This window comes from Triticum aestivum, chromosome 5A (assembly GCF_018294505.1).
Source record: "Triticum aestivum cultivar Chinese Spring chromosome 5A, IWGSC CS RefSeq v2.1, whole genome shotgun sequence".
Lineage (NCBI taxonomy): Eukaryota > Viridiplantae > Streptophyta > Magnoliopsida > Poales > Poaceae > Triticum > Triticum aestivum.
The window spans coordinates 674330804-674402892 of record NC_057806.1 but is presented as its reverse complement, the minus strand read 5'-3'; the positions used below and the strand labels follow the sequence as shown (position 1 = coordinate 674402892).

General features: G+C 45.4%; 2 protein-coding genes and 1 non-coding gene across 3 annotated transcripts; 2 read left to right on the top strand and 1 right to left on the bottom strand.

The window, feature by feature from the left end:
- Nucleotides 1–39587: 39587 nt before the first annotated feature.
- On the bottom strand, nucleotides 39588–39658 carry TRNAG-GCC (transfer RNA glycine (anticodon GCC)). Its single transcript has one exon. It is a non-coding gene; the product is annotated as a tRNA-Gly (tRNA).
- Nucleotides 39659–42846: 3188 nt separating this feature from the next.
- On the top strand, nucleotides 42847–48842 carry LOC123105890 (protein NRT1/ PTR FAMILY 5.2). The gene is made up of 3 exons (XM_044528062.1): nucleotides 42847–43150; nucleotides 43302–43519; nucleotides 47141–48842. The coding sequence occupies exons 1-3, from the start codon at nucleotides 42997–42999 to the stop codon at nucleotides 48593–48595; spliced, it is 1827 nt and encodes a 608-aa protein (XP_044383997.1). The 5' UTR covers nucleotides 42847–42996; the 3' UTR covers nucleotides 48596–48842.
- Nucleotides 48843–56552: 7710 nt separating this feature from the next.
- On the top strand, nucleotides 56553–64456 carry LOC123108347 (uncharacterized). The gene is made up of 12 exons (XM_044530158.1): nucleotides 56553–56733; nucleotides 57635–57732; nucleotides 57843–57980; nucleotides 58059–58183; nucleotides 58269–58547; nucleotides 58702–58832; nucleotides 59372–59448; nucleotides 60860–60979; nucleotides 61057–61178; nucleotides 61259–61503; nucleotides 61748–61878; nucleotides 64135–64456. The coding sequence occupies exons 2-11, from the start codon at nucleotides 57645–57647 to the stop codon at nucleotides 61797–61799; spliced, it is 1377 nt and encodes a 458-aa protein (XP_044386093.1). The 5' UTR covers nucleotides 56553–56733; nucleotides 57635–57644; the 3' UTR covers nucleotides 61800–61878; nucleotides 64135–64456.
- The last annotated feature ends 7633 nt before the right edge of the window (nucleotides 64457–72089 follow it).

Below are 72089 nucleotides of genomic sequence, written 5' to 3'. Positions count from 1 at the left end.
CGCAACTACATGTCCCCACCAGCCTGGTAAAACTCGCTTATCTCCAAGCACCGTAATCAAAGGCGCGGTTGGGTTACCCGCGCCCGTATTGATGAGAATCCTGGAATAAGGGGACACGATCTCTGCTTTGACAAGACGTGCCAAGGAAACCGCCTCGCATAACACGCTGAGGTGGGATACTGAAACGACTCGGATAAAGGCTTGGCCGTGGTGTGTCACGCTACGGAATACGTCAGCAGATTAGATTTGTGTAAATATTATTCTCTCTATGGCAATATGCGGAAACTTATTTTGCAGAGCCGGACACTATCTTTATGTTCAAAATCTTCTATGAAGTACTTGGAGGAGGAACCAGCCTTGCAATGCCGAAGACAAACTGCGCGCCGGACTCGTCTTCATTGAAGCCTGGTTCAGGGGCTACTGAGGGAGTCCTGGATCAGGGGGTGTTCGGATAGCCGAACTATACCTTCAGCCGGACTCCTGGACTATGAAGATGCAAGATTGAAGACTTCGTCCCATGTCCGGAAGGGACTTTCCTTGGCGTGGAAGGCAAGCTTGGCGATACGGATATGAAGATCTCCTACCATTGTAACTGACTCTATGTAACCCTAACCCTATCCGGTGTCTATATAAACCGGAGGGTTTTAGTCCGTAGGACAACATACACATCAACAATCATACCATAGGCTAGCTTCTAGGGTTTAGCCTCTCTGATCTCGTGGTAGATCTACTCTTGTACTACCCATATCATCAATATTAATCAAGCAGGACGTAGGGTTTTACCTCCATCGAGAGGGCCCGAACCTGGGTAAAACTTCATGTCCCTTGCCTCCTGTTACCATCCGGCCTAGACGCACAGTTCGGGACCCCCTACCCGAGATCCGCCGGTTTTGACACCGACATGCATGCTATGGGACTTGAAGACTTCAGCACAAGTATTTCTCAATTTCACTACTCAACTAGCACGACTTTGATATTATTACCTCTATATCTCAAAACAATCATCAAGCATCAAACTTCTCTTAGTATTCAAAACACTCTTAAGAAAATTTTACTAACTTTGAATACCTAGCATATTAGGATTTTAAGCAAATTACCATGCTATTAAGTCTAAAAATAATCTAAGTGAAGCATGAGAGATCAATAGTTTCTATAAAACAAATCCACCACCGTGCTCTAAAAGATATAAGTGAATTACTAGAGCAAAATTATATAACTCAAAAGATATAAGCGAAGCACATAGAGTATTCTAACAAATTCTAAATCATGTATGGCTCTCTCAAAAGGTGTGTACAGCACGGATGATTGTGGTAAACTAAAAATCAAAGACTCAAATAATACAAGACGCTCCAAGCAAAACACATATCATGTGGCGAATAAAAATATAGCTCCAAGTAAAGTTACCGATAGAAGTAGACGAAAGAGGGGATGCCTTCCGTGGCATCCCCAAGCTTTGGCTTTTAGGTGTCCTTAGATTATCTTGGGGGTGCCATGGGCATCCCCAAGCTTAGGCTCTTGCCACTCCTTGTTCCATAATCCATCAAATCTTTACCCAAAACTTGAAAACTTCACAACACAAAACTTAAAGTAGAAAATCTCGTGAGCTCCGTTAGCGAAAGAAAATAAAAGACCACTTCAAGGTACTGTAATGAACTCATTATTTATTTATATTGGTGTTATACCTACTGTATTCCAACTTCTCTATGGTTTGTAAACTATTTTACTAGCCATAGATTCATCAAAATAAGCAAACAACACACGAAAAACAGAATCTGTCAAAAACAGAACAGTCTGTAGTAATCTGTAGCTAGCGCAAGATATGGAACCCCAAAAATTCTAAAATGAATTGCTGGACGTGAGGAATTTATCTATTAATCATCTTCAAAAATAATTAACTAAATATCACTTTCCAAATAAAAATGACAGCAGTTATCGTGAGCGCTAAAGTTTCTGTTTTTAACAGCAAGTTCAACAAGACTTTCCCCAAGTCTTCCCAACGGTTCTACTTGGCACAAACACTAATTAAACACAAAAAACACAACCAAAACAAAGGATAGATAAATTATTTATTACTAAACAGGAGCAAAAAGCAAGGAATAAAAATAAAAGTGGGTTGCCGCCCAACAAGCGCTATCGTTTAAAGCCCCTAGCTAGGCATAACAAGCAAGAGTAGATCTAGGTACTGCCATAATAGTAAGATAGATTATTAAAACTCATCTCATATTCTCTATGTTCGGCGGCAAGTTTTCTTTGAGGCAAGCAAAAGTAATCAAAAGGGCTAAATTTAATGGGACAAAAGTCCCTAAGATCAACCTTGGGAGGTATATGTTCCTCCTTTGGTCCTTCATATTGCACAGCCAATTCATCATTATAAGCATTCTTTTGACAGAACTTTGTGAGCCTATATTCAAGAGAATATCCTAGTTCATTATTTCGAATAGCCAAATCATCATTAAGTTCAGAGATTCTGTCAACTAAAACATTGGTAGGAACCCTTTTTCTAAGATTTTCATTGAAAGCAACATAGTCTAGAGATTGAAAATGCATTATTTCTTCTTGATCAAAGAGGATAGCTTCTATGGGAGGACGGCAAGCGTCCACCCTATAATGTGCAAAGATTTCTTTGGCCTCTTCTATTATGAATCTAAACTCATGAGCCAAAAAGATAGTAGCAGCATGCTAACAGAAGAATGCTCAATATTAGAAAATTCTAGAAAAATCCTTTGTATGGAAGGATGCATGTGCATGAATTGTCTTTCAAGTTCAACTACTAGCATGGCAATAGCGTCTGCAAGACTACTGGTTCTATGAAGGATGGAACTACCCATAGAAGGTAAAGCACCGACACAAGTGAAGAAATCTTGAATAACTCATTTTCCAATAATATTACCACTACCAACACGGAATCTTTTTGTATGTGAGATAGTGGGTTCTTTAGTAGGAGCATCAGAATTATTATCGACAATAGTTTCCCCAATTTCAGACATAGCGGCAAAAGGTAAAGGACTAGCCATAACGACAAGAAAACAAACTAACACACAAGCAAACAAAAGCAAGCGGGCAAAAAGAGGCAAATAGAGAAAGAGAGGGAGGATAGAGAGAGAGGGCGAATAAAATGGCAAGGGTGAAATGGGGGAGAGGAAAACGAGAGGCAAATGGCAAATAATGTAATGCGGCAAATAAGGGTATGTGATGGGTACTTGGTATGTTGACTTTTGCGTAGACCTCCTCGGCAACGGCGCCAAAAATCCTTCTTGCTACCTCTTGAGCACTGCGTTGGTTTTCCCCGAAGAGAAAGGGATGATGTAGCAAAGTAGCGTAAGTATTTCCCTCAGTTTTTGATAACCAAGGTATCCATCCAGTAGGAGGCTACGCGCGAGTCCCTCGTACCTGCACAAAACAAATAAATCATCGCAACCAACGCAAATAGGGGTTGTCAATCCCTATAAGGCCACTTACGAGAGTGAGATCTGATAGATATGATAAGATAATAATTTTGATATTTTTATGATAAAGATGCAGAGTAAAATAAAGGCAAAGTAAATAGCAAAGGAAATAAATAAGTAGTAGGAGATCAATATGATAAAGATAGACCCAGGGGGCATAGGTTTCACTAGTGGCTTCTCTCGAGAGCATAAGTATTCTACAGTGGGTGAACAAATTACTGTTGAGCAATTGACAGAATTGAGCATAGTTATGAGAATATATAGGCATGATCATGTATATAGGCATCATGTCCGAGACAAGTAGACCGACTCCTGCCTGCATCTACTACTATTACTCCACTCATCGACCGCTATCCAGCATGCATCTAGAGTATTAAGTTAAAAACAGAGTAACGCCTTAAGCAAGATGACATGATGTAGAGGGATAGACTCATGCAATTTGAAGAGAACCCCATCTTGTTATCCTCGATGGCAACAATAAAATACATGCCTTGCTGCCCCTACTGTCACTGGGAAAGGACACCGCAAGATTGAACCCAAAGCTAAGCAATTCTCCCGTTGCAAGAAAGATCAATCTAGTAGGCCAAACCAAACTGATAATTCGAAGAGACTTGCAAAGATAACCAATCATACATAAAAGAATTCAGAGCCGATTCAAATATTATTCATAGATAGACTTGATCATAAACCCACAATTCATCGATCTCAACAAACACACCGCAAAAAGAAGATTATATCGAATAGTTCTGCAAGAAGAGAGGGGGAGAACATTGTATTGAGATCCAAAAAGAGAGAAGAATCCATCTAGCTAGTAACTATGGACCCGTAGGTCCGAGGTAAACTACTCACACTTCATCGGAGAGGCTATGGTGTTGATGTAGAAGCCCTCCGTGATCGATGCCCCCTCCGGTGGAGCTCCAGAACTGGCCCCAAGATGGGATCTCGTGGATACAGAAAGTTACGGCGGTGGAATTAGGGTTTTGGCTCCGTCCCTGATCGTTTGGGGGTACGTAGGTATATATAGGAGGAAGGAGTACGTCAGTGGAGCAACAGGGGGCCCATGAGGGTGGAGGGCGCGCTTGGGGTACGCAGGCGCGCCCCCCTACCTCGTGGCCTCCTCTTTTCTTTCTTGATGTAGGGTCCAAGTCTCCCGGGTCTTGTTCGTTGAGAAAATCACGTTCCCGAAGGTTTCATTCCGTTTGGACTCCGTTTGATATTCCTTTTCTTTGAAACCCTAAAACAGGCAAAAAACAACAATTCTGGGTTGGGCCTCCGGTTAATAGGTTAGTCCCAAAAATAATATAAAAGTGGATAATAAAGCCCAATAATGTCCAAAACAGTAGATAATATAGCATGGAGCAATCAAAAATTATAGTACGTTGGAGACGTATCAAACTACAAGCCCAATTGTGAGTCAAGGGTAGACTTGCAATGCGGATGAAACAAACTACTAGCCTAATTGTGACTCTAGGACGGACTTGCAGCTGGGACAACTACACAAAACTACGATACCATTTGCGAGTCGATGGTGGAATTGTAATTGGGATAGCAACAAACTAAGAACCTAGTTGCGAGTCGAGCATGGACTTGCAACTGGGATAAAAACAAAAATGAATGTCCAGTTGCAAGTCATGGGTGGACTTATAATTAGGACAAACTACGGTCCCATTTGTGAGTGGGTGGTGGACTTGCACCTGGGACAACTACAAAGAAACATCGCCAGTTGCGATTCAAAGGTCGACTTGCAACTGGGATGAAATAAACTATAGGCCCAGTTGCGAAGGGTGGACTTGCAACTAGGATGAAAAACAAAACACACACTCCAATTCCGAGTCAGGGGTGGCTTGCAACTCAGAAAATTACAAGCGCACTTACCAATTGAGGGTGGACTTGCAACTGGAACAAGTATGAAAATACAAGCTCAGTTTCGAGTCAAGGGTCGACATGCAACTAGGATGAAAACAAAGTTATGGGTCTAGATGCGAGTCAAAGGTGGATTGGCAACTAAGATGAAAAACAAAGCACATGCTCCAGTTGTGAGTCAAGGGTGGACTTGCAACTCAGACAACTATGAGCCCGGTTGTGAGTCGGGGATGGACTTGCACCAGGGACAACTACGAAACTACGAGCCCAACTATGAGTAAAGGGTCTACTTACAACTAGGATGAAACAACTATGGATCCAATTGCGAGTCAAGGGTGAACTTGTAGCTGAGACGAAAGACAAAACACATGCCTAGTTGTGAGTTAAGGGTAGGCTTGCAATTGGGATGAAACGAACTATTGAGGGAAATATGCCCTAGAGGCAATAATAGAGTTGTTATTTATATTTCCTTATATCATGATAAATGTTTAGTATTCATGCTAGAATTTTATTAACCAGAAAGTTAGTACATGTGTGAATACATAGAAAAAATAGTGTGTCCCTAGTATGCCTCTACTTGACTAGCTCGTTAATCAAAGATGTTTAAGTTTCCTAACCATAGACATGTGTTGTCATTTGATGAACGAGATCACATCATTAAAGAATGATTTGATGGACAAGACCCATCCGTTAGCTTAGCATAATGATCGTTTACTTTTATTGCTATTGTTTTCGTCATGACTTATACATGTTCCTCTAACTATGAGATTATGCAACTCCCGACAACTGGAGAAACACCTTGTGTGCTATCAAATGTCACAACATAACTGGGTGATTATAAAGATGCTCTATAGGTGTCTCCGATGGTGTTTGTTGAGTTGGCATAGATCGAGATTAGGATTTGTCACTCCGAGTATCAGAGAGGTATCTCGGGGCCCTCTCGGTAATGCACATCACTATGAGCCTTGCAAGCAATGTGACTAATGATTTACTTATGGGATGATGTGTTACGGAACGAGTAAAGAGACTTGCCGGTAACGATATTGAACTAGGTATGATGATACCGACAATCGAATCTCGAGCAAGTAACATACCGATGACAAAGGAAACAACGTATGTTGTTATGCGGTTTGACCGATAAAGATCTTCGTAGAATATGTAGGATCCAATATGAGCATCCAGGTTCCGCTATTGGTTATTGACCGAAGATGTGTCTCTGTCATGTCTACATAGTTCTCGAACCCGTAGGGTCCGCACGCTTAATGTTCTATGACGATTTGTATTATTAGTTATGTGATTTGATGACCGAAGTTTGTTTGGAGTCCAGGATGAGATCACGGACATGGCGAGGAGTCTCGAAATGGTTGAGACGTAAAGATTCATATATTGGAAGGCTATATTCGGACATCGGAAAGGTTCTGAGTGATTCGGGTATTTTTTGGAGTACCGGCGAGTTACCGGAATTCACCAAGAGAAGTAATGGGCCTTATTGGTCCATATGGGAAAAGAGGAGGTAGGCCAAGGGGAGGTGGCGCGCCCCCCTGTTGGGTAAGTATCTAGGAGATGAATAGCAACGAGAGGGGAGAGTGTGTCTACATAGCCTCGTAGACCGAAAGCGGAAGCATTTACTAACGCAGTTGATGTAGTCGAACATCTTCGCAATCCAACCGATCAAGTACCAAACGCATAGCACCTCCGCGATCTGCACACGTTCAGCTCGGTGACGTCCCTCGTACTCTTGATTCAGCTGAGGCCGAGGGTGAGTTCCATCAGCACGACGGCGTGTTGACGGTGATGATGAAGTTACCGACGCAGGGTGTCGGTGTCAAAACCGGCGGATCTCGGGTAGGGGGTCCCGAACTGGGCGTCTAGGCGGATGGTAACAGGAGGCAGGGGACATGATGTTTACCCAGGTTCGGGCCCTCTTGATGGAGGTAATACCCTACATCCTGATTGATTGTTCTTGATAATATGAGTAGTACAAGAGTTGATCTACCACGAGATCAGAGAGGCTAAACCCTAGAAGCTAGCCTATGGTATGATTTTTCTTGGTCCTACAGACTAAACCCTCCTGTTTATATAGACACCGGAGGGGGCTAGGGTTACACAGAGTCGGTTACAAGGAAGGAGATCTACATATCCGTACTGCCAAGCTTGCCTTCCACGCCAAGGAGAGTCTCATCCGGACACGGGCCGAAGTCTTCAATATTGTATATTCGTAGTCCAACAGTCCGGCCAAAGGATATAGTCCGGCTGTCCAGATACCCCCTAATCCAGGACTCCCTCAGTAGCCCCTGAACCAGGCTTCAATGACGATGAGTCCGGCGCGTAGATTGTCTTCGGCATTGCAAGGCAGGTTCCTCCTCCGAATACTTCATAGAAGATTTTGAACACGAGGATCGTGTCTGGCTCTGCAAAATAAGTTCCACATACCACCGTAGAGAGAATAATATTTCCATAAATCTAATCTGCTGACGTACCCCGTAATGTGACATCACACCATAGCTAGGTCTTTATTCGAATCATTTTTCATAACCAATCTCAGCGTGTTTCGCGAGGCAGTTTCCTTGGCACGTCTTGTCGAAGCAGAGATTGTGTCCCCTTTATTATGGGATTCTCATCAATATGGACGTGGGTAACCCAACCGTGCCTATTGGTAGGACTCCTAGATCTTAGGCAAGTCCCAAACGGCCACGAGGAGGATGCTTGATATTCACCCTCTTTACAAGGCTTTTTCTTTTTCCCTCTCGTGCTCAATCAAATCCTTCCCCCGCCTCGAGTTCTAACACCCAAAACGCAGGTCAGGTGCTTCGGACCTTCAACTATGTCCGGATCCAACCTTCAAGGTCGGTGGATGCCTTCCTCCATCAGGGAGGAGGACATCAAGAGGTTGAGAGAGGCCAGATATCTGACCGCCGAAATTTCGCATCGGCTGCCCGCCCGAGGGCAGGTCGTCCCTACTCCCGAACCCAACGAGAGCGTCGTGTTCGTCTCCCACTTCCTCCGAGGACTAGGCCTCGCTCTGGATCCCTTTGTTAGGGGTCTTATGTTCTATTATGGGCTAGATTTTCATGATCTGTCCCCAGATTCCCTTCTTCACATTTCGTCATTTATTGTCGTATGTGAGGCCTTCCTCCGCATTACCCCTCACTTCGGCTTGTGGCTCAAGACCTTCGATGTGAAGCCGAAGATGATCGAGGGGCAGCACGCAGCGTGCGGAGGCGCTTTAATAAGCAAAATTGCTGACGCTCCATGGCCTGAGGGTAGCTTCCCAGAAGTGTCCGGATTGTGGCAGTGGGAGTGGTTCTACATCACAACTCCCCGAAGTGCCAAGTGGGTAACTGCCCCCACCTTTCGCTCAGGCCCCCCACCACAACTGACGTCATGGATCAGCAGGGGGTTGAGCTGGGGTCCAGCTAAGGACGTGCCAATACTGCAAAACCGTATCTGAGATCTCTTCGAGAGAGATTTCAGTCTGGTTATGGTAGCGCAAGTTATGCTAGTTCGTCGAATCCAGCCTTGCAAACGCCGGCCCCTTCGCATGTGGGAATTCAACCCGGAAGGACCGCGAGCTATTAAACATTTCCTCGGCATGACGCCCGAGGAGATGTACAAATTGTTCTTCAAACCACAAATAATGTGTCCGGACATCACTGAGGACGCAGGTCTGAGCTGCAATCGCCCGGATACCCAAGTAAGTAGCCCCGCACCCGAACACACTGTCCATTTATTTATCGCAACGTTGCCCCAAAAAAGCCGCTCTTTGACCAGGATTGGATAGCGAAGGCAAAGTTGATCAGGTGTCTGGCCCCCCTTCCCGAGACCTCATCAAATCCAGTGCTAACCAGGATGCTAGAGATCGCGCCTTATCAAGCGCCCTCAGGAGAAGATAAAGGGGGGAACAAGGAGGCTAGCGCCTCCGTGAAGGAGGTTAGCCGGGGAGGAGGGACTGAAACTTCCTCTCCCCGGGGAAGGAAGAGGACCGCCTCCGAGGACCCGGAGAGAATGGTCTCCAAACGGGGGAAGAAATCTTCACCGGAGCGTCCTACCCCGGGGGCTACCCCAGCCGCACTATGTCCTCAAGAGGATCAGCCCTCCACCGAGCTGTAAGTAAAAGGGTACTTCATAATGAAGATATCTCGCTTTACTTCTAAGGAAAATAACCAAAGCATTTATCTTGCAGTTCGGATCTTAGCCCTTCTTAGCAGAGCTCGTCTTCAGGGCATCTTCTTCCAGAGATGATGGAGAGCGAAACGCCTCCCCCTACCATACCGCCTCATGAGGCGGGCGACCCCGAGGTGTCGTCACGGAGGGTTTCTCCTGATCCGGGAAGGCCAGAAGGTAATCCTATGGCCACCCGAAGTCCTCAGTATCCGGCTCTTGAAGAGAGCAATCGAAAGAGTCCGGCACCGTCGGGTGTGCGGTCGGACGTACTGAGGGATCTGCTAGAGCAAGCGGCTATCTCAGAAGAGCACCACACATTGATGGGTACGGTGATTGAAAGGATTTCGTCCGCCGAAAGCGGGTTGCATGAAGCCTTTATGAGTCTACTATCGGGTTTTGAGGTACGCGAAATGATATACATTTTTAACAGTACTGCACATTTTTAGATGTGCCCTGTGTAGATAGTAGCCCCTGAGACTCTGGTTGTCATCGAAAACGGTAGCAAACAGAGGATCATATTCCCAGGTAATAACCAGACCGCCTTTAAGTGCAGGTGATTGAAGCTCCAGTGGCTAGCCGGACTGATGGGTTTGCCGAACTAAGGCCGCAACTGGACGCGGCAGATGCCGACATCGTGCTTGTTAACAAGCGGCTTGACGAGGCACAGGGTGAGTGGTTTTTCTGGTGATTGTCACATAATAAGAGCAGCATGATTCCAGTATATTTAATATGTTGTGACTACAGATGGAGCTGCCATCGTGGAGACCCTTCGGGCGGAGCTTGCCCGAGCCAAGGAGCAAGCAAGGAGTAGTAATGCGGCCGCTTTAACGGCGGCCGAAGAGTTAAGGGCCGAACAGGCCGCAAATTGCGAGAGCAAAGAAAAAATAGCCAAGATGGCTGTAGAGTTAAAAGATGCTGCTGACCGTTACCAGCTTCTTGAAGAACAAAACCGGGTGAAGGCGACGGACCTGGAACAGGCCCGGGTGGCTGCCAAGGAAGCCCGCTCCAAAATTAGAGCGACGAAGGAGGAGCTGCATCAAGCTGCGGATATTGTATCTAGGAAGCCCTTCTTGTTGCGAACTAAGTTCGGGGATCCGAAGTATGCACCTCTGGACCGGCTATGGAGTTCTGCGGACGCATATCTGGACTTAGCAGCGAGTGCTGCTGATGCGGCTGAATACTTCCGAGATCAAAAAGATCACGAAATGGAAAAACTGTTTTGGTCACAGTATCATGCTCCAGCCCGTCCGCTGTTGTTGAATGAGCAAATTGCCGAGTGGGCCGAGCTCCATAGATTATCCGGACTTGCCATGAGGTCCGTTGTCGATCATTTGTAGCCGAGAGGGCCAAGGCCAAATAGCTACTTTAGCTTAGTGCAACAATTCCTTGGTGATGTGCCATGCATTGATGTTGTAAAGAGGTCGACGTGCATAGAAGGCTCTTGGATGGCCCTTGCTCGTGTCAAAACATACTGGGCAGAGATGGATGCCACCACTGTTGCGGCACAGGGTTCGGCCATAGGCCGAGTGGCTGCCGAGCACTATTTTGAAGAAGTTCTTTAAGGCGCTCGTTCGATAGAGGCTCAGTGCTCGAAGAATATTATGTTTGAGTGACATGTATTCCCATTGTAAAAACAATGTTTTATTTAATTATCAAGGCTGTATTTATACTTTTGCCCGAAAGTACTATGATGCCTCATGTGCGGCCGTTTATGTATATATGTATATAACCTGAAAGATGGCAGTCGTCGGCTTCAGCCCCCACGCATATAATGCGGGGGTGCTCGCAGAAGACGCATGTTCACACTTGATCCAACGTCTTGGTCCATTAAGGAGGTGATAGCGCAACGAACTAGGCAATCGGACTATAATGCTTTAACACTTTCACTTAGCCAGAGGAGTTTGACAGTGGGGCTACTATATAGCCCCTGGTGGCTCCGCGCTCATCCAAATTCGGGGCGCGTACATGCCTGGCCAGGAAACGGCCCTTCGTCAAGGCGGAGGAATCCCAAAGATTCCACTAGGTCATCGAGTGGTTGACCAGTCTCACGCTATATCATGACAGCCAGTTTTCGGCTTTCTCTACTGAGGTGCTCATCCGGATGAACCAGGGCACAATCGCAGTAGTTCTCCTTGTTGGGGAATGTAGTAATTTCAAAAAACTTCCTACGCACACACAAGATCATGGTGATGCATAGCAACGAGAGGGGAGAGTGTGATCTACGTACCCTTGTAGACCGACAGCGGAAGCGTTAGCACAACGCGGTTGATGTAGTCGTACGTCTTCATGGCCCGACCGATCAAGCACCAAAACTACGGCACCTCCGAGTTTTAGCACACGTTCAGCTCAATGGCGATCCCCGGACTCCGATCCAGCAAAGTGTCGGGGAAGAGTTCCGTCAGCACGACGGCGTGGTGACGATCTTGATGTACTACCATCGCAGGGCTTCGCCTAAGCACCGCTACAATATTATCGAGGATTATGGTGGAAGGGGGCACCGCACACGGCTAAGAATATGATCACGTGGATCAACTTGTGTCTCTAGGGGGTGCCCCTGCCTCCGTATATAAAGGCTCAAAGGGGGGTGCGGCCGGCCAGGAGAGACGCGCCAGGAGGAGTCCTACTCCCTCTGGGAGTAGGACTCCCCCCCTTTCCTAGTTGGAATAGGATTCGCGGAGGGGGAAAAAGAGGAAGGGGGCCAGCCCCCTCTCCTTGTCCTATTCAGACCAAGGGAGGGGAGGGGCGCGCGGCCCATCTCTGGCTACCTCTCCTCTCTTCCACTAAGGCCCATATATCTCCCGGGGGGTTCCGGCAACCTCCCGGTACTCCGGTAAAATCCCGATTTCACCCGAAACACTTCCGATATCCAAACATAGGCTTCCAATATATCAATCTTTATGTCTCGGCAATTTCGAGACTCCTCGTCATGTCCGTGATCACATACGGGACACCGAACAACCTTCGGTACATCAAAACGTATAAGCTCATAATATAACTGTCATCGAAACCTTAAGCATGCGGACCCTACGGGTTCGAGAACAATGTAGACATGACCGAGACAAGTCTCCGGTTAATAACCAATAGCGGGACCTGGATGCCCATATTGGTTCCTACATATTCTACGAAGATCTTTTATCGGTCAGACCGCATAACAACATACGTTGTTCCCTATGTCATCGGTATGTTACTTGCACGAGATTCGATCATTGGTATCCAATACCTAGTTCAATGTCGTTACCGGCAAGTCTCTTTACTCGTTCCGTAATACATCATCCCGCAAATAACTCATTAGTTGCAATGCTTGCAAGGCTTGAGTGATGTGCATTACCGAGAGGGCCCAGAGATACCTCTCCGACGATCGGAGTGACAAATCCTAATCTCGAAATACGTCAACCCAACATGTACCTTTGGAGACACCTGTAGAGCACCTTTATAATCACCCAGTTACATTGTGACGTTTGGTAGCACACAAAGTGTTCCTCCGGCACACGGGAGTTACATAATCTCATAGTTATAGGAACATGTATAAGTCATGAAGAAAGCAATAGCAACATACTAAACGATCGGGTGCTAAGCTAATGGAATGGGTCATGTCAATCAGATCATTCATCTAATGATGTGATCCCGTTAATCAAATAACAACTCTTTTGTTCATGGTTAGGAAACATAACCATCTTCGATTAACGAGCTAGTCAAGTAGAGGCATACTAGTGACACTCTGTTTGTCTATGTATTCACACATGTATTATGTTTCCGATTAATACAATTCTAGCATGAATAATAAACATTTATCATGATATAAGGAAATAAATAATAACTTTATTATTGCCTCTAGGGCATATTTCCTTCAGTCTCCCACTTGCACTAGAGTTAATAATCTAGTTCACATCGCCATGTGATTCAACACTAATAGTTCACATCACCATGTGATTAACACCCATAGTTCACATTGTCATGTGACCTATACCCAAAGGGTTTACTAGAGTCAGTAATCTAGTTCACATCGTTTATGTGATTAACACCCAAAGAGTACTAAGGTGTGATCATGTTTTGCTTGTGAGATAATTTTAGTCAACGGATCTGTCACATACAGATCCGTAAGTATTTTGCGAATTTTATGTCTACAATGCTCTGCACGGGGCTACTCTAGCTAATTGCTCCCACTTTCAATATGTATCTAGATCGAGACTTAGAGTCATCCAGATCTATGTCAAAACTTGCATCGATGTAACTTTTTACGACGAACCTTTTTGTCACCTCCATAATTGAGAAATATTTCCTTATTCCACTAAGGATAATTTTGACCGCTGTCCAGTGATCTACTCTTAGATCACTATTGTACTCCTTTGCTTAACACAGTGTAGGGTATACAATAGATCTGGTATACAGCATGGCATACTTTATAGAACCTATGGTTGCGGCATAGGGAATGACTTTCATTCTCTTTCTACCTTCTACCGTGGTCGGGCTTTGAGTCTTACTCAATTTCACACCTTGTAACACAGCCAAGAACTCTTTCTTTGACCGTTCCAATTTTTGAACTACTTCAAAATATTGTCAAGGTATGCACTCATTGAAAAAAAACTTATCAAGCGTCTTGATCTATCTCTATAGATCTTGATGCTTAATATGTAAGCAGCTTCACCGAGGTCTTTCTTTGAAAAACTTGTTTCAAAATACTCCTTTATGCTTTGCAGAATAATTCTACATTATTTCCGATCAACAATATGTCATTCACATATACTTATCAGAAATGCTGTAGTGCTCCCATTCACTTTCATGTAAATACAGGCTTCACCGCAAGTCTGTATAAAACTATATGCTTTGATCATCTCAACAAAGCGCATATTCCAACTCCGAGATGCTTGCACCAGTCCATAGATGGATCGCTGGAGCTTGCACATTTTGTTAGCACCTTTAGGATTGACAAAACCTTCTAGTTGTATCATATACAACTCTTCTTTAATAAATCCATTAAGGAATGCAGTTTTGTCATTTGCCGGATTTCATAAAATGCGGCAATTGCTAACATGATTCGGATAGACTTAAGCATAGATACGGGTGAGAAACTCTCATCGTAGTCAACACCTTGAACTTGTCGAAAACCTTTTTGCGACAATTCTAGCTTTGTAGATAGTAACACTACTATCAGTGTCCGTCTTCCTCTTGAAGATCCATTTAATCTCAATGGCTCACCGATCATTGGGCAAGTCAATCAAAGTCCATACTTTGTTCTCATACATGGATCTCATCTCAGATTTCATGGCCTCAAGCCATTTCGCGGAATCTGGGCTCATCATCGCTTCCTCGTAGTTCGTAGGCTCGTCATGGTCAAGTAACATGACCTCCAGAACTGGATTACCGTACCACTCTGGTGCGGATCTCACTCTGGTTTTACCTACGAGGTTCGGTAGTAACATGATCTAAAGTTACATGATAATCATCATTAGCATCCTCACTAATCGGTCTAGTAGTCACAGGAACAGATTTCTGTGATGAACTACTTTCCAATAAGGGAGCAGGTACAGTTACCTCATCAAGTTCTACTTTCCTCCCACTCACTTCTTTCGAGAGAAATTCCTTCTCTAGAAAGGATCCATTCAAAGCAACGAATATCTTGCCTTCGGATCTGTGATAGAAGGTGTACCCAACATTTTCTTTTGGGTATCCTATGAAGACGCACTTCTTCGATTTGGGTTTGAGCTTATCAGGTTGAAACTTTTTCACATAAGCATTGCAACCTCAAACTTTTAAGAAACGACAGCTTAGGTTTCTTGCCAAACCATAGTTCATACGGTGTCGTTTCAATGGATTTAGATGGTTCCCTATTTAACGTGAATGCAGCTGTCTCTAATGCATAACCCCAAAACGATAGTGGTAGATCGGTAAGAGACATCATAGATCGCACCATATCTAATAAAGTACGGTTATGACGTTCGGACATACCATTATATTGTGGTGTGCCAGGTGGCATGAGTAGTGAAACTATTTCACATTGTTTTTAACTGAAGGCCAAACTCGTAACTCAAATACTCTTCTCTACGATCAGATCGTAGAAACTTTATTTTCTTGTTACGATGATTTTTCACTTCACTCTGAAATTCTTTGAACTTTTCAAATGTTTCAAACTTATGTTTCATCAAGTAGATATACTCATATCTGCTCAAATCATCTGTGAAGATCAGAAAATAATGATACCTGTCGCGAGCCTCAATATTTATTGGACCACATACATCAGTATGTATGATTTCCAACAAATCTGTCGCTCGCTCCATTGTTCCTAAGAACAGAGTCTTATTCATCTTGCCCATGAGGCATGGTTCGCAAGCATCAACTAATTCATAATCAAGTGATTCCAAAAGCCCATCATCATGGAGTTTCTTCATGCGCTTTACACCAATATGACCTAAACGGGAGTGCCACAAATAAGTTGCACTATCATTATTAACTTTGCATCTTTTGGTTTCAATATTATAATTATGTGTATCACTACGATCGAGATCCAACGAACTATTTTCATTGGGTGTGTAACCATATGAGGTTTTATTCATGTAAACAGAACAACAATTTATTCCCTTACTTAAATGAATAATCGTATTACATAAACATGATCAAATCATATTCATGCTCAACGCAAACACCAAATAACACTTATTTAGGTTCAACACTAATCCCGAAATTATAGGGAGTGTGCGATGATGATCATATCAATCTTGGAACCACTTCCAACACACATCGTCACTTCACCCTTAACTAGTCTCTGTTTATTCTGCAACTCCCGTTTCGAGTTACTAATCTTAGCAACTGAACTAGTATCAAATACCGAGGGGTTGCTATAAACACTAGTAAAGTACACATCAATAACATGTATATCAAATATACTTATGTTCACTTTGCCATCCTTCTTATCCGCCAATCACTTGGGGTAGTTCCGCTTCCAATGACCAGTCCCTTTGCAGTAGAAGCACTTAGTCTCAGGCTTAGGACCAGACTTGGGCTTCTTCACTTGAGCAGCAACTTGCTTGCTGTTTTTCTTGAAGTTCCCCTTTTTTCCTTTGCCCTTTTCTTGAAACTAGTGATCTTGTCAACCATCAACACTTGATGTTTTTCTTGATTTCTACCTTCGTCAATTTTAGCATCACGAAGAGCTTGGGAATTGTATCTGTTATCCCTTGCATATTATAGTTCATCACGAAGTTCTACTAACTTGGTGATGGTGACTAGAGAATTCTGTCAATCACTATCTTATTTGGAAGATTAACTCCCACTTGATTCAAGCGATTGTAGTACCCAGACAATCTCAGCACATGCTCACTAGTTGAGCGATTCTCCTCTATCTTTTTGCTATAGAACTTGTTGGAGACTTCATATCTCTCAACTCGGGTATTTGCTTGAAATATTAACTTCAACTCCTGGAACATCTCATATGGTCCATGACGTTTAAAACGTCTTTGAAGTCCCGATTCTAAGCCGTTAAGCATGGTGCACTAAACTATCAAGTAGTCATCATATTGAGCTAGCCAAACGTTCATAACGTCTGCATCTGCTCCTGCAATAGGTCTGTCACCTAGCGGTGCATCAAGGAGATAATTCTTCTCTGCAACAATGAGGATAAACCTCAGATCACGGATCCAATCCGCATCATTGCCACTAACATTTTTCAATACAATTTTCTCTAGGAACATATCAAAATAAACACAGGGAAGAAACAACGCGAGCCATTGATCTACAACATAATTTGCAAAATACTACCAGGACTAAGTTCATGATAAATTTAAAGTTCAATTAATCATATTACTTAACAACTCCCACTTAGAAAGACATCCATCTAATCCTCTAAGTGATTACGTGATCCAAATCAACTAAACCATGTTCGATCATCACGTGAGATGGAGTAGTTTCATTGGTGAACATCACTATGTTGATCATATCTACTATATGATTCACGCTCGACCTTTCCGTCTCCGTGTTCCGAGGCCATATCTGTATATGCTTGGCTCGTCAAGTATAACCTGAGTATTCCGCGTGTGCAACTGTTTTGCACTCGTTGTATTTGAACATAGAGCCTATCACACCCGATCATCACGTGGTGTCTCAGCACGAAGAACTTTCGCAACGGTGCATACTCAGGGAGAACACTTCTTGATAATTAGTGAGAGATCATCTTATAATGCTACCGTCAATCAAAGCAAGATAAGATGCATAAAAGATAAACATCACATGCAATCAATATAAGTGATATGATATGGCCATCATCATCTTGTGCTTGTGATCTCCATCTTCGAAGCACCGTCGTGATCACCATCGTCACCGGCACGACACCTTGATCTCCATCGTAGCATCGTTGTCGTGTCACCAATCTTATGCTTCCACGACTATCGCTACCGCTTAGTGATCAAGTAAAGCATTACAGCGCGATTGCATTGCATACAATAAAGCGACAACCATATGGCTCCTGCCAGTTACCGATAACTCGGTTACAAAACATGATCATCTCATACAATAAAATTTAGCATCATGTCTTAACCATATCACATCACAACATGGCCTGCAAAAACAAGTTAGACGTCCTCTACTTTGTTGTTGCAAGTTTTACGTGGCTGCTACGGCTTAAGCAAGAACCAATCTTACCTACGCATCAAAACCACAACGATAGTTTGTCAAGTTGGTGCTGTTTTAACCTTCGCAAAGACCGGGCGTAGCCACACTCGGTTCAACTAAAGTTGGAGAAACTGTCACCCGCTAGCCACCTTTGTGCAAAGCACGTCGGGAGAACCGGTCTCGCATAAGCGTACGCGTAATGTCGGTCCGGGCCGCTTCGTCCAACAATACCGCCGAACCAAAGTATGACATGCTGATAAGCAGTATGACTTATATCGCCCACAACTCACTTGTGTTCTACTCGTGCATATAACATCAACACATAAAACCTAGGCTCGGATGCCACTGTTGGGGAACGTAGTAATTTCAAAAAAAAAATTCTACGCACACGCAAGATCATGGTGATGCATAGCAACGAGAGGGGAGAGTGTGATCTACGTACCCTTGTAGACCGACAGCGGAAGCGTTAGCACAACGCGGTTGATGTAGTCGTACGTCTTCACGGCCCGACCGATCAAGCACCGAAACTATGGCACCTCCGAGTTTTAGCACACGTTCAGCTCGATGACGATCCCCGGACTCCGATCCAGCAAAGTGTCGGGGAAGAGTTCCGTCAGCACGACGGCACGGTGACGATCTTGATGTACTACCGTCGTAGGGCTTCGCCTAAGCACCGCTACAATATTATCGAGGATTATGGTGGAAGGGGGCACCGCACACGGCTAAGAATATGATCACATGGATCAACTTGTGTCTCTAGGGGGTGCCCCTGCCTCCGTATATAAAGGCTCAAAGGGGGGTGCGGCCGGCCAGGAGAGGCGCGCCAGGAGGAGTCCTACTCCCTGTGGGAGTAGGACTCCCCCCCTTTCCTAGTTGGAATAGGATTCGCGGAGGGGGGAAAGAGGAAGGGGGCCGGCCCCCTCTCCTTGTCCTATTCGGACCAAGGGAGGGGAGGGGCGCGCGGCCCATCTCTGGCTACCTCTCCTCTCTTCCACTAAGGCCCACTAAGGCCCATATATCTCCCGGGGGGTTCCGGTAACCTCCCAGTACTCCGGTAAAATCCCGATTTCACCCGGAACACTTCCGATATCCAAACATAGGCTTCCAATATATCAATCTTTATGTCTCGACCATTTCGAGACTCCTCGTCATGTCCGTGATCACATCCGAGACTCCGAACAACCTTTGGTACATCAAAACGTATAAACTCATAATATAACTGTCATCGAAACCTTAAGCGTGCGGACCCTACGGGTTCGAGAACAATGTAGACATGACCGAGACAAGTCTCCGGTCAATAACCAATAGCGGGACCTGGATGCCCATATTGGTTCCTACATATTATACGAATATCTTTTATCGGTCAGACCGCATAACAACATACGTTGTTCCCTTTGTCATCGGTATGTTACTTGCACGAGATTCGATCGTCGGTATCCAATACCTAGTTCAATGTCGTTACCGGCAAGTCTCTTTACTCGTTTCGTAATACATCATCCCGCAAATAACTCATTAGTTGCAATGCTTGCAAGGCTTAAGTGATGTGCATTACCGAGAGGGCCCAGAGATACCTCTCCGACGATCGGAGTGACAAATCCTAATTTCGAAATACATCAACCCAACATGTACCTTTGGAGACACCTGTAGAGCACCTTTATAATCACCCAGTTACATTGTGACATTTGGTAGCACACAAAGTGTTCCTCCAGCACACGGGAGTTACATAATCTCATAGTTATAGGAACATGTATAAGTCATGAAGAAAGCAATAGCAACATACTAAACGATCGGGTGATAAGCTAATGGAATGGGTCATGTCAATCAGATCATTCATCTAATGATGTGATCCCGTTAATCAAATAACAACTCTTTTGTTCATGGTTAGGAAACATAACCATCTTCGATTAACGAGCTAGTCAAGTAGAGGCATACTAGTGACACTCTGTTTGTCTATGTATTCACACATGTATTATGTTTCCGAATAATACAATTCTAGCATGAATAATAAACATTTATCATGATATAAGGAAATAAATAATAACTTTACTATTGCCTCTAGGGCATATTTCCTTCACTCCTGGTGCAACCTTAGCCGATAGAGCGGAACGTAAGGCAGCAAAACACAGGAGCCGGGCAAACCCAACATTTGACCAAAGACATGATTCGGAGCTGATGCATATAAGGCCAAACTCGCGACGCCGAACACTCCCTAAGGTATTCGGTCTTTATGATGTAAACTGGGCTAAACAAAGCCCTTTGTAATCAGCAACGGGTGTCCAGGTACGCGCAATATTCTGACGTGGCCACATGCCAATACGTCAGCATCCTTCTCAATTGTACTGAGAATCCGGGGGATGTGTATCAACAAGAGATAGTAAAAAAGGTTTACGCAGGGTCTTAATCTGAAGAGAATCCTTGGAATGGGTCCCTGCTGCACGTCTGCGCATGTGTGTCGGTTGTGCCGTATCCTGGACAGGTGTAGCGCGATGGTCATCTGTAAAAGAGAGGAACTTAGTTGAAAAGTTGTTGTGCAAAAGGTAGGTTATACTGAATAAACCATGTACAGTTCAAGATGAGTAAAGTTGAGCCGAATTGTCACTTGTTTACACGCGTTGAGCCCCTTGTATTTTTATAGGGGTATAGCCATTAAACCTGTATCAATTATATATAGCTGCACCGGACTCGTCTAACTGTGTCTGTGGTCTTAACGACCTGTCAGATGCACCAGTTGGTGAGGCTGTCTAGTGTGCGGCTGCCAAGGCAGCCGCACGGTCTTCCGCGCACAAGGAGCGCTCAATATTTCCATTTACTGTAATGATGGAACGTGGACCGGGCATCTTAAGCGTGAGAGAAGCATAATGCGGTATCATGTTAAGGCGAGCGAAAGCATCGCGTCCGAGTAGTGCTTGATAGCCACTTTGGAATGGAGCGATGTGGAAGGTTAACTCGCAGCTCTGCGGAAGTTATCGGGGAAACCGAATATAACCTCTAGTAGTAGGGATCCCGTGCAATGGGCTTCTGCGCCTGGCATTAGTCCTTTAAAGGTAGTATTGCTATGGCTGATTTTTGTTGGGTCTACCCCCATTTTGCAGACTATGTCCTGATATATCAGGTTTAAACTACTGCCGCCGTCCATCAGGACTCGTGTGAAGTGGTATCCGTCAATTATCAGGTCTAACACCAAGGCAGCCCATCCTGCATGCCGGATACTTGCCGAGTAATCCCGATGGTCAAAGGTGATTGGTTTGGATGACCAGTGGCAGAACTCCGCGGTGATAGGCCCTGGGGCATGTGTCTCTAGGAGTGCCGCTTTGTTTCTCCCTTTCATCACGTGTAACACGTTTACTATTTTGACTTCTGGTGGGAATTTCTTCTGTTCCCCAGTGCTTTGCTTGCGAGTCTCATCCTCGTCTTCGCTTGGTGTATCCTGCCCCTTGTGTTCGGCGTTGAGCTTGCCGGACTGCTTGAAGACCCAACATTCTCTGTGGGTATGATTTGCAGGTTTATCGGGGGTGCTGTGTATCTGACATAGTTTGTCCATAATCTTGTTCAGGCTGGACAGTTTGTCTCTGTTGCCTTTGGAGGGCAGCTTTTGCTAACCTGGCCGAGAGCTTATGAATCCGGCATTTACCGCCGTGCTCTTCGAGCTGTCTTCTTTATTCCGGTGCTTGTTTTTGCTGCGTCGTGGCTTCCCGTTTCCGTCCCTGACTTCGGATGTACTTGGGTCGCTGGTGCTACATCGGGCTAACCAGCTGTCCTCCCCCGCGCAAAAGCGGGTCATTGGGCTTGTTAATGCTGCCATTGTTCTCGGCTTTTCTTGGCCGAGGTGTCTGGCAAGCCATTCGTCTCGAACGCCATGCTTGAAAGCTGCTAAGGCTTCGGCGTCCGGATAGTCGACTATTTGGTTCTTTTTAGTGAGAAACCTGTTCCAAAGCTTTCGGGCTGACTCTCCGGGCTGTTGAGTTATATGACTTAAACATCTGCATCCAGTGGTCGGACATAGGTCCCTTGAAAATTTGCCCGAAAAGCGTCCTCGAGCTCTTCCCAGCTTCCAATGGAGTTTTCGGGGAGGCTTTTAAGCCAGTGCCGAGCTGGCCCTTTGAGCTTGAGGGGTAAGTACTTGATGGCGTGGAGATCGTCTCCTCGAGCCATGTGGATATGGAGGATGTAGTCCTCAATCCAGACCCCACTGTCTGTCGTTCCGTCGTACGCCTCTATGTTTACGGGTTTGAATCCCTCTGGAAATTCATGGTCCAGCACCTCATCGGTGAAACATACGGAGTGTGCGGCACCCCTGTATTTGGGTGTACCGTGGTGTTCGGATTTTTGTTGTGTTGTATTGCGTGCTGGAGCGCACTTGCTTGGCCCGTAGATGGATCTGGTTGCGCCGTCCTTTTGATGCGGGCCCTCACGTGGATCGTGTACTGGCTTGTGTGTGGCGTCATTTGCCATGCTATGTTGGCCACGAGGTCGTCTATCCGACCGGATGGCTGTTTTGTTTTTTTATTACGGGGGATCTAAAGCCTCCTCATCGAATTCAGGTAGTAGCTTTCGCTTCGGTAGCTCTTTGTGTGGCGACTACCGCCGTACTTTGCTGCAGTGTTGAGTACTTCACTCCATCTAATTATGAGTGTGTCTTGTGCAGCCCTGAGCCTTTGCTTCTGCTTTTTTAGACTCCTCGCAGTGGCGACAAGCCTTTGATGGGTATTCTGTTGCTCTGGGTGCCTGTCCGGTGTGATCTCATCCGGACTGTTATCTTCGCCGGAGACGGGTTGTTCGGTTTGATTCTCCGTGTTGCCATGGTCGGACGGTGGTTCAATGTTGTGTTTGTCGTCCGCTGGCTCAGCCTGCTCTATCGCTGGGTCTGTATGGTCGCTGTTTCTGCCGAGGCGGGATTTGGAGCGGTGCTTACGCCACCACTTTGACTGCTTCTCGAGGGAACGATCCTTCGTTGCGTCCTTCCGTTCCTCATCGTCGTTTTCTTTGGGTGTGTCCACCATGTATACATCATATGATGAAGTGGGCGTCCAGTGCCCTGTGGGCAATGGTTCCTATTCGTCTCCTGCATCGTCGTCCATACCGTCGATGTCTTCGGAGTCGAAGTCGAGCATGTCGGTTAAATCGTCGACAGTGGCTACTAAGTGGGTGGTGGGTGGGCGGCGAATTTCTTCATCATCCGCATCCCAATCCTGCCGGACATAGTTCGGCCAGGACTCTCCTGACAAGGAGAGAGACCTTAATGAGTTCAGTATCTCGCCGAAGGGTGAGTGTTGAAAGATATCCGCGGAGGTGAACTCCATGATCGGCGCCCAATTGGATTTGATAGGCACGGGCGCAGGTGGTTCGGAGTCCGTGGCCGGGGAAGAATCCGGTAGTTCGGCATCACGGCTCCCGTGAAGGGTAAGGTCGGTATTTGGCTTGATCGCTGCTGAAGGCGCGGCCTCCGTGGCGGGGTCTATCCACCCGTCCTTGGATGGCGCAACTGGCTCCGAATTGAGGGTCGGAGCGGTCGCCGGTGCGATCTCCCGAACACTATCCGATGGTAGAGCTAAATCATGCTCATCGTGACCGTGCGGCGCACTCGGCAAGGGCTTGAATCCGTCGAAGATTAAGTCTCCATGGATGTCAGCCATGTGGTTTATGCTTCCAGACCTGACCTGGTGGCCAGGGGCGTAACTCTTGATCTGCTCCAGATGGCCAAGCGAGTTGGCCCGCAGTGCGGGTTCACCGAATACAAGGATCTGTCCAGGGAGAAAAGTCTCACCCTAGACTGCATCGCTATCGATGATTGAAGGAGCCATCAAGCCTAACGATGACGACACAGAGGAACTCTCAATGAAAGCACCAATGTTGGTGTCAAAACCGGCGGATCTCGGGTAGGGGGTCCCGAACTGTGCGTCTAGGCGGATGGTAACAAGAGGCAGGGAACACGATGTTTACCCAGGTTCGGGCCCTCTCAATGGAGGTAATACCCTACATCCTGCTTGATTGTTCTTCATAATATGAGTAGTACAATCTACCATGAGATCAAAGAGGCTAAACCATAGAAGCTAGCCTATGGTATGATTGTTGTTGGTCCTACGGACTAAACCCTCCGGTTTATATAGACATCGGAGGGGGCTAGGGTTACACAGAGTCGGTTACAAGGAAGGAGATCTACATATCCGTACTGCCAAGCTTGCCTTCCACGCCAAGGAGAGTCCCATCCGGACACGAGATGAAGTCTTCAATCTTGTATCTTCATAGTCCAACAGTCCGGCCAAAGGATATAGTCTGGCTATCCGGATACCCCCTAATCCAGGACTCCCTCACAGGGCTTCGCCTAAGCACTACGACAATATGACCGAGGTGTAAAACTGTGGACGGGAGCACCGCACACGGCTAAAGATCAACTTGTGTGTCTATGGGGTGCCCACTTCCCCTGTATATAAAGGAGGGAGGGAGAAAGGAGGACGTCCAGGTTGGGCGCGCCATGGGGGGGTTCTACTTGGACTCCTAGTCCAAGTAGGATTCGCCCCCCCCCCCCCTTTCCTTTCTTCCACCGGAGGGAAAGGGAAGGGAGAGAGGGGGAAGGAAAGAGGGGGGGCCGGCCCCCTCCCCTAGTCTAGTTCGGTTTAGACAAGGGAAGGGCGCGCCCCTCTCTTGTGGCCCTTTCCCTCTCCTCAAATAAGTCCCACTAGGCCCAATACTTCTCCCGGGGGGGTTCCGGTAACCTCTCGGTACTCCAGAAAAATGCCCGAACCACTCGGAACCATCCCGATGTCCAAATGCAACCTTCCAATATATGAATCTTTATGTCTTGACCATTTCAAGTATCCTCGTCATGTCCGAGATCTCATCCGGAAATCCGAAAAAACTTTGATCATCAAATCACATAACTCATAATACAAATCGTCATCGAACGTTAAGTGTGCGGACCCTACGGGTTCGAGAACTATGTAGACATGACCGAGACATATCTCCGGTCAATAACCAATAGTGGAACCTGGATGCTCATATTGGCTCCTACATATTCTACGAAGATCTTTATCGGCAAACCGCATAACAACATACGTTATTCCCTTTGTCATCGGTATGTTACTTGCCCGAGATTCAATCGTCAGTATCATCATACTTAGTTCAATCTCGTTACCGACAAGTCTCTTTACTCGTTCTGTAATGCATCATCCCGCAACTACCTCATTAGTCAAATTGCTTGCAAGGCTTATAGTGATGTGCATTACCGAGAGGGCCCAGAGATAGCTCTCCGATACTCGAAGTCCTAATCTTGATCTATGATACGTCTTCGTCGTATCTACTTTTCCAAACACTTTTTCCCTTGTTTTTGACTCTAAATTGCATGATTTGAATGGAAGTAACCCAGACTGACGCTGTTTTCAGTAGAATTGCCATGGTGTTACTTTTGTGCACAAATAAAAGTTCTCAGAATGACTTGAAAATCAACGGAGATTATTTTTGGAATATATAAAAAATACTAGCAAAAAGATCCATGTTAGGGGGCCCACACCCTGTCCACGAGGATGGGGGCACGCCCCGCTGCCGCGTGGGCCCCTTGACGCTCCACCGACGTCCATCTTGACTCCATATATTCACTTTCGGGGAGAAAAAAGTTAGAGAGAAGGATTCATCACGTTTTACGATACAGAGCCGCCACCAAGCCCTAAACTCTCTCGGGAGGGATGATCTGGAGTCCGTTCGGGGCTCCGGAGAGGGGAATCCATCGCCATCGTCATCATCAACCTTCCTCCATCACCAATTTCATGATGCTCACCGCCGTGCATGAGTAATTCCATCGTAGGCTTGCTGGACGGTGATGGGTTGGATGAGATTTATCATGTAATCAAGTTAGTTTTGTTAGGGTTTGATCCCTAGTATCCACTATGGTCTGAGATTGATGTTGCTATGACTTTGCTATGCTTAATGCTTGTCACTAGGGCCCAAGTGCCATGATTTTAGATCTGAACCTATTATGTTTTCATGAATATATGTGAGTTCTTGATCCTATCTTGCAAGTCTATAGTCACATAATATGTGTTATGATCCGTTAACCCCGAAGTAACAATAATCGGGATACTTACCGGTGATGACCGTAGTTTAAGGAGTTCATGTATTCACTATGTGTTAATGCTTTGGTTCGATACTCTATTAATATGAGGCCTTAATATTCCTTAGTTTCCAATAGGAACCCGCTGCCACGGGAGGGTAGGACAAAAGATGTCATGCAAGTTCTTTTCCATAAGCACGTATGACTATATTCGGAATACATGCCTACATTACATTGATGAACTGGAGCTAGTTCTGTGTCACCCTATGTTATAACTATTGCATGATTGATCGCATCCGACATAATTATCCATCACTGATCCATTGCCTACGAGCTTTTCATATATTGTTCTTCGCTTATTTACTTTTTCGTTGCTACTGTGACAATCACTATAAAACCCAAAAATATTACTTTGGGTTTTTATCATTTATGCCATCGGTTGTGTCCCACTACTCAGTTTTGCCACTAGGAATTTCAACCTCTCAAAAATGCCATCGCTTCGTTAGACACATGCTCAAAAATGCCACTGGACACCATTATTGTGATCTCAAATCTCTTTTGCCATGTTATATTGACATAAATACGTATGGACCAACATGCCGGCTCTCCCTCTATCTCACTGCAATAAAGTGTGGGGCCTACTTGATCCCAATAGCGTTCTTATTTTCCTGTAAAATTATTCGCTTGGTTACTCTTGACAAGTGGGCAACACTTATCATTGTAAGATAGAGAGAACCGGCATGTGGGTCTAGGGTTATTTTTTTCATATAACATGGTCAACAGGTTTGACGTCAAAATAACAATGTCTAATGGCATTTTTGAGCAAACATCTAACGGAACGATTGCATTTTTGAGATATCTAATGGCATTCTTGAGCAAGCATCTCACAGATCGATGGCACTTTTGAGTAGTTGTAACTTCTAATGGCAAAATTGAGTAGTGAGACACAACTAGTGGCATAAATGATAAAAGCCCTACTACTTTTGCTACCGTTACCACTACTACCATATTACTTTGCTACTAAATACTTTGCTGCAAATATTAAGTTTCCAGGTGTGGTTGAATTGACAACTCAGCTGCTAATAGTTGAGAATATTCTTTGGCTCCCCTTGTGTCGAATCAATAAATTTGGGTTGAATACTCTACCCTCGAAAACTGTTGCGATCCCCTATACTTGTGGGTTATCAAGACTATTTTCTGGCGCCGTTGCCGGGGAGCATAGCTCTATTCTTTGAGTCACATGGGATTTATATCTTCTTATCACTATGAAGAACTTGAAAGATCAAAGAACCAAGATTTTTCCCTCAACTATGAGGGGAGGTAAGGAACTACCATCTAGCTCTGCACTTGATTCACCTTCTGTTTTGAGTAAACTTGCAACACCTCTTCCTGCTATTCATTCTGATATGTCGCATGTTATTGATGATGCCACTTCTGCTTTGCATGATACTTATGATGAAACTACTCTTATGCTTGATACTATTGTGCCACTAGGTGAAATTCTTGATGAACAACTTGCTAGAGTCAGAGAGAATGAAATTATTGAAACTGATAATATTGATGAAAGTGATGATGAAGATTCTCCCCCTAGATATGAATTGCCTGTTGTTCTTGAAGGTTATATCATGGATGAAGAAACTGCTAGAGACTTTCTTGCTTGCAATGATAGATCTAATCTTAAGAAATTATTAGCTAAGCTTAAAGAAAAGTCTTTGAATTCTAGAATGAAATATGACCCTGCTTTTGCTACTTCACCTATCTTTGTTACTGATAAGGATTATGATTTCTCTATCGATCTTGAGTTAATTACTTTGGTTGAATCTGATCCTTTCTATGGCTATGAATCTGAAATTGTTGTGGCACATCTTACTAAACTAAATTATATAGCCACCATATTCACTAATGATGAGAAAACTCGCTATTACTTTATCCTTAAGTTGTTTCCGTTCTCATTAAAGGGTGATGCTAAAACATGGTTTAATTCTCTTGATCCTAGTTGTGTGCGTAGTCCCCAAGATATGATTTATTACTTCTCTGCTAAATATTTCCCCGCTCATAAGAAACAAGCTGCTTTAAGGGAAATATATAATTTTGTGCAAATTGAAGAAGAGAGTCTCCCACAAGCTTGGGGGAGGCTTCTCCGATTACTTAATGCTTTGCCTGATCATCCTCTCAAGAAAAATGAAATACTTGATATCTTTTACAATGGACTAACCGATGCTTCCAAAGACCACCTGGATAGTTGTGTTGGTTGTGTTTTCAGGGAAAGAACTGTTGATCAAGCTGAATTGCTATTAAATAATATGTTGTGTAATGAAAATGATTGGACACTTCCTGAACCAACTCCTAAGCCAACTCCGAAGAAAAGGGGTATTCTATTTCTCAGTCATGAAGATATGCAAGAGGCAAAGAAATCTATGAAATAAAAAGGTATTAAAGCTGAAGATGTTAAGAATTTACCACCTATTGAAGAAATACATGGTCTTGATAACCCGACACATGTAGTAAATGTAAATTCTCTCTATAGATTTGATGAAGGTGATATTCCTCGTTATAAGTCTGCTAGCCAATGCTTAGATGAGTTTGATAATTTTATTGTTAAGCAAGAAAACTTCAATGCTTATGTTGGTAGAAAATTGAAACACAATGTTGATATGCTTGAACACTTGAGTGATTATATGTCTAGAGTTAAAGGTGAACTTAAACTTATTAGTAAACATGCTTCTATGGTTACCACTCAAGTAGAACAAGTACTTAAGGCTCAGAATGATTTGCTCAATGAATTAAATATTAAGAAAAATGATAATGATGTTAGAGTTATGACTAGAGGGGGTAAAATGACTCAGGAACCTTCGTATCCTGAGGGCCACCCTAAGAGAATTGAGCAAGATCCTCAGAGAAACAAGGTTGATGCACCTAGTCCTTCTAGCAGGAAGAAAAAGAAAAATGATAGGACTTTGCGTGCTTCTAGTGAACCTGTTGTTGACACACCTGAGAATCCCAATGATATTTCTATTTCTGATGCTGAGACACAATCTGGTAATGAACATGAACCTAGTGATAATGTTAATGATGATGTTCATGTTGATGCTCAACCTAGCAATGACAATGATATAGAGATTGAACTTGCTCTTGATCTTGATAACCCATAATCAAAGAATCAACATTATGATAAGAGAGACTTTGTTGCTAGGAAGCACGGTAAAGAAAGAGAACCATAGGTTCAGAAACCCATGCCTTTTCCTCCTAAACCATCCAAGAAAAGGATTATGAGGATTTTGAGCGCTTTACTAAAATGATTAGACCTATCTTTTTGTGTATGCATTTGACTGATATGCTTAAAATGAATCCTTATGCTAAATACATGAAAGATATTGTTACAAATAAAAGAAAGATAGCGGAAGCTAAAATTTCCACCATGCTTGCTAATTACACTTTCAAGGGTGGAATACCAAAGAAACTAGGAGATCCAGGAGTACCAATTATACCATGCTCCATTAAAAGAAACCATGTTAAAACTGCTTTATGTGATCTTGGAGCCGGTGTTAGTGTTATGCCTCTCTCTTTATATCGTAGACTTGATTTGAATAAGTTGACACCTGCTGAAATATCCTTGCAAATGGCTGATAAATCAACTGCTATACCTGTCGGTATTTGTGAGGATGTGCCTATTGTGGTTGCAAACATTACTATTTTAATGGACTTTGTTATTCTTGATATTCCCGAGGACGATAGTATGTCGATTATCCTTGGTAGACCCTTTTGAATACTGCAGGGGCTGTTATCGATTACAACAAAGGCAATGTCACTTTTCATGTTAATGGTAATGAGCATACGGTACACTTTCCGAGGAAACAACCTCAAGTCCACAGTATCAATTCTATTAGAAAAATTTCAACAATTATGATTGGAGGTTTTGAATTTCCTCTTCCTACTGTCAAGAAGAAATATGATATTCTTATTGTTGCGGACATGCATATCCCGGTTGAAGTAACCTAGTGTTATTCGAAATTTCTCCGATTTCATGTTATTCGAAATGAGTTTGTTAACAATACCTGATCAACCTTGTTAGTGGATTCCTTTTGATGAGCATGCGATGGATGGAGTTAGAAAGCACAACTTTCTGTACCCTCTTTTTACTTTCTGTTATTTATATTAAGTAAAGCAAAAATAGTATTCTCTGTCTGTTTTCTGAATTATCCATGCAATAAAAAATACCCCGAAAATAAAAGTTCTCCAAATGCCCTGAAAATGAAATATATTTTTTTCTAGAATATTTGAGGATTTTAGGCACTAAGAACACAGTAGGGGGAGCAGCCACATGCCCACGAGGGTAGAGGGAGCGCCCACCCCCTGGGCGTGCCCCCTGCCTCGTGGACCCCATGCGGGTCCCCTCCACTTATCCTTTCACCACATACTTTGTCTTGCTCCAGAAAAAAACACTAGCCAGCTCAAACCCGAGTTCTGGCTCATCTTGCTGCCACTTTCGATCTCCTTGCTCAAAGCTCCTCTCACAAAACTGCTTTGCGGGATTGTTCTTCGGTATGTGACTCCTCCAATGGTCCAATTACTTTTTGTTCTAGTGCTTTATTTATTGCAAATTTTTGCTGCTTAGGTGACCCTGTTCTTGAGCTTGCATGTCAAATTTATGTGGCCAAAAGTAGTTTTAATGCATGATATGGCCTCTAGACACTTGTAGGAGTAGTTGCTATCAATCTTGTTGAGTTTGGTTCACTTTTATTTTAAGTTACTAAAAATTTCAGAAATTTTCAGAAAAAGATGAAGAGATTTTTGAGGGGCTCATCGAGCCGAAGCTCGAAGGATAAGCAAAGTAAAGAGAACAAGAAGCCCAAGTATAACCTCCCTCGTACTGCGGAGGTTCAGCCATGTGAATGGCCTTGTGATGAGTTCTTGAGAGAAGCTTGGATTCATGAAGATTTTTATCATTTGGCTGAGAATGCAGGCCTCACCTCCTTCCTCCACGACCAGCGTGAACAGTATCTCTTACTCACCAATATCTTTCTGCAAAATTTTCATTTCCATGCTAGAAGATCACCACCTTCGGTGGAATTTTATTTATATGATGAGCATAAGGAGATGTCACTTTATGATTTTTGCTGGGTCTGTTTGATACACTTTGAGGGCAGCATAGAGGAACCACATCATAATGATGTGGAGGGATTTATTGATATGATTATTGTAGGGGAAATGAGGAGAGTTTTCAATGCAAGAATCAATAGCATACATTTTCCTGTTCTACGTTACTTCGCAATATTTCCTAGTAGATGCTTAATTGGTCGCGGGAACTGTGGAAACCTTAGTGCCCCTGATATTGTTATTTTGCGCCATGCCTTGTTTCATGATACTACTTTCAGTTTAGGCGCTATTGTTGCTAAACGGTTAAATCTAAACCATACTAAGGGCCCCGTCCTCGGAGGCATCTTTGCCTCGCGCCTTGCTGCACACTTTAACATACCTATCAGGTATTATGAGAAAGAAGAATAGTTGTTGCCTCCTATTGTTCTAGGTTATAAGAGTATGGTAGCACATGAGTTTATTGTTAAGGATAAGAATAAGACACTCAAATATAAATTGATATTTAAAAAATATTGTGAGTTTATTACCTTGCTTGCGCCCTCTTTGTTCAACATATTTCCAGGCATGTACGTTGTTCTGCCGGAGGCCATTCATGCCTACCGGAGCCAGATGTCAGCTGTAGAGCCGGAGCCACCATCTGATCTCACCGTCAGTCTGTTTATCAGTGGAATCCGGGGAGATCGCCAACCAGTGGCAGCCTGAGGATCCTCCTCAGTACACAGGAGAGAGCAGTTTTGATCCATGGGCATAGGCCAACTTAGGCCAAAAGCCCAAGCTTGGGGGAGTAAGTATCTCTCACTGACATTACATTCATGTTCACACACTCATGCCAGTAATCGGTGCTCATATTTTTTTCATTGTATCATCCATGCTAGTTTATTTTCATTTTCTCGCTTTCTTCTTGTGTGTTGGAAAAACCTTAAGAAAACCAAAAAAATTAGTTGTAGCTTTTAGCTAGTTTACTTTCCATGCTTGTAGTAGTAGTAACTAAAAAGAAAACCCAAAAATATTTCTCGTTCTTCTTTTGCTTGTTGAGAGCTTTCCTGTGTAAATAGTTTTGTTTCCTTTCTTTTCTTTGGGGGTCGAGAGGAGAAGACCATAATGAAAATGTTGAGTGGCTCTCTTATGCATTATTGTTGATCTAACAAAGAGCCCATATTACCTTGTCTTCTCTCTTGAATTGAATGCTTGCAGATTCCATCATAGTCCAATGCATGTGCACTATTATTATTATCCACACTATTCGGTTGTGCAAGTGAAAGGCAATAATGACGATATATAATGAATTGATTGAGATGAGAAAAGCTGGTTTGAACTCGACCTCTCTTGTTTTTGTAAATATGATTAGTTCATTGTTCCCGATTTAGCCTATGATGAATGAAACATGTTTGCAATGACAATTAGAGATTATAGTTGCTTATTCAATGCTTAATTAGCTAGGAGTTTATAATGGTTTACCTTGCGTGCCAACATGCTATTAAAATGGTTGTGATGTGGTTTGATGGGGTGGTATCCTCCTTTGAACGTTTCAAGTGGCTTGACGAGGCACATGTTCATGCATGTAGTTGAAACAAAATCAACATAGCCTCTACGATGTTTATGTTCATGGTGAATTATATCCTACTCATGATTGCATTCAGTGTTTATTAATTTTAATGCATGTTCATGACTGTTGTCGCTCTCTAGCTGGTCGCTTCCGAGTCTCTTTCTAGCCTTCACTTGTACTAAGCGGGAATACTGCTTGTGCATCCAATTCCATAAACCCCAAATTTATTCCATATGAGTCCACCATACCTTCCTATATACGATATCTACCTGCCGTTCCAAGTAAATTTGTATGTGCCAAACTCTAAACCTTTAAATAAACATTCTGTTTTGTATGCTCGAATAGCTCATGTATCAACTAGGGTTGTCTGTATCTTCCATGCTAGGCGGGTTATTCTCAAGAGGAGTGGACTCCGCTCCTCATTCACGAGAAAATGGCTGGTCACCGGGATGCCCAGTCCAATGCTCAAATCAAATCAAAATATTTGCAAACAAAACTCCCCCAGGATTGTTGTTAGCTGGAGGCACCTGTTGTTTCAGGCAAGCCATGGACTGATGCTTGTTGGTGGTGGGGAGTATAAACTTTACCATTCAGCTTGGGAACCGCCTATAATGTGTGTAGCATGCAAGATATCGAGATCTCTCGGTTGTTATGTTGACAATGAAAGTATACCGCTCAAAATATTATTCATCTCTATTTCAAAACCGAGCTCTGGCACCTCTACAAATCCCTGCTTCCCTCTGCAAAGGGCCTATCTATTTACTTTTATGTTGAGTCATCATCCTCTTATTAAAAAGCACCAGTTGGAGAGCACCGCTGTCATTTGCATGTATTATTGTTAGTTTACATTGAGTATGACTTGACTGGATCTCTTTTACCATGAATTACAATGTCTAGTCAGTCCTTGATCTTTAAAGGTGCTCTGCATTTATGTTTTGCGGTCTCAAAAAGGGCTAGCGAGATACCATCTTGTTATATCATATTATGATTGTTTTGAGAAACTGTTGTCATCCGAGATTTACTATTATTGCTCGCTAGTTGATTATGCCATTGACATGAGTAAACATGAGACCTAAGTGTTATTGTGAATATGGTTAGTTCATAATCATTGCTGAAAACTTGAATGCTGGCTTTACATATTTACAACAACAAGGGCAAACAGAGTTTGTAAAAGTTTTTCTTTATCACTTTCAGTTTATCAACTGAATTGCTTGAGGACAAGCAAAGGTTTAAACTTGGGGGAGTTGATACGTCTCCATCGTATCCACTTTTCCAAACACTTTTGCCCTTGTTTTGGACTCTAACTTGCATGATTTGAATGGAACTAACGCGGACTGACACTTTTTTAGCAGAATTGCCATGGTGTTATTTTTGTGCAGAAATAAAAGTTCTCAGAATGACCTGAAAATCAATGGAGATTATTTTTGGAATATATAAAAAATACTGGCGAAAAGATCCACGTCAAGGGGCCCACACCCTGTCCACGAGGGTGGGGGCGCGCCTACCCCCTGGGCGTGTCCCCTGCCTCGTGGGCCCCCTGACGCTCCACACATCCATCGTGACCCCATATATTCACTTTCGGGGAGAAAAAATTAGAGAAAAGGATTCATCGTGTTTTACGATACGGAGCCGCCACCAAGCCCTAAACTCTCTCGGGAGGGCTGATCTGGAGTCTGTTCGGAGCTACGGAGAGGGGATTCCGTCGCCATCGTCATCATCAACCTTCCTCCATCACCAATTTGATGATGCTCACCGCCGTGCGTGAGTAATTCCATCGTAGGCTTGCTGGACAGTGATGGGTTGGGTGAGATTTATCATGTAATCGAGTTAGTTTTGTTATGGTTTGATCCCTAGTATCCACTATGTTCTGAGAATGATGTTGCTATGACTTTGCTATGCTTAATGCTTGTCACTAGGGCTCGAGTGCCATGATTTCAGATCTGAACCTATTATGTTTTCATGAATATATGTGAGTTCTTGATCCTATCTTTCAAGTCTATAGTCACCTATTATGTGTTATGATCCGTTAACCCCGAAGTGACAATAATCGGGATACTTACCGGTGATGACCGTAGTTTAAGGAGTTCATGTATTCACTATGTGTTAATGCTTTGGTTCGATACTCTATTAATATGAGGCCTTAATATTCCTTAGTTTCCAATAGGACCCCGCTGCCACGGGAGGGTAGGACAAAAGATGTCATGCAAGTTCTTTTCCATAAGCACGTATGACTATATTCGGAATACATGCCTACATTACATTGATGAACTGGAGCTAGTTCTGTGTCACCCTATGTTATAACTATTGCATGATTGATCGCATCCGACATAATTATCCATCACCGATCCATTGCCTACGAGCTTTTCATATATTGTTCTTCGCTTATTTACTTTTCCGTTGCTACTGTGACAATCACTATAAAACCAAAAAATATTACTTTTGCTGCCGTTACCACTACTATCATATTACTTTGCTACTAAATACTTTGCTGTAGATATTAAGTTTCCAGGTGTGGTTGAATTGACAACTCAACTGCTAATACTTGAGAATATTCTTTGGCTCCCCTTGTGTAGAATCAATAAATTTGGGTTGAATATACTCTGGGCCCCTCGTGTGATCCGACCAGGATAAGCATGGCCATGCGACAAGGATTATGAGATAATCCGGTTTGTGGTCGGCATCACTGGAACGAGAAAGAGGTCGGGCTAGCACAAGGATGACTGACTCGCCTTGAGCTCGACAACATATATCGTGTTGCAAAAGGAATGGAAGTGTGATGTACAGGTTCGCTAACCGGCTTCATAGTCTCCTTGGTGTTCGGCATTCCTTGCTAGAGGCCGCTACCAACCGTGCAGTTCGGAGGTGATCCGAACTGCGACCAAGCCGACTTGAACCTAAGGGGTCACGCGCTTAAGGGAAGGAACCTACGAGGTCAGATCCGAGGACACTGATCGGATGTGATCCGAACTGTATTCGGATTGTGGCCGAGTAGACTTATGGGCTTTAGGGTCTGTGCGAAGCCCAAGTGTTGAGCCCACGACGGACGCCTATATGTAGTGGAGGTGCCACACACTCACGTAGTTGATCGCTTCGGCGCTGTCACTAGGGTTTGCATGTGTTGCGAATAGACACCTCCACTCAACGCCGGTTGTGTGATCGGACCTAGCAGTCCGCCGCACGACGTTCCTCCTGCATGCGCAGATACCGTTAGAGGCGGTGCACTTGCGCCGCTTCGGCGAACCTATACGTGGGAACCGACCACCGGTTGTACGAGGGAGATCGGACGAGGAGGAGACGATCCACACGGACGCGCTGCCCCAACTCTTCTTCCGCTGCACCCTACCGTAGCATGTTCTTGGTTGTTCTGCGCGTAGGAAATTTTAATTTGCAGTCGACGCACCCTACCGTAGATCCCAACAATAGGGTCATCCGGATTAGTGTCTCCAATACCAAAGGAACACCTTGTGTGCTATCAAACATCACAACGTAACTGGGTGATTATAAAGATGCTCTACAGGTGTCTCCGATGGTGTTTGTTGAGTTGGCATAGATCGAGATTAGGATTTGTCACTCCGAGTAGGGGAGAGGTATCTCTGGGCCCTCTCGGTAATGCACATCACCATGAGCCTTGCAAGCAATGTGACTAATGATTTACTTATGGGATGATGTGTTACGGAACGAGTAAAGAGACTTGCCGGTAACGATATTGAACTAGGTATGATGATACCGACAATCGAATCTCGAGCAAGTAACATACCGATGACAAAGGAAACAACGTATGTTGTTATGCGGTTTGACCGATAAAGATCTTCGTAGAATATGTAGGATCCAATATGAGCATCCAGGTTCCGCTATTGGTTATTGACCGAAGATGTGTCTCTGTCATGTCTACATAGTTCTCGAACCCGTAGGGTCCGCACGCTTAACGTTCGATGACGATTTGTATTATGAGTTATGTGATTTGATGACCGAAGTTTGTTCGGAGTCCCGGATGAGACCACGGACATGACGAGGAGTCTCGAAATGGTCGAGACGTAAAGATTCATATATTGGAAGGCTATATTTGGACATCGGAAAGGTTCCGAGTGATTCGGGTATTTTTCGAAGTACCAAGGAGTTACGGGAATTCACCAGGAGAAGTAATGGGCCTTATTGGGCCATACGGGAAAAGAGGAGGCATGCCAATGGGAGGTGCCCCCCCCCCATGGGTCCGAATTGGACTAGGGGAAGGGGGCGGACCCCCCTTGCCTTTTCCTGACCCTCTCTCTTTCCCTCTTTCCTTCTCTCCTACTCCGAAAAGGAAAGGGATTCCTACTAGAACTTGGAAGTCCTAGTAGGACTCCATACTCTTGGCGCGTCCCTAGGAGGGGCAGCCTCTCTCCCTCCCTCCTTTATATACGTGGGCAGGGGCACCCCAAAGACACCAAGTCTTCTCTTAGCCGTGTGTGGTGCCCCCCTTCATAGTTACACACCTCGATCATATCGTTGTTGTGCTTAGGCGAAGCTCTGCGCCGGTAACTTCATCATCACCGTCAACACGCCGTCGTGCTGACATAAATCTCCCTCGTCCTTAACTGGATCAAGAGTTTGAGGGAAGTCATCAAGCTGAACGTGTGCTGAACACGGAGGTGCCGTACGTTCGGTGCTTGGATCGGTTGGATCGTGACGACGTTCGACTACATCAACCGCGTTATTAAACGCTTTCGCTATCGGTCTACGAGGGTACGTGGATACATTCTCCCCCTCTCATTGCTATGCATCTTATAGATAGATCTTGCGTGATCATAAGAGAATTTTTGAAATATTGCGTTTCCGAACAACTACGATCTTAGAACTTGCGACTCGAACAACTACACAAAACTATGACGATGCCGGTTGTGAATAGAGGGTGGACTTACAACTAAAAAACATAATGTACTAGCTTTTGCAAATAAAACACAATACATCAACAAAATGGAAAAAAATGACGCCTGGATCCCACACCACAACCAACACGGATGGCTAAAAAGAATAAACAACCAGCTCAAAAGACTAGAGGAGACCAGCACACAGAAAATCGTTGAAAAAAAGGCCACAACAGGGAACAGCCCAGGCAAAGCAAAGCTGCTAGGCTCGCGTCGCCCTCTTGGCGAACAAACAAGAAAGAAGCGAGGTCAAAAAAACACGAACCTTAATATGCTATATCTAATGGTTAGGAAGTTAGATGTGAGATAACTATATTTTATGTAGATGTGACTTAGCAAATATGTAACTTTGAAGACATTAGCGATGCTCCCACGTACTTGGTATTCATGCTCGCATAGTTGTGTTTGCTCCGGTGCAAAAAGGGAGTGAATTGTAGAAAACCACCACATTACAGCTTAGGTTTGCAGAAAAAACTCTTCTACAAAATTGTTGTAGAAAACACTGGTTCTCGGCCCAATCTTTTGCAAAATACACTGATCGACCGCTTAGGCCATTTTAACATGATTATGACATGGGTCCCACATTTCATGACGTAGCATAACGTTTCGCGGTAGACTGATCTTTTTAAAGAAAAACCCTCCCTCACAAACATAAATCCATATCGATCGCGGGGACCGTTCGTCCGTCCGAGCTGCGGCTCGCGCGCTTGATTCCTCTATCTCCGCCGGGGGCGGTGATGGCGCAGCGATAATGGGCGCCGTCGTCGATGGCTAGGGGGTAGCCGAGGGGCGGCTCTAAGGTCGACGGCCTGTGGCTGCGGACGCGGGGAAGGGGAGATGGGCCCGAGGCGTCGGGGACTCGCGCGACAGCAGCGACGGCGAGCCCGGCGGCCTCCCCGACCTCGGCCCTGGCACAAGCAGCGGCGGTCGCGCCTCCCCTTCACCATACTCCCTCGTCTCTCTCTTTCCCGAGCAGGCGGCGCGCATCCCGGTGGCCTCCCCGACCTCGGCCCTGGAGCAAGCAGCGGCGCGGCCTCGCGCAGCACGGACACAAGCCTCGGTGGCGGCGCACATCACAAGAGCAAGCAGCGGCGTGGCGGCCCACAACACGAGCACAAGCAGCAACGTCAGCACGCAAACAGCAGCAACGGCGCGGCGGCACGCAGGCCTGCAGCAAGCAGCGACAACGCGCAAGCAGCAACGGCGGCCCGGCGGCGATCAGCACGAGCGCAACCAAGCAGCGACCTTCGTCGGTGAGCTCCGCCGCTGCCGGGGCACCAGCGTGGGAGACAGCACACGAGCGCGGGATGGTTGGCGGCAGAGTATGGTCAAGCTTGGCATGGCAAGGGCCTGATTGCATTTTTGTTTACTGATAGAAGGGTGCCTCTGTAAAAATACCTGGGACTATTTGGTAAATTCACATCACACCATGTCTAACGCCGTCTAGGACCAAAAGTTATGCCATGTCATCAAAGTTGGACCCCACTTGTCATAAACGAGGTTAAAACGCCTAAACAGATGTATCGATGCTTTTTGCAAAAGATTAGGCCGAGAATCAGTGTTTTCTGCAACAGTTTCGTAGAAGAGTCTTTTCTGCAAACCTACGCTGTAATGTGGTGGTTTTGTGCAATTCACTCTGCAAAAAGGCGAGTAGCGCTTTTCCTTGTGTTGAGCGCTCGTGATCACTGTTTGTTCAACGGCGGCCGGGGAATGAGCAACCGATCGACGACGCCGAAGGACGATTCCATGTGGGCTGAACAAGAAAATCAAACTTTGATGGCCAATTTATCAGAATTGTGCCATTCTTACGAGATGCAAAAGGTTAGAGAGGGGAAAAAAAGACTCTGCACCAGCCGTGAAACGACCCCGGGTGTGTATTTTCCTTTCGTATGAGATGCGGCAAAAGTAATAAAAAGATACTTTGCACCAGCCGGGAATCGAACCCGGGTCTGTACCGTGGCAGGGTACTATTCTACCACTAGACCACTGGTGCTCCGATGTATTTTCGTTTAGCATAACCTTGATTAAAGAATGTATATATATTGCTGACTGTAAGCTGGAGGCCGCGAGCGTACCCACTGCATGTCGGCAGCTGCAAAGAGCAAATAGACTGCCCTGCAGCTCTTGCATCTTGGCCGTTTGCTCAACGATCTCGGATCTCCTACAGGCCAAGGTCTAGCGGTGACGGAACGGTTGTGCGCACGTACGGCCGGCCGGCCGCTTGTCCCCTTCTTGCTCCAGGAACGGCATGTAGAGGCACAGCAGCAGCAGCGACGGACGCAACTTCCTTGCTTGGCCAGCAACAGCTCAAGGGAGCAGCTAGCAACCGGAAGCGGCACATGACACCACTGTAGAGCGCAGCGACAGCATAACAGTGGAAGCAAGATAGGAGAGCGGCGCCTAGCACGGTTCCAGCTTTCGGCGTCGTCCGGCCGGCCGTCTCAAGTCTGAACGCAGCGCTGCCGGTGGATCGATCGAGCACGTCGCTGCGGCGTCTTTGGCAACCCCGGACAGCTACGTCTCGACGAATGGAGCATGCGGATCCATCGGGCATGGTGGCCCATGTCGTGGAGTTTTCGGTACTTTGATGCTCGATGGATCCGAAAGCAAGGGTCATCATCTACTCTATATAATAGCTGCGGGACAGACGCCGTGGTGCACTGGTGCCTGATTGGTGCGTGACGCCGCCTTGTTAATCTGCTCCCGGCCGCTTATTACTACTATACGACTTTGGAGGATCGATCTCGTCATGTTTCTGCCATATAGTAGCTGCAGCCGGGGATCGTGTTCATCTGCTCTGCAATCATAAGGGGATAATTATTAGTCTGTTGTGTTGTGAGGTCATGGGAAGAATCTTGTGGATCACACCAACAATATTATACGACCGCCATGCCATCAGCAGCGTATGATTTTACTCTGTCCGACTTTACATGATGCCTAATCTAGTGGTGTGCTGCCGTTTGGAGCTTGATCTACTATGTCGTATGAAATCGGACAAGCAAGAGTCGTATGCATAGCAAGACTCATTAGCAACACATAGCAAGAGTCGTACGCATAGCAAGACAAGCAAGAGAAAGAAAAAATATGTTTATCTGTTGGCTAGTACTCCCTCCATTCCACAATGTAGTGCTTCCTCTATCCCCGTGCTTCAACTTTGACCGTAAATTTAACTATCAAGACCGATTACGGCAGGGGCAAAAATTATATCAGTGAATTCGTATTCGAAAAGAAGTTTTCAATTATACAATTTTTTCTCCTGCCGCAGTTGGTCTCGTTGGTTAAATTTATGGTCAAAGTTGAACCTCGAAAAACGCGGGCGCACTATATTTTAAAATGGAGGGAGTATAGTAGAATGGTGTATGTCAAAGCTACGCTCGCACGAGCTGCTCCAAAACGTGTCGTTTCGAACCGGAGGGGCAGGGCAGTGGTTGGCTCTAATCTCGTCTGCGTCAGCTGCCGGGTACACGTAACTGGTATGAGGCGCGGGCGTGCTCGTGTGTGCAGCACCGTGCACCGGTGATGCCTGACACGTAATGCCGAGGCAAAGCAAAGCGCTGCAGCGGCGCTTATCCGGCCGTCGTGCGTATGTCCTGTGTTGCGCGGCCGAGAGTAGGTCGCCGTCGGCGGGGAAGAAAATGCCTGCCACCTTGACCACCCTAGTCCACGCGTGCTCCCCTTCCCGTCCGGCTAAGAGCATCTAGAGCCGGCCACCCTAAACCCACCTCATAAGCCCTAGCGGACAGTCTGGTCAGTGGCTGCAGAAAAACAACCTAGACGGAAGCCTCAAATGAACCTCAAACACTTGGGTTGACCGGTACCCTCATATCCAGCCCAAATATAGAGCGAATATGAGGAAGCCCGGACACGTCCGTCATGTCAGCCTGACGTCTGGGTCCCACACAGAATCGCCCGAAAACCCAATAGCCCGACGGGTGTCTCCTCCGATGGGGGTGTGAACGCCACGTGGCGTCACTCCGGCTCACCGCACGAGGCCAAAGTTCGGCTATTTAAGCCGGCCGGCTTCCCCAACCCTAGCCACAACCTCTTCCGCCTCTCTGCACCACCGCCTCAAGCACATTTCTCTCTGTCTCCACCTCCCTCTTCCCTCGCCGTTCGACATGGCTCGGGAAAAGAAGACGACCTGTGCTATGCTCACGCCGGAGCGCCGCTTCCAGATTGAGAAGATCATCTGAGCGAGGTGCGCCGCCTACACCGCAGCCAGTCTGCCTCCGGACTCGCTGGAGCCGGAGGAGGAGGAGCAACGTAAGGAGGAGGAGTAGGAAGAGGATCAGCAGCTAGTTCCGATTAAGGTGGCGGATTCGCAAGAGGACGAGACGGAGCAACCGGAGGAGGAGCTGGCGTCGGCTGGGGCTTCAGCATGGAGGACGCAAAGGCAGAGTTCGCGGTCGCGCAAACGGCCGAGATGGCGGAGCAACAGGCCATCCTGGAGTTCATTCGGGATAAGACCTATGTGAAGGCCAAGAGGCAGTTCATACGATAGGAACATACGGCGCGGAGGTGGAAGCCGATGCGGAGCAGCGGAGTTGCGGCTGCCGTCCATGTACCCGAAACCGGCCACTGAGATAGTGGACATTTCCGAAGAGAATTAGGGTAATATAGGTCATTTTATCTATGTAGTAAGTGGATTTCTTTGTTTGTATGCTTTGTATGGATTTAAGCTTTCAGAAACCAAGTACCCGTATGCAGAGGAGCTAATTAAGAAGATACGACCGATCATTGCCCGCGGAGGCGTCCGGATGCTTTCGCAGGCTCGGATTTGCTGTACGCGGCTGCAGTCCCTCTACGTGTGGCCACCCGAGGTTGCGGCTCAGCGTCCATCCATCGGACCAGTAGTACAATGAGGAGAGGAGATCCAACACCGATTGTTCTCTACCCTCCTCAGATACACAAAGCCGCAAGTAGCATCCGGATCGCTTTCGCTTGAGCATGAGCAGTCGCCCAATCGGACGGACGCTTCCCCGGCCCTTTGGCCACACCGTAACAAGATACTACTAGTATTAGCTGACAAAGTGATGACAACGCCGCGGTGCCGGTGCCCCGTACAAGTGGTCGACCGAGGCCACATCAAGCCCGGCTCCGTGGTGGGGACGACGCTACGACCACCAGAGAGTAGCGCTAGGAGCACTGGTACCAAGTCTATAAAGGGAGGTCCCGTCACCAGCGATAGGTTAGCAGCCTAGTGCAGCCAGCCCTATTTGAAGCTCGGGCGAGGTCGACATATACCCGCCTGCAGCCGGCCGGCCACGAAGAGTGTAGAGAGAGACTAGCTAGCTAGCTAGATAGAGAGTGAGCCTTGAGGAGGTAGCAGCGATGGCGGTGGCGAACCAGAGCTTGGCCGTGGAGGATGGCACCGGCACCGGCGCCGGCGGGCAGGAGTACACGCAGGACGGGTCGGTGGACCTCCGCGGCAACCCCGTGCTCCGCTCCAAGAGGGGCGGCTGGACCGCCTGCACCTTCATCGTAGGTACTACGCACCGTACCAGCCAATCAATGCACACATGATTGCTTCGGTTCATCCAGCTAGCCAATCCATCTCAATATCATACGCCATGGATGCATGCACGGGCTGCTCCATATTTGTCTGAAGCTGAATGCATATTTTATATGTGAATTAGTGTACGAGCTGTTCGAGCGGATGGCCTACTACGGCATCGCGGCGAACCTCTTCATCTACCTCACGGACAAGATGCACCAGGGCACGGTGGAGGCGTCCAACAACGTCACCAACTGGTCCGGCACCGTCTTCCTCACGCCCCTGCTCGGCGCCTACGTCGCCGACGCCTACCTCGGCCGCTACTGGACCTTCGTCGTCGGCTCCGCCATTTACCTCATGGTAATTGACAACACGTTCCTATACTTCACCTCGTATACTTCATGGTCGTGGTAACCTTCGTAGATACGTAGCGTATATGCGCCGGCCTAAGACGTCGCTGCGGTCTGTCGTGATAACATCATCGATGATGTGGCAGCGAGCGATTACGGCGGAGTCTTTGAGAGTCGGATGGGAATTTGTATCATACATACAGTATATACGTTTGGCACCCTGAAAAAAAGTACATACGCGTTTGGTGTGGCACAAAACGTCCGTCCGTGTCGCGCCACAGAAAATTGGAGGCGGGCGAGTAGCTCCCTAGCCACGAGACATACTAGAGCTAGCTGCCTAGTAGTATGTAGCATAGTAGTAGAAAATTTCTATCATACAGTAGCACATATGTACTCCCTCCGTCCGGATTTATTAGGCCCCTCTCTCATTTTGAAATAAAATTAGACCAACAAATTAACTAATAAAATATAAACTACATGTCAACAGAATTATATCGCCGAAAAACTCTTTCAAATATAAGTCTAACAGTGTTCTTTTTGTAGCATATGTCTTGTATTTTGTTAGTCATATGGATGATCAAACTCTGATTTAAAAACTAGGGAGCGTAGTAAGCCGGGACGGAGGCAGCCTAGCAGCACCAGTGCTCCAAGTTTGTCCACGCAGCTAGAGCCAGCTGCCTGGCTCGGACGGATTGGCGCGGATGGATGATTGAGCTTGGGCCAGTAGCACGCATGTGCAGATGAATGAGTCGCACGTACTCTATAGCTGATCCGTTCCCGTTGCCGGGATGGCCGGCGTATGGTGGGATACGGACGAGATCGGGCTGAGATGTCTAGCATATTGTCTTGGCCCTGGATCGGACGTACTGGTCCAGATCGTGACTGCCGCACCGGAGAGGTCGATCCATTGATTTTGACGTGCATATTTGTTGACTCCACACTCTATAGAGTTTAGAGTACCACGTACGTGGGCTACACCATGGACCAGAGAATAGCCGTCTTAGTTGATCGATCGATCCAGCCGTGGAATCTTGACTCGTCCAGTGGACCTACTACATATCTAGTGTGCGACCCTATCGTCTAGCACACTGCCTAAGTCACTGCACGTGCACGGTAGGTTTTGACTGGCCACAAGACCTTTTTGATTCTCACGCTCACCGTGCATGCACGAGATACGGATACGGTGGCTCTACATGCTCCCCGGCAGCAACACAAAAAGAAAGAACAAATGACATGCACGTAAGTGTGACGCATACGCACGACGCGTGATGTACCACTTCATCCGAAATTTATGTTGTACGTACGTTCGGGCTCAATTATTGGAGGAGGAGACCATTAAAGTGTCGCGGTCAGTGGTGCGTGACACGGGCCGTTCGATTCAGATCAACTGGTACAGAAATATTTCAAACGTTGAATGCCAGCAAGTGAATACAGTAGATTCTGTATCTCATGGAGAGCGATATCTGCCACTATCATACGCAGAAATCAGTGCGGTAGTGGAATAATTGTGGGAGAATGTCCTTTTATTCCATGTGAGTAAATCATCTCCAAGTAAATACCAGCGCTTGTATGTAAGCTAATTTCCATGCACGGGTGAAAAGTCAGTGCACATGGCTTGTGGCGCCCCTAAATTGGCACGTCTTTCATGTCCTTTTAGTAGTAGTAGTATTAAGTAGCATATCAGTTATTAGTACAATTAATCATTAGCAACTTGAGCACCTATATGTCATGTGCCAAAATGGCCATCCATCAGAGAGGACAAGAAACTTGCTTTGTAGTAATCGACTATGGGTAACACGTCATGTTGTCTCGCTAAAAACAATTGCTATCCTCACGATAACATAATTTATTATATAAACGACGTTTGATTTATCATGATTAAAAATCTGACGTCCAATTTTAACATTATAATATAATTTTGACTTGAATGTTCATCAGGTGCTAACTTGCAGTTAATTGTGACTTATAAATTAAGCCAATTATAATCCATGGCGATTGTGAGTAGCCAACCTACAAACACCGAGAAAAAGAAGTGCCGTATATGTACTACGGTCGAGGCTGAAATAGACAACAAATCCGATGGCCAATATCGCCTAAATCGTGTAAACTTCTTTCTTTTTACGAATGCCTAAATCGCTTAAACTGATGGCCAGAAACATTGAAGTTGTGTTCTGCTGGAATCTGGAATTAGGTTCAATTTTACTGTCATAAATAAATAAGATAATCCTTCCTAATCATCTTATCTTTGACCATCTGCTAATAAATAAGTTGTGCTCTACGGTAGATTTTCTGTATCTCTTGGAGAGGGACATACGCTATTATCACAACACAAATCAGTGGAGTAGTGGAATAATTGTGGTAGAATTTTCCTTTTATAATTTTATTCCATGTGTGTGTCGCATGTATGCATGCATGTAAGCTAATTTCCATGCACTGGTGAAAAGTCAGTGCACGAGAGTTGCGGCCACCCCTAAATCGTCACGTCTTGCATGTCCTGTTAGTGATAGTATTAAAGTAGCATATCAGTCATTAGTACAATCATTTGCAACTTACGCACCTAAGGTGGCGGCATGTGCCAAAATGGCCGCAGTGATAGCATGGCTCCATCACATAGGACAAGAAACTTGCTCTGTAATCAACTATGGGTAAGACGCCCAATTGTATATATTTTTTAAACCAAAAACAAACACACGTGTTCTATTACATGCGTACACTCATCCCTATAAAGGCACACACACATGGACACTCTACTTCAACGAGCACCTCCAATACTGAGACGACACAACATTTTGAGATTGATGAAGTGATCACATGCGCCTCACAGTCGACGAAAATGTCTCCTCTCACGAAACGCCGTCACCGGAAAGCCTAAAATTGATCAGAAAAATGTGATCATTAGTATCAAGTTTAAGATTTGAAATTTGATGGGCCATCTGAGCTATGATCAATTCGCGACCTGAATAGTTAACACATCAGGCGCTAATTGTAGTTAATTACTACTTATAAAATACACCAATAATGATCCATGGCGATTATTAGCAACCAACATAGAATGTACAAACGTCGAGAAAAAGAAGGGCCGTATTTGTACTATAAGATAAGATACTACAACCTAATCTTCTTGTCTTGGACCATCTGTCAAAAAAATATCAATTTATTTCATTAAATAGAAATTATGAGATGAGAAAACAATTGCATGATATTTCCTCTGTCAAGAAATATAAGAGCGTTTAGATCACTAATTACATGTTTATTGTGATTACTAATTACTAAATACTTGTACAATGATTAATAGTCAAAGTTGTCCACATGTAAAATCTGAAATTATATCTACTTTAGAAACGAGGTAATGAACTGACGTTCGCTCAATTGCTCTTGTGTACAACTTTGCGACCAATACCGTAGCAACTTCATTAATCCTTTGGGTGTCAATGGGATATAGTGTTGAAACACTTGTCAAAAACCCCGACGATGACGACGGATCATAAGTCGAATTTGAGATTGAAAGTTAAACCATTTTGAAGTTTTATAAAAGTACCGTATCATGTATTCTGCTGACTCATTGTCATGGATGCATGCATGTGTGATGTAGTAGTACTAGACCAGAAATGACGTGCGTGTCCTGATGCAGGGGATGCTGCTGTTGACACTGTCCGTGTCGGTGGGAGCGCTGAAGCCGCCGGAGTGCGTCGGCAAAGTCTGCCCGCCGGCGTCGGCGCTGCAGGCGGGGGTCTACTTCGGCGGGCTGTACATCATCGCCCTGGGCAACGGCGGCACAAAGCCCAACATCTCCACCATCGGCGCCGACCAGTTCGACGACTTCGACGCCCGCGAGAAGTCCCACAAGCTCTCCTTCTTCAACTGGTGGATGTTCACCATCTTCGTCGGCATCCTCTTCTCCTCCACCGTCCTCGTCTACCTCCAGGACAACGTCAGCTGGTCGGTCGGCTACGGCATCCCCACGCTCGGCCTCATCGCCTCCATCGCCATCTTCCTCGCCGGCACGCCCGTGTACCGCCACAAGCTGCCGCAGGGCAGCGCCTTCACGCGCATGGGCAAGGTGGTCGGCGCCGCGCTCCGCAAGTGGCGCCTCCCCGTGCCGGCCGACGCCAAGGAGCTGCACGAGCTGGAGCTGGAGGCCTACACGAAGAAGCACAAGTTCCGGATGGACTCCACCAACTCCATGAGGTTCCTCAACAAGGCCGCCGTGAAGGACGTTGTCGGCGGGTCATCGTCGGCGGTGGCGAAGTGGAGCCTGTGCACGGTGACGGAGGTGGAGGAGACGAAGCAGATCATGAAGCTGATCCCTCTGCTGGTGACCATGTTCGTGCCGTGCACGCTGATCGCGCAGACCAACACCCTGTTCGTGAAGCAGGGCACGACCATGAACCGGCACATGGGCGCGGGCAGCTTCGAGATCCCGCCGGCCAGCCTCGGCGCGTTCGTGACGCTCACCATGCTCGTGGCCATCGTGGTGTACGACCGGGTCTTCGTCAAGGCGGTGCGGAGGCACACCAAGAACCCGAGAGGGATCAGCCTGCTGACGCGGATGGGCATCGGGCTGCTGGTGCAGGTGCTGACGATGGGCACGGCGTCGCTGATCGAGAGCCAGCGGCTGAGCTACGCGCGGAGCCACGGGCTGCAGACCGGCGGCAAGCTCCGGCTGAGCATCTTCGTGCTGCTGCCGCAGTTCGTGCTGATGGGCCTGGCGGACGCGTTCCTGGTGGTGGGCAAGATCGAGTTCTTCTACGACCAGGCGCCCGAGAGCATGAAGAGCCTGGGCACGGCGCTGTCGCTGACGGCGTACGGCGTCGGCAACGTCCTCAGCAGCTTCATCCTGTCGCTGGTGACAAGGGTGACGGGCAGGCGGGGGAGCCCCTGGGTGGCCGACAACCTCAACGCCGCGCACCTCGACTACTACTACGCCTTCCTCACGCTGCTCGCCGCCGCCAACTGCGTCGTCTTCGCCGTGCTCGCCCACCGCTACAAGTACAGGGCCGAGTCCACCGACACCATCGACGTCGACATGGACGTGCAGGCGAAGCGGGAGGCTGCCAAGAAGATTCATTCCGAACCAATGGCTTAATTACACACTTTCTTGTACTGCTACACAATTTACTACTACTCCGAGCCAATGGCTTAGTTAGCCTCTTCTGTAGTACTACTACAGTACTTCCTCCGTAAACTAATATAAGAGTGTATAGATTACTAAAATAGTGACCTAAACGCTCTTATATTAGTTTACAGAGGGAGTACACACGTACTATAAACACACGTACAGTATCAGTCTACAAGATTGCAGCTATATCTATATACGCGACGACCTTTTCGTACAGTATATCAGTATTAGTATGCAGTCCGTTCCGACAACAGAACGGAACAGAGGGGCCGGCTCGACTCGGACATACGCACACACGGAGGCATCTCACGTCCATATATACCCCTCACTGAATCTCCAATCCCAATAATCTCGAACGAACGATTCCGCCATCAATCTCTGTCATCGATGGAAGAAGCTTCTGGTGAAGGCAACCCTGTCCCCGGCCCTCGCCGCAGTTCGACGGCCTGTTCACCGATGTGGGGTGGGAGTTGCTGGGCGAGGCGACACGGCGTTCGATCATCGCGGTCCTGCATCACGACGAGGAGGAGAGACGCATGCACCCTCCCCGACTGTCTCGGAAGGAGCGCCGCCGCCGCCGCAAGGCCCTTAAGGACCCGAGCGACGACGACGGCCATGGCTCCAAGTCCGACTTGTTCAAACAACCAGGCCAACTATTTGACTTGTTGTGGTGCGAGACAGATGAGTCGACAAGGAGCGGATCGTCATCGAGTCAAGATCAAAGAAGCACAGAAGACAAAGTGTCTCAAGATTAATAAGGAGAGAGTGTTAGAAATAATCTTGAGTTAATTAAGTTATGTAAGACTAGCAGTAAGGTTAGTGCAAGTTGGAGTCCTACTAGGAGTCTACGTTGGAGTTGGCTTTGCATGTTGAGTTGCACTGGGTCCGTTCAGGACGTATGTGTCCGTGACGTATCAGGAGTTAGTGCCAGCCCGTATTCAGGCTGAATTAGAAGTCGTATACAAGTAGGTTAGCTGGCCGTTTCTCTGTTCACACTTCTCAATTTTGTTGTAGATGCAGCAGGAGAATGAACTTCACCTGTTTTTTCAATGTGATTTTGCTAGAGCGGCATGATTCTATCAGCCATGGTTCATTAGAGCTCCTGTTTTACTTCAGGACCATACTAATATGCATGCTATTATTCTTGCTCTCCTCAACATTTATCATCTGCCTTGCCTTTATCATGGTGTCTTTGGAAGGCTAGAAATGATTTCTCTTTGATAGGAAAAAATCTCTACCTCACCATGTGCAAATTGCTGCTAATGCTTTGTCCTCTCATTCTGTTGAATCTCATCACTTGGTAAGCCATTCTAGGCCCAAGATTGCAGCTCAGGTCCACCTCTCTTCTAATCAGCTTACTATGCAGGGTCAATCTCGTAAATTTGATATTCTCATTAAAGGTCCTAAAGTCTATTCTGATGCTGCCTTTAAGTGTAAAATAATTCTAGGTTTGATGCAGGGATGGAGTTGGAGTCTATCTTTCATTGCCTCAAGATTAGGAGTGAAGTGCATTGTAGGTCTCTGAACTACTTCAGGAGTGTCATATAGGTCCTCAAATTATGAAAATCGGCATTCACATCTTCGAAGTGCGGTAAGTGTGTCATTCAGGTCCAAAATCTGTCCGAGCCCACCTGATCGGCCAGCTGGCGCCGTTGACCAGTGACATGTTAGAAGGGTGCCCCGCAATGTAACGGCCGGTGACGGAAATATGCAAATAGATTTGTGGTTAAACGGAAAGCAAATGTTATTTTTCCTGCGTAATTATCCAAAGTTTCACTTGGTTCTACTCCTACTCCCTCCGTTCCAAAATAGATGACTCAACTTTGTACTATTTTTGTTTCATCTCCTTCTTTCTTGTCCCTTACTCCAAGTCCAGGCCGGAGCTCCCTCATCATTCATCAATCGGCCCTAGCTATATAAATATGCGTATATACGAGGCCTTATAGCACCAAATTAATTTCCGATCTCGGCCGGCGTAGCGTAACGTGGTGATACATTGGTGAATGGTGATGGAGAAAAACATAGGATTTGATCCACGGGCTTTGGAGGACGGGGCAGTGCTCTTGACCTTGACAGGTATGGAGGCGCGGGGTGCGACGTCCACGGAGGGCATGATAACATGTCATCGTCATCTGTGCCCCGATAGGGCGCCGGAGAAGGACGAGAAGAAGGCGGCGACGTCCGTTGCAGAGAGCGCCAAGGTCAACGCCGCCCCGCTCCCGCGGCTCAAGGAGGCTGCGGCGGTGCTCAAGGGCAAGGCCCGCGCTGCCGGCGAGTACGCGGCGGCCGTGACACGCCAGGGCGTCTGCATGTTCGGCGAGCCCAAGCTCGGCTCCATGGTCAAGACAGGAGCGGACGGGGGCGGAGGCAGCGCTATGCGATGGGGAAGCGTGATCAGTGACAAGGTACGGGCAGCCGCCGGCCAGGGGCGGGCCCACCTCAATTCAAGGGTATTCAATTGAATACCCATTATTTTTGCCAAAAAACTAGGTATATATATACTGTACATCATGTGTATGTACAAGAAAAAACGAAACTGATGCAATAAACGTGCTAGCTAACCAATTCAGCCCAAAAACCCAGCTTGCAATCCTCCCTCACCACCCATGCCATGGCCCATAGGCCCAAAATGCTTCAGGCTGCACCGTGCGCGCACGTCATGCATCCATCGCTGGTTCAGTTACCTTCCCTGTTCCCTCGAAAAAAAAGTTACCTTCCCTGTTCCCAAATACTATCGATCTAGGTCACGAACCGGCGGCAGCCACGGGCGAGCGACGCATCATCCAGATTCCAGCTGTACGTGTACGTCATCCATCGCCCCCTCTCTCTGGTACTGATCTTTGCACACATTGGTCTTCATTTTTAAATCCCTAGGTTCACATAGTAGTACATATGATCTGTTCATCGAAATTAGATGTATTCACCTTGCTAATTAGATTTTGGTTATTGATTTCTCTCTGTATCTCATGCTTCTCAGCTTGTTTCTAAATAGTTTATTGAAGAGAATACCCTCTAACAGACTAGCAAACTAAAATTCCTCCAGTGTTGCCAAACATGCAGATTCTTAGTTAAATAAACTCATTTTCAAAGCATCAAGGATAGGACAGGCAACCTGTAATTTGTCAGCTTTTTATCATTATTTATTTTCCATCTCTATATATCTTAGATGTTGCCACTTCAATCTTTGAACAATTAGTATTTCTATAAGGTGGAAATTTGAAATTATGGTCAATTCTATGAATATATTATATTCTGTGATATCCATATGTATTACCCAATTTGTGTAAACTAGTACTAAAATCCGTTATATACACTGAAAAAATAGCGCGCTATAGCGCCGCTAATAGCACGCTATAGCATGTAGAGAATTTTGCTCGCTAAATTGATCAGTATACAATGTCTCGCTATAGCACGCTAATAGCATATTTTTAGGGGCGGCGCTATTTTCTGTAGCACGCTATTTTTTCATTGGTTATATATGCCAAAACAAGGCTTTAGACTTTCAAAAAACTGCCTTTGAAATTTTGAATACACACTCTTGAAATCCTGGGCCCGCCCCTGCCGCCGGCGAGTACTACGCGGCGATCACGGCCCACCGGGGTAACGTGCCAGAGACCGGCTCCAAGGCCGAGGGAGGAGGCCCCAAGGTCCAAGGATGATCAGTGAACCCTACGAGATGATGAGTCGTCCGCTGAAATCTAGTTTCAGTTTCAGATCGACACAAGGGAGGCTAATTAAGCTAGTGCACGATGTACCCATCGTTTCAGTTTCAATTGCTTGATTGGTCATTTTCTTTTCTTTTCATCTTTCTTGCCAAGTTCCACGAGAGATCAGCCAGTTTGGTGCTCAACCAATTTGGTTCCACCACTTCAAGCTCTGAAATTCATCATTGTGCTAGACTTCGGATCTCTGCTAGCTTCTCAAAATAGCTGGCTTCCTAGCTTCTCGCTGGCTTCCAGCTTCTCGGTGGAGCAGCGATTCGTTCGGTTGAACATGATTCGCTCCTCACGTACGCATGGACTGGTAGCCCAGAAAATCAGGCTAAGGCCTGTTCGGCCAGGCTTTGGGCCAGGTCATATTGGCCCAGTTCGGTTGGGGAAGCACTTTCGAGCGATTGAAACGGTACGTGCGATTCACTTCGGAAGGGCAGTGGCATGTAATTTCGACCAACTCCTTGCTTCGATGTGTCGAGGGCCGGTTGTAGCGATCGAAACGGTACGCGAGCCTCACTTCGGAAGGGCATTCTCATGTAAATTTGATCAACTTCTACTCCTCTGTTTCGCGAAGCTGGGATGGCCCTGCTCCTCAATTCCGAAAAAATCACACAGCGTATTCCTGGTCTCCGCGGAGCCTGCTTCTTGAAGCAGATCTGTTCGGCTAGCTTTTCAGAGCGATTTTAGGAAGCTGGCCTGCGGAGAACTTCCGAACGGGGCCTAAACCATGTGCCCAGAATCCCTAAAAAAACACGTGCCCGGCCAGGGCGGTGTGTCACGCCACGTAGACCTGGTAACATCACTAAGACCCAATGTTGGGCCACGTAGGCGTGCAAATGAGTGTTAGGAAATGCAACCTTTACCTTTTGTTTTGTTTAGCTAAGGGCATCCCATGATGACAACCCGCATACATTCAGACCGCGCGGTCCGGACCTATCGGTCCGCCGAGCGGTCTGGACCAAATTTTTCGTGCAAATTGGAACCAAACATGGGGGCTTCCCGGGAGTTTGGACACGAAACACGTTGGACTCTTACATTGATGGTCCACCCAAATGGAAGATGGAGCCCGCACTTTTGTAGCTGTCCACCCTGTTTTCATGGCAAAATTTTCGCTCTCTTCTTTTATTCCGCCGTTCTCCACCCAATGCCCCAACATAACATAAAAAATTGGCTCCCTCTGCTATCCGGGTCAAACGCTTACATAGGAAAATAATTTTTAATTATGTAGAAACAATGATAAAGTATAAATCCCTTTTTACCTAATTAATTCATAACATATTGTCAAGTAATTAGTTTTTGGGAAGAACACATCTTGTAACTAGAATTTCCTTTTGGATCCTAAATTACTTTTTGTGCATGCCTAATTTTTTTATAAAAGCATTTTTAGTGATATGGATGCAACTATACACTTGCTTTTTCATTGAATCAATTCCACAAGACCAGAGATGCTCTATTCTGAGGAGAGAAGATGTTCATTCTTAATTTTTATAAAGACGTTTAGCAATGTGTGAAATCTACCTGATGCAGTAGGTTTTGTCTGGTCAGGCTCTTAAGTATACTAGATGATGCCCCGTGCGTTGTGGTGGGACATTGGTAAGGGGTAACATTATTTTTCTAAGCATGTTAGCATGAACACATGTCAGATGAAAGGCGGATTAACAACTGGTAATTGTAATTAACAACAAACCCAGTAATTTTTTTCATGTCTGGCAAACATGGGGAACTACATTCATAATTTGGCCATCTTCACATAAATATATCATCAGATATAACTATATAAAACAAATAGACATATCAAGTTTATGCTAGCTCAAAGATTATATGTACATCTTGGTTAACATACACGCTCAAGAAATAGTCATATCTTTTAAACCGTAACTTCAATTTTAACGTGTTATATATGAAATTTGATTAAAAAATGTGTAGAATCTAAATATTATGTTATTTTATCTATTAAACATTTTTTAAATGTTGTTTTGGGTGCAACCTTAATAAATAGTGCACGATTTGTCTTTATTTTGTATCGGTACAGATCCAGATAGAAAATGAACAACTCAACAAAACTAAATTGGAGATGAAAGAAAGTAATTGAAACCACACATGCAGGTGACGGCAAGGGGGCAAAGAAAGCAAATTTCTGATCTTATACAGAGAGAGAGAGAGATGCATTAGGATTGACACATTCAAACGCATTGTGATTGTGTGGGCATTGATGTCATATTCAAATAAAGAACGTGGACCTACGGAGGTCTTGAGTAATGATTATTGGATTAGAGGCGTGAGTTATTTTTTTTCTCCCGTTGCAACGCACGGGCTCTTTTACTAGTTTTTATAAAGACAATTAACGATGTGTGAAATCTACCTGATGCAGCAGGTTTTATCTAGTCAGGCTCTTAAGTATACTAGATAATGCCCTGCGTGTTGCGGCGGAACATTGGTGTGGGATAACATTAATTTTTAAGCACATTAGCATGAAACATGTCAGATGAAAGGCAAATTAATGACTGATAATTATAATTAACAACAAACCCCGTAGTTTTTTCATGTCTGGCAAACATGGGGAACTACATTCATAATTTGGCTATCTTCACATCAATATATCATAGATATAACTATATAAAACAAATAGACATATGAAGTTTATGGTAGCTCGAGTACATCTTGGTTTTTCTACACCCTAGGTCAGTGCACCCACGCAAGAAAGCATAGCAAAACATTTTAAAAAAGTGAAAATTTGTGTGAATGATTATCAACAAAAATTGAAACCCCGAAAAGGTGCGATGGCACCCGGGGGTCCTGAACCCCTTTTATCTATGCGTTCAGCCACGTTTAGATTCATGCTATGGCGGTATCGTTGAAGGTGCGACAAGTCGGCGGGTCGAGGCACTGGGTGCGGTAACTGCGGATCGAGGCGATGGGTGCAGCGGCGGCGACGGCGGGTTGAGGCGATGGGTGCGGCGGCTCAGTGCAATGGGGGCAGCATCGTGAAGGTGCGGCGGTTGGAGGCGATTGGGGCGGAGCGAGACGATTGGGGCAGAGCAAGCCGGCGTCCCCGACAGTGCGGTAGTTAATTTCCTTTCGTGTGTGCAGCGGTTCCTTTCCTGTCGTGCGAGAGGAAAGGGATGAGAGAAGAGACAGAATTGTTTAGCGCTAAACGTGTTTAGTCGCTCACCGTCAGAACAATAAAGACGGTTGGATTAACGTGATCGGATGGCCGAGATCAATTGAATCTGCCCCTTTAGGTCTTTTTATATTGGTATAGATATAGATAAAGATGTTTAGCGATGCATGAAACATACTTGATGCAGGAGGTTTTGTCTAGTCAGGCTTTTAAGTATACCGGACAACAGCTGCATTTCTTTTTTACTTTGTATATTAGTTTCGACCGTGTCTTTTGAAGTTTGACCAAGTTTATATTCCTCCATGTTTACATCACAAAAAAGTAGTGCATGTTTGACCAAGTTTTTAGAAAAAAAAAATCTATATCATAGATCCATCATGCAAAGTATTTTCATATTTTATTTATTCTGTATTGTGATTTTGATATTTTATTCTGAAGTCTAGGTCAAACATACTATGTTTGACTTTGAGAGAAATCTATATACTGGAACAGGGGAAGTAGAAGAAAAAGGTCCATCATGAAATATATTTTCATACGGAAAGACTCTTTGGCATTCACGTGCATTAGTCATCCACATTTTCATATGGTATTTATACTGTATTGTAGATGTTGCTATTTATTAAAATAATATGGTCAAACATACAAAGTTTGATTTAAGACAAAACCAATATGCAGCATATCGAAGTTATTGGAGATCTGGACGAAAAATGCAAACGGTGCAAATTTTATAATAATATTTCATACTCGGACCGAAAAGACAAATACGTTCACGGAAATAGGCTGACTTCTTTTGTTCTTGGGTCGGCAATTTTTTTTGTGTGTACCTTACAAATCACGGTATTTTTTTGAACGAAATTTTACAGATCCGTAAAGAACATGTATAAGTTTTCACAAAATTTGTTTTGATTTTTTTCTGAAACTTGGAGATATTTTTTTTTCATTTCTTTTGAAATAACGGGCATTCTGTCGTGCTTATAATTCTCTTATCTTATATAATAAATCTCCTCAGATCATATCTGTGTGAGTTATCGTTTAGACCGTTAGATAAAGATCCTGCCACCCAAACTGCATCTCATTGCCCTATACCAACCCCACACAAACTGCCGTCTCTCCCGGCGCCGCCGCCTCGACGGTGCCAGGGAACCCGGCGGCGCCCCCTCCTTCCTCTCCTCGCCGAATCCGTTTTCTACTCCTCCACGGCCCCTTCTTCATCACCGGAACGTTGACGCCCGGACCCAGCGCACCGCCGCTCCTCTGCCACCACGGTCAGGGTGCGTTGTTCCTCCAAGGCTTGTTGTTTGGTCCCCTTGCACCCGGTCGTTCAAAGCAAGGGTTGTTCATTTTGATCTCTTAACTTACGAGGTACCTACCCATCTCCACTCATTTGAGTAAAAATCTTCGGGATCGACATATTGTACTTGAAGTGCTTGTTTTTTTTATTAAAACTTAATGTATACGTGAAGTGCATTGACTAACTGCATTGAATTTGAGAAGTCTTTGATCAAGATATGTGCAGTACTTCCAAGAGAAGAGGGGCCTGAAAAAAACATGTCAGGCAACAACAGGTCAACAGTAAAAATCAGTTTATTTAACAAATACACCAATAAGTGATTTGGCTAGCTGCAGTGAATTTTAACAAACGTAGAAGATGAGATTATAAAAATGAGGAGGTTAAAACAGGACAGACAACGAGAGGTCGACAGCAAAATCACAGTCACTAGAGCTGATGTTTTATTGTATAAAAGGAGTATCAAAGTTGCTAGGGTCACTGCTGGCTTTTAACCCACCCCCTACACTCCTGCAAGCCTGCAGTGCGTGATCGCCTTGCCTCAGGCAGTTCCTTGCTTTTGCCAGCAAGGCTAGTTGGGCAATTTCTTTCTTGGCAAAGGATCCAAGCAGCCCCTTATCAATATCTAAATGACCTTACCTCTAGCAATTGTCTGTCATCTCAGCTAGTTTTGCATTTTCTGTTCAGGTTAGTTGAGGCGTTTGATGTCACCGGGTTTCTTTTTCTGTACACAGCTTCCATCATAGTATATCGATTCATCACATTTGGGATTTTGTTGTAAAATTACTTGTATTTTCAGATACCTGCTAGTGTCTAGTATAACAGTTTTTACAACCATATTCTGCTTGTTCAAAAGGGCATTTGGATTGTTTCATTGACCCCAGGGTTGGGAAGATGCAGAAAACCAAGCGCAAGCGAAGAAGCAACGACATAGGATGCCTTAATGAAAAGAAAAGTGCTAGCAAAACAGTACTTACGCAACGTTAGTCACTGATTCTTCATCCTTTTATTTCCCTGCAAATATTTTTACACGGCAAAACTGCTGTAGCACTCACAATTGCTTACCAGTACCATGTTTTCTTAATTAACTAGGACCCATCCATCCAGATATTACTACCTTTGAAGATGGATTTGGTAACTTGCTTAAATCCTCAAGTTCCTCGAGTGAACTCACCAAACAGATTGAGTCGGAACTCTCAGAGAGTGTTGTCTCCCTTGCTTCATTCGTTGGTAATTATATTGTTACATGCCCATTATTTTCAATATCTGTATTTCAGTAATCAATGTCGAAACTATTATAATCTGTAGGGAGTACAGTGCTATTTGAATGCACAGGAATATTTATTGAGAATTTATGTACTGATGCCACAAGTATTCTGACTTCAGCTAATATAGTTGGGTCTTCAGATTCTGAGATCACTGATAACTCGACGGTTGGTGCTGTCAACTTCTCTCTACTTTTCCTTGCCTATGAATATACTATCATCCTGTTCACCTATTCTTGGTTTATCGATGCAGATTAAAGTGCGTCTTCCCAGTAATCGAGTTGTCATTGGCTTGTTACACCATTGTGATTTCAAGTATAATCTTGCTGTTGTGAACATCAGGCGCGCATGTGGTTTTCAGGAAGCACATCTCAGTCGTAGCCATGGCATGCAATTTGAGCCCAATAGTAAGTTAGTAGCTGTGGGGTGTTGTTTCGACTCAGGCATGTTAAAGTGCACAAATGGGACAGTAATTGGCAATGCAAGCGATGGAGTCTATGAGCTTATGCTCTCCACATATGAAATGAACATGGTGAGGTGCTGTTTTTCTTAGTTCTCTGCATGCTGGAAATAATTAGATGTATATAGCTTAAATCTATCATATACCCACTGGATTATCAGTTGAGATACTATCGATCCCATTTTTCCTGTGCAAATTTTTCATTGTCACTTTATTTTTATGCTAGGCTTGGATTGGGTGCCCCCTTATTGATTTTGATGGGAACTTTGTTGGAATGAACCTCCAAAGTGGCCAAAAGACTATGTTCACACCAGTGAACAAAATTCTTGAATGCCTGGGGTACCTTACGACAGTTAGGTTGGTATTTCTAGACTTGCAGTATTTACAAGCTGTGGCTTCTCTGTTTGGCTTTACCATGCTAGCTTGTCCTCCCATTGTGCTACCCTACATTCCTGTCTGATTTGAATCTTCTGTTTTGGGTGCTAAACTGTATTTTAGATTTACCCAGTAGGGTTTTCTTTGGTACATTTCCATCTTTTTTCTGCTGTTCTCATAGTTGCTTTGCATTTTGTGAACCTGGACGTTTGTGCCATTAGCACCTGGCATGCCGCCCTGCTTTGGAGACTAAACTGAGCTAATAAATTTTGCTAATTAAAAGTGTAATCAAACTTTGGTTTAAACTTTAAAAATATAGTATCGATACTAGAACTTACATTCATGACATCCCTGGAGATTGCTGTGTTGTTTGCTCAATTCTGTTTTGTTGTGAATTATATACAAGACTGTAACCTACTTCCTCCTTTCTGGCCCCTGTTTGATAAATCAATTTGTTAATATTCTTTTGACTTCTCGTCTTTCAGTGGATTAGTCATGATGTGTTTTTGAACAACGTGTAGGGTTGAAAGTAGTCAAGTGGTTGCTGGTATAAAAGAGGCAATCACAACCAAGGCACAAAATGCTGGCATGCTGAAAGGTTAGTTATTTCTTTTTGTGGTATACTTCAACATCTTAGCGATACGATATAAAAAAGGCGTATCAAGTGCTGAAAGCTCCCACACAAGGTAGGATTGGGGAGGCTGGTTCACCCTCCAGGCCACAAGTGGGAAGACTCAACCATTGCGCTAGGCGCGCCCTGCATCTTAGTGATAAGATACATTTGCTAATTGACTCACCTTGTTGTACATATTTCATGCAACGATTATAGTGAACCTTTAATACGTGATGGTTGTCCCCCACCTGCTATGTTACCGAAAAAGGCTTTCGCCCCGCTTTATATATAAAGCAAAGATCATCAACAAACCCGGTACAAACGCAGCAACACCACCCCAACCACTACAAGAGCAACCGGAGATCTCGGCCGTGAACACGCCACCGCCAAGAGGTGAAGCCGCATACGGCGAACCGTGTGCTCCAAGGCGGCGCCTTCAGGAAGGGAACGACACTGGAGCGCCGCCACCGCCCGACACGAGGGTCAGGGTTTCCCCTGAAGCAACACGACGGGCAATGAAAGCCGCGACGACGCCTTCAAGAAGGGAACGATTCGCCGCCGCCGGTCCGTTCGAAGATAGAGCAGGTTTTCACCCCGGCCGATAATCACCACCACCGGACACCACACCCCGGCAACCATGCCGCCCACACGGCCATGGTCACCCGGCAGCACCAAGCTATGGGCTCCGCCCACGAGCACCGCGCTCCCACCACCAGGGCCGCCGCCCTGGCATCCAAGACCTTGACACCACCTCACCCGAGACCAGCCGCTACTCCAACCAAAGAGACGAGTGGAAAGGCCTCGTCTTTCGCACCCCTGGGCGACCCCCAGCGCCGAAACCTAAGAGGCCGGCCGAAACTGGCCTCCATCGTCCTGTCCTGCTGCACCGGGCGTGAGACGGCCTCGGTCCTGCTGCCGGGCGCGAGACGAGGTCGGTCCTGCTGCCGGGCGCGAGACGAGCTCGGTCCTGCTGCCGGGCGCGAGAGGAGATCAGTCCCGCAGCACCGGGCGCGAGACAGGCGATGGACCGCAGCTGGGAGAGGGCCAGCCCTTTGCCGAAGGTAGCATCCGAACGCCGAGGAGAGGAATCGAAGGCCAAAACAGGCCGCTTCCCGACGGGCCGACGCCGGAGATGACCGTCCGCCGCCGTGAAACGACCCAAACCACCGCCATGAGCCACCACCACGCTGTGGCAGCCCACATCCATGTCGGGACCCCGAGGGGTAGCCCCGAGCCGCCCTGCAGCGGCTGTGGTGCGCCGCCGAGGCCGCAGCCCGCCCACCTGCTATGTTATGTGGTGGCGAGCTGCTGCTGTTAATTTTTCTGGGTATGCCTTTAATGCTGCAACCGCTTTATTTGAGGAGTGCCAACTGACATGCCATGTTTCTTTAAACAGATGGTATGCATGAGATTAACTCTTTTGAAGAGGAATTCGTGGACAATATCTGGAGCACACTCAGTGAAGATGTTGCAAATACTATGGCTGGATGTGTTGTCTCACTTGCTTCATTCAATGGTGATTGTGTTGCGATATTCTCTCTTCTATTTCTCTTATTTCACCGATTATTAAAGACCAAATTATGATGTGTGCAGGAAAGGCAAAGTGTTTTGCTTGCACAGGCCTAATTATAGACTGTAATCCCGTGAGAATTCTTACTTCAGCAAGTTTGGTTAAAATTTCTGGCGATGAAAACAAGATTGATGATAACTTGCAGGTTGGCACTGGTAGTGCATATCATTGTTTGTGCCTTTTGTTTGTCTGTTTATGAACCAGTTTATAACCTTATCATTGCAGATTGAAGTGTACCTTAATAATACAGAACAAGTCACGGGGACATTGAGACATTATGATCTATGCTATAATGTTGCGGTTGTAGAGATCATGGGTTCCTGCGGTTCTACCGCAGTGGGATTGAGGAGGCATATTTCTTTCACCCCTAATATGGAGGTTTTAGCTGTAGGGCGTCTCATTGAACATCGGAAACTAATGGCCTCAAGAGGGGTGTTAATTGACAGAAAAGGCAAACTTGCTTGTGAGAGGTATATTTTGCCAACACATGTTTCACATGAGGGAAAATAATTATTTGTGTTAGAAGTATGATCAACTCATCATTGAATATATTTAACTTAATCTGTAATTAATTACACATATCATATTTTTTTGGTATGTGATAGGCTTGGCGAGTCAACGTAAAAACTCAGCCACTCTTATGGAGATGAAACCGAAAAGATCATATTTTTTTGCACCCCCTTTTTCTGGTCACTCATGTTTTTCTTTGTCCAGGCCGGAATTGGAGGGCCTCTTATTGATGCTCGAGGGAATTTTGTTGGTATGAATTTCTTCCATGATGAAGAAACCCCGTACCTACCGAGGGAAAAAATTCAAGAAGTCGTGAGACGTTTCGATGAAGAACGGTATGCCCAATCTTTTTTTGTCATAGTGTAATGTTCAGGTTTGTGTAAGCTCTTTTTGATGCCTGATTTACATGTAGTTGTACATGGTTTTTGTGTTCCAACAACGTCCACGGTGTTTACAAATTTTCACCTCCTTACCATCCCAACATTACTTTTTTTGAGAACATCCCAACATTACTTAGGGATATCTTGTTTGGACATGAAAAAGGGCCCACACAGTTGACATGATGATGATCACTTTTCCTCATTTGGGCTCCAATCTATGGATTCTTAGCTACTCCCTCTGTATAGATGTATAAGAGCATTTAGATCACAAAAGTAGTGATCTAAGCACTCTTATATTTCTTTACGGAGGGAGTAGAAGCCAACAGTAGAGACTATATAGTAGCCCGAAGGCCTTACTGATGCACCTTAAAGTAGAGTAGGGACCAATGGAGAGTAATGTTGCTTTGAATGCTCCAAGGAAATGAAGGAACAATATCTGAAATTTGAGTGCTAATTCAACAATTTGAAAATTCCCTCTGATATCTATCTAGTCTAGTTACTAAGCTTCCATGATCTCCTAGCCTCTGGTGGCTTGGGGGTTGTGTAGGGCATTTTTAGGCCCGTTTGTCAATGTGTATCTCCTTTTTGTCCACTTGACACTAACGGCACGACGTGTAGCCTTGTAATGCCCCTTGCCACTATACCATATGCTGCACAGTCAATAATTAACAACTCAATTTACCGCAAGCAACGCTTAATGCTACAATTAATGCTTAATTAAACAGAAAAAGAACATATTATCTCATGCTTATGAGCCAATTTATAAACCGGCCAGGAGGGATGCCTCACCAGACCAAAATGTTATGCATGCGTACTATGCAAAAAAAGAACTAACTTTTGCATCTTCGAGGTTTAAAAAGCCACCACCAACAGATGATATAGATATAAAAAGTTTACATCACCTGGCCCAAGTGATGTAAAATATAACATCTGGAGATGCAAATTTGCATCTCCACGCCGGCCCTTGTTCATTTTTCCCCACCGTACGTCTTCTTTCTCTTGCCACCCGCTGATATGCCGTCGTCGCCCGCCCAGCCACCGCACCATGCCGCCGTCGCCCTGCGCTAGATCCGGCCGCCAACCATCCCCGTCGTCGGTTTCGCGACTCCACCGCCACCGCCCGCCCAGCCACCGCACAATGCCGTCGTCGCCCTATGCTAGATCTGGCCGCCAACCACCCCCGCCGCCGGTTCCGCGACTCCACCGCCGCCGCCCGCCTCGAATCGGGCCTGATTCGCCACCGCCTCTCCCGATTCTCCACCAACATCGTCTGATTCGCCCCCGCCAAGCGCCCACCCCGAGCTCCCAATCCACCGTCGCCCGCCTTGAAGCCCCCGCCCCGAGCCCTACCCCCCTCTGCTGCCCGATTCACCAACGCCGCCGCCGCCGCTCGATTCTCCTTCGCCGCCTGATTCACCACTGCGAAGCCCACCCCCCGAGCCCCAATCCGCCGCCGCCTGCCACCTAGCCTTCGCCCCAAGCCCCCACCCCACGACGCCCGCCACCAAGCCCCCGCCCCGGCCCGAGCTCCCACTCCACCGCAGCTGCCCAGATTCGACCGTCGCGCCGCGGCCGAAGATCCCGAAGAGAAAAACGAGGTTCTTCCGCGTGCGGGTGAAGCCATCCAACAACTTCGGCATGGAGTTCTATGACGAGGGACGCTGCTTCTGCAGCACGTACTACACCACTGACAAGGCCGTGCGTGCTTACATTGGAAGCAAGGAGTCAATGGGAAACATGAAGGAAGTTAGCAATTTGGCCTCTTGCATCCAACCAGAGTGTAATTATGATTATAGATTTACCATTCTGTTCTTCCAATTTTGTAATATGTAATAACCATTGAGCAAGAAATTAAGCTCGGGCGTAGAACGAAGCTCACACAAAAATTGTTCATTAATTTCCACTAGACAGATACTTTTATAAAAAAGTTTGAACATGATTGCCACTGCTATATAGCACAATTAAATGACTTACACACGGCGAACCAACCAAACAAAATAGACCGTGTATAAAATAAACATAAGGGACTTAACCCACGACCGAAGAATAGGCACGGCAAAGCGCGCGTCGTGCTCTAGTTTTTATCAACACTAAAAGTTGGTCCCAAACAAGGCCTAGAGTTGAAAGCTTGAACCATTAGACCCCTCTCATTGATTAATCTGATTCAATTATATGATGTTAAACCAATTTTTCTTCCTTTTTATTTTGTAGCGCGAATGACGGTTGGCCTGAACCAAGACATCGTTATTTTATACCAACTTGGTACCCTGTACCGTTTGGTTTGTTCCCAGACGACGACGTGTACGTTGATAGTTTAGACGATTTATATTCAAAGTATGCTTGGCATATGTAGTGAGACTATTTGTTGGTTGTGTGTAGCTGCACTCTATCAATTACCCTTTTGAATCCGAGACTACTAATGAGCGAAATCGTTGTTCAGTTATGTGTTTATTTCTACCAACCCCCTTGTATTTCAGATATACATGGTTGTCCAATAAGCTTTACTTGGATTCTTGAGTTATTTGTTTGGCAATTACAACCGCTAATCGACTGTTTTATTTTGATTCTATGTCCAACACTCGTTGTAGAATGTCGCTTCTTGCGTATAATATATCATTTTGAGGAATCTCTTATACGTATATTCATCATTCATCTTGAGAAACTCTCTCATTAATCACGTGAAACTCCTTCAAGAACTCTGTTGGCGACCGAGACTTGCGTCGATCGATTGATGTCTTGACAGCTCGCACATGCATCGGGTTGAAAGTATACATACGTAGGGCATATGAGAATACAAAACTGCTGTGCACATGACGTTTCGTGGTCAATTTGCAAACGACAGTCCAATAGCGGTATAGAAGTTTGCTGGACAACTGTGTCGGCCGTTAATCGGCCGGAGCTATATCGTTCGCAGAATATATTTTTTGAAACTGTGATGATTTTTATAACAAATTTAGAATCTATACGCCCTGATGCAGAAAAATCAAAAATATCACCCGGTCGGCCTCCAGTTGGCCGAAGAAGGGCTATTCGGTCTGCGGTTGCCCGAAGTGGGCTCTTCAGCCTCCCATTGGCCGAAGTGTGCCCCAACTGGACCGAAAAGGAGTTGTCAGTGGCCTGGCGACCGAAGAGGTGGGCTTCAGCCTACCGACGACCAAAGAGCCCGGCCTACCAGCGGCCGAAAAGATCTTTGGCCTACCCGCGACCGAAGAGGTCCGGATAAAGCCGACGCAGCCATCTTCTTCCTCTGGCTGCCACAGGGGCGGACCCAGCGCACGAGCGTTGGGTTCAGTTGAACCCAACGATATATTTTTTGGCCGGGTATATGTATACATACGTACGTGCTTGAACCCAATCAAAAATAAGGATTGAACCCATTAACTTAGGAGGCAACGCTTAAGTCCAAAAACCCACACTGCACCCTTCCGTGCCAGCCTGCTAGGCCTGCTCGTGTCCTCCTGCCCCTGTTTCCTATTCTCATGTGCGTGTGTACAGATTTCTCAAAAAAAAAAAAGTGCGTGTGTACAGGGGCAGCGAGAGCAGGGTGTCACTCTGTCTTGGCTCGCTAGGTGCGAGCAAGCCCGCCTGGGTACGAGTCCGGAGGAGACCTGGGTGTTTATGCTGCATTTGGATGTCCGTATTAGGCTGTTGAATTGGATTTGGTAATGGGCTGACCCTAATACAGACGTTTGGATGTACTCTGAAACAACCCACTGAAACGGAAACGAATACGCTGGAGTTTTCGCTCGTACGCGCCCACCCATCGCGCCAATACAGAGGCTTGGACCTCTGATTTCGCCTGAATTGCTTCCCTCCCGCAAAACAAAACGTTTCGTCAGTTCTTTCCTCCCCCTACCACGAGACAGAGGGTTCGAGAGAGGAAACCGCCGCCAGGCAGATCGACGGCGGCACCCTCGCAGATCCACCACGCCGGCCAGCGTAGGTATGGTCGCCGCCTCCCCTTCCCTTCTTCCTTTGCCGCCGTCCCTTCCCCTCCTCCGGCGCTGCCCCTTCTCGTTCTCTCTGGCCCTGCTCGCCGTGGCCAGATCGGATCTGAAGCCAACGGCGGCAGTCCACTCCGGCGCCGGCCCTTCCTTTCCTCTCCAGCCGTGCGGTGGACCACTCTGCCGGTGCACATCTCCTCTCCCTCGGACCACCTCCTGGGCCGCCCCTTCTTCTGCGTGTCCAGCCAGCCCCTTCTTCATCCATGATTCTTCCCTATCTCCAAGCAGCCTACTCTGTTTCCTTTTCTTCCCAGCCCTCTTGTCAATGATTTGCTGAGCACTGATGTATCCTCTTGTTGCAGGTTGGATTAAAAGTTGGAAGCCATCTAGGCCAACCTGAGGTATGAATCTGCAATTTTGTGAACTATGCTTGTGGTGGTCTGATGCATATGCTTGTCTTATGATGAATTTGATGCATGCTTATGTATGATTTGATGCATCATGGTCATACAATTTTGTGAACCTTCAATGCTTGTGGTGGTCTGATGCATATGGTCATCTTGAATGATGCATGGTTATATTGAAATTAGCCCAAAGTTAACATAATATATCTACATTGTAGCTGCATGTCACAAATGAATTTGATTGCTTCCATTACCGAAGAGAACAAAAGAAGAAAAAGGAAAAGGATCATCTTGACAGCGATGTATGTTGAGTCAGTTTGTCTTGGCCTAGCTTATCTTAGTACGCAGAGAGTACCGAAGAGTTTGCGATGCTTTAGTGACGAAGAGCTTCGATATGTTCATAGGAAGTACTTGCTGAAAGAAATGTACAATGGGCACTTAACCAAAAGGAATTTTCATGATCTTTGCACGATGTTGCGTATGAAGTGTGGTCTGGAAGATAGCGTATATGTCACTGTAGAAGAAAAGGTTGCTATGTTCTTGTTGGTGGCTGGACATGGTATTAAAATGAGAGTGTTGCGTGGCACTTACAAGCGTTCTTTAGAGACTATCAGTAGGCACTTCTCGAATGTGTTGACAGCCATTCTTTCCCTAACCGGGAAGTTTATCAAGCTTCCTGATCCTTCTATTGAACCTCCGGATGATTACAAATGGAAGTGGTTTGGAAATGCCTTGGGAGCACTAGATGGGTGTCATGTTGATGTTTCTGTCGTTGCGGCTGACGAAGGGAGGTCAGGAACAGAAAGCAAGATATCACCACTAACATGCTAGGTGTTGTTGACTGGAACATGACATTTCTTTATGTTCTACCTGGCTGGGAGGGATCTGCATCTGACTCCAGAGTGTTGCGTGATGCAATGAGAAATGATCGTCAAGATGCATTTGTTATACCTCATGGTATGATTGTTTCTCTTGGCATTTTGTTTCTTTTTGTGTTAATGTTAGCTAAATCTAATTGCTGCACCATAGGAAAATACTACCTAGTGGATGTTGGCTACACCAATGGACCTGGCTTTCTAGCTCCATTCAGATCGACTAGGTACCACTTGAAAGAGTGGGTCTCAAGTCAACAACAACCCCAAACTGACAAAGAGTTGTATAACTTGCGTCATTCTCGGGCTAGAAATGTTGTGGAGAGAACTTTTGGCCTATGGAAGAAAAAATGGGCCATTCTACGAATTCAATCTTTCTTTGACATAAAGGACCAGGTAACAAGTATCCATATGGTGTTGAATAACATATGGACTGTATGACATGCTAATTTAAATATAAATCATTGCAGCTTCGAATTATTAATGCTTGTTGTGTGTTACACAACTTTGCAAGGGATAGTCAGCATATGATGGATGATTTATTGCTGCAAGAAGTTGATGCTGACCTAGCAAATTTGGAACATGAGCCCGTGGACGACACTGACTTGATTACATCTGTTCAAGTCACTAATGAATGGACCAACTTTAGGCAACAATTATCGCAAGACATGTATGCTGAATACCTTCTCAGGCATGCTGAATTAGAGATGGCGTAGTTAGTTGATGGTGGATTAGTTAGTGGATGTGCCTAGGTGGTGGTTGTCTCATTTTTTGTAGTGCCTAGGTGGTGGTTGTCTCATATTGGTAGTGCCTAGGTGATGATGGTAGCTTGCTGATTGTCTTTTGTGTGATAGCTCGGCTGACCATGATGGTGCCTTGTGTGGTCTTTTGTACATGCATCATCTTCATATTAATATATATGTGATGGATTTTCTCGAAATTTGCACTCTCATTCAGCATTTATTTGACTTAAAATACTTTTTTTCCTTTGTGCAAAAATGTTATTCTTTGTAGCAGCATGGCTGAAGGAACTGGTACTGGAAAGAGGACTTATGTCACATGGGATGATGAGATGGACGCTGCCTTGCTTGAGGTACTTGTTCATCATCACAACATGGGTGACCATTCACAAAATGGATGGAAAGCACATGTGTACAGTGCAGCTATCAAGAATGTGAAGGAGAAGTGCAATAAGGATATCGCGAAGAACAACATATTAGGAAGGCTTAGGACTTTCGACAATCAATTTGAAATCATTAACAAGATCCTTTCTCAAAGCGGTTTTGGTTGGGATTGGGTCAATAATAAGCTATCCATTGATAGCGACGATGTGTGGACTAAATATTTGGAGGTAACTGTTGGGGAACGTAGTAATTTCAAAAAAATTCCTACGCACACGCAAGATCATGGTGATGCATAGCAACGAGATGGGAGAGTGTTGTCTACGTACCCTCGTAGACCGAAGCGGAAGCGTTGATGCAATGTAGAGGAAGTAGTCGTACGTCTTCCCGGTCCAACCGATCCAAGCACCGTTACTCCGGCACCTCCGAGTTCTTGGCACACGTTCAGCTCGATGACGCTCCCTGGGCTCCGATCCAGCAAAGCTTCGGGGAGGAGTACCGTCACCACGACGGCGTGGTGACGATCTTGATGTTCAACCGTCGCAGGGCTTCACCTAAGCACCGCTACAATATGACTGAGGTGTAATATCATGGAGGGGGGCACCGCACACGGCTAAGGAACGATCACGAAGATCAACTTGTGTGTTCTAGGGTGCCCCCTGCCCCCGTATATAAAGGAGCAAGGGGGGAGGCCGGCCGGCCCTATGGGGCGCGCCAAAGGAAGGGGGGAGTCCTCCTCCTAGTGGGAGTAGGACTCCCCTTTCCTAGTCCAACTAGGAAGAAAGAGGGGGAAGGAAAGAGAGGGAGAGGGAGAGGGAAAGAGGGGCCGCGCCCCCCTCCCTAGTCCAATTCAGACTCCCCATGGGGGGGGGGGGCGCCACCTCCTGGGCTGCTGCCCTCTCTCTCCCCTCAGGCCCACTAAGGCCCAATACTTCCCCAGGGGGTTCCGGTAACCCCTCCGGCACTCCGGTTTTCTCCGAAATCACCCGGAACACTTTCGGTGTCCGAATATAGTCGTCCAATATATCGATCTTTATGTCTCGACCATTTCGAGACTCCTCGTCATGTCCGTGATCACATCCGGGACTCCGAACAACCTTCGGTACATCAAAATACATAAACTCATAATGAAACTGTCATCGTAACGTTAAGCGTGCGGACCCTATGGTTCGAGAACAATGTAGACATGACCGAGACACGTCTCTGGTCAATAACCAATAGCGGAACCTGGATGCTCATATTGGTTCCTACATATTCTACGAAGATCTTTATCGGTCAGACCGCATAACAATATACGCTGTTCCCTTTGTCATCGGTATGTTACTTTCCCGAGATTCGATCGTCGGTATCTCAATACCTAGTTCAATCTCGTCACCGGCAAGTCTCTTTACTCGTTCCATAATACATCATCTCACAACTAACTCATTAGTTGCAATGCTTGCAAGGCTTATGTGATGTGCATTACCGAGAGGGCCCAGAGATACCTCTCCGACAATCGGAGTGACAAATCCTAATCTCGAAATACGCCAACCCAACATGTACCTTTGGAGACACATGTAGAGCACCTTTATAATCACCTAGTTACGTTGTGACGTTTGGTAGCACACAAAGTGTTCCTCCGGCAAACGGGAGTTGCATAATCTCATAGTCATAAGAACATGTATAAGTCATGAAGAAAGCAATAGCAACATACTAAACGATCGGGTGCTAAGCTAATGGAATGGGTCATGTCAATCAGATCATTCAACTAATGATGTGATCCCGTTAATCAAATAACAACTCTTTGTTCATGGTTAGGAAACATAACCATCTTTGATTAACGAGCTAGTCAAGTAGAGGCATACTAGTGACACTCTGTTTGTCTATGTATTCACACATGTATTATGTTTCCAGTTAATACAATTCTAGCATGAATAATAAACTTTTATCATGATATAAGGAAATAAATAATAACTTTATTATTGCCTCTAGGACATATTTCCTTCAGTAACTTCTATACATTTGCATTTTTTAATTATTTTTTTGTATGTAACAAAACAGGGCAACAACTTTACTTCTCTAATGGGTGTATTGTGCAGGCTAATAAGAAGGAGAAAGCATTAGCTTCTTACAAGACCAAAGTAGTGAAGCACTGGGAAGCCATCTCTACCATATATTTAAAAGATCATGCGGACGGTGAAGGTGCCAAGACATGTGCTGAGACTGCTGCTGAGACTGCTGCAGATCTAGAAGAAACAATTGAAGTCTCTCCAGAAACGGTACCAAAGAGACCACGAACAGGTGATGCCATTATATGCATGATTGGAGAAATGAGGACTACTTTCAAGGATGCTTTGAAGACAACTGATCCACTTCCATTGCCAAAGGTTACTACTCCTTCTGAAATACTTGCTGCACTTGAGTTGATACCAGAGTTGGCAGAAGTAGACATGTTGCACTCTTACAGAAAGTTGATTCTTAATGAGCGCTTGTTTGAAGCTCTAATGGAGCTTCCCATGCACATGAGGAAGGCTTGGCTGCTATTATTGCCTTGAAGTTATGATTCCTGTGTCTTGTTAAACTTCTTGGAACTATGTACTATTTGGTGTGTTATGATTCCTTGAACTATGTATTATTGCCTATCTGAACTATTTGGTTTGTTACATTTGGAACTATGTACTATGTACTGTTCAACTTCTACTTATTTTAACAATTGTGATGTTACATTTGGAACTATGTGCTGTTGAGAATTTGAGACATCTATTTAAACTATATGTGTTGTACTGTGTTGGTGTAAAATTATTTTTGATTCTTTTTGTGTCAATATTATATGATGTCATCCTCGATTTCTAGAATAATTGATGATAATTTTTACTATATAATCATCCAATTATAGTCATACAACTACTGTTTTAATGCATATAGTAATGTTGCTATGCAATTCCAGTGTTTGACATCCAAACACGATTCTGTATTGAAACCTCAGGACGATTCCGTGAGCCAATTCGATATACATCCAAACAATCGAATTCGTATTCATGTCCATTACAATTTCCTGTCTGAATTGGAATTGAAACCAATACAATACATAGGCCTTCAATACAGACATCCAAACACAGCGTTAGAGAATTCTTTCTACAAAGACTAGCAAACATGACCGTGCGTTGCACCGGAATAAAAAAACATCACACGACTCTAAACATGACCAAGACAGAAGAAAAACTCCATGCGACTCTAAAAATGACTCTGAGCCCTCCCCTCCCTCTCACACACACGTCCTCTATTTCAACAGGTCACGCACCCATGTCCTTGCTTTATATAAGAGCTAAAACGGTAATTAAAAACCTATTCTCCATATTACTACAACATGCAGAAGTTGAAAGGCTAACGAAAAAAAAATATTGACTGGTTGCAAATTATAGTTAACTAAAAACAACAAATAAAGTACGAATAATCATGTTTATCTATAAAAAATTAGGTAAACAAATGGTGTTGGGCTCTAACAAAATGTTAAAAAAAATAAGCATTAAGTTATTCTGAAAATTCTAAAAGGAAATTTCTGGAACACACGTGCTTTGGTACATTGATTTGCTACAAAATTATGTGCACCAACCACTACAGAAGAGGCACAGCATTGAGGAATTTCTGGCATAACACACCCAGGTAAGATCACACGCACAACCAACTATTGCTAAAGAAATATCTTGGCTTTCAAAGAAGCAAAAGAAGTAAACTTATGTTATATAATATGTAACAGAACCATAGAGAGTCCAAGAACGCACCAATGCTCTGCATCAGAACGTTGTATGGTATCCAATCAACTCAAGTGCGTGTAGCCAGTGATGG

What these genes read in the sequence shown, in the direction of transcription:
- LOC123105890 (XM_044528062.1), top strand. Translation starts at nt 42,997, where the DNA reads ATGGCGGTGGCGAACCAGAGCTTGGCCGTGGAGGATGGCACCGGCACC. An exon ending in CGCCTGCACCTTCATCGTAG is followed by an intron (nt 43,151 to 43,301) that starts GTACTACGCACC and finishes TATGTGAATTAG; the next exon opens with TGTACGAGCTGTTCGAGCGG. An exon ending in GCTCCGCCATTTACCTCATG is followed by an intron (nt 43,520 to 47,140) that starts GTAATTGACAAC and finishes GTCCTGATGCAG; the next exon opens with GGGATGCTGCTGTTGACACT.
- LOC123108347 (XM_044530158.1), top strand. Translation starts at nt 57,645, where the DNA reads ATGCAGAAAACCAAGCGCAAGCGAAGAAGCAACGACATAGGATGCCTT. An exon ending in AGATCACTGATAACTCGACG is followed by an intron (nt 58,184 to 58,268) that starts GTTGGTGCTGTC and finishes TTATCGATGCAG; the next exon opens with ATTAAAGTGCGTCTTCCCAG. An exon ending in CTCACTTGCTTCATTCAATG is followed by an intron (nt 60,980 to 61,056) that starts GTGATTGTGTTG and finishes TGATGTGTGCAG; the next exon opens with GAAAGGCAAAGTGTTTTGCT.